This window comes from Lutra lutra, chromosome 7 (genome assembly GCF_902655055.1).
Source record: "Lutra lutra chromosome 7, mLutLut1.2, whole genome shotgun sequence".
Taxonomy (NCBI): Eukaryota; Metazoa; Chordata; class Mammalia; order Carnivora; family Mustelidae; genus Lutra; species Lutra lutra.
In genome coordinates this window covers 11,796,432-11,868,520 of record NC_062284.1, presented here as the reverse complement: position 1 = coordinate 11,868,520, position 72,089 = coordinate 11,796,432, and the positions used below count along the sequence as shown (strand labels likewise).

Genomic DNA, 72,089 nt, shown 5'->3' with positions numbered 1-72,089 from the left:
TTGGGGGACAGGGTTTAGAGAGGAAGGGTGGAGAAGACAGCTTGGGAGGGAATGGTCCGGAATGAAAGTGTTGGGGGCACCTAAAGAGACAGGAGAAATGCTAAAACCAAGAAATGAACTCCATGGGGAGAAGGGGGTTTGTCTGGAGTCGCTACGTATGCATATGGTACTGTGACTTATAAATATATATTTGGTCTCCATCCCTATTAGCACAGAGCTCCTAAAACCCTGGAAATTTCTGTTAATGAGGTGACTTTTGGAAAGCTCCTTGGTAACCTGAAGATGGGAGCTGGTTGCCCATGGAATCGACCCTGTGATTATAGGGTTGAAACTTTCAGTCCTACCCAGAGATTAGGTTCAATCACCAATGGGCAATGGTTTAACCAATTGAGCCTTTGTAATGAAGTCATCTTAAAAAAAAAAAAAAACAAAAACAAAAACAAAAACGAAAGGACAGGCTTCTGAGAGCTTTCAGGTTGAGGAACGCATGGAGGAGAGTGGGCATTCTGGGAGAGTGGCATGCTCAGGAAGAGTAGGAAAGCTCCACACCCTTTCCCCATATCCTGCCCTCTTGCATTTGGTTGTTCCTGAGTTGTATCCTTCTACAATAAACTGTTAATCTAGTAAGTAAGGTGTCTCTCGGCCTTTTGTAAGCCTCTCTAGCAAATGAATCAAACCCAAGGAAGACGTTATGGGAAGCCCCTATCTATAAGCTGGTTGGTCAGTAGCCTGGGTGAAAACTTGGACTTGGGATTGGCATCTGAAGAGAGGGGACAGCCTTGTAGGGACTGAGCCCTTAATCCATAGGATCAGATCCTACTTTCAGATAGAGAGTGCCCTGAATTGAGTTGAATTGTAGGACACCCAGCCTGTGTCAGAGAATCTCTTGATGGTGTGGGAAAAAAACACGCATCATTATCTCATTAAACCTCATCATCATGGATCCCATAGAGTATATGGAATTGTGCCCAAATGACAGATAGGAACACTTGGGCCCACAGAGCTACAGACCTTGGCTTCAGGTCCCCTAGCGCCCTGAGTCACAAAGGGGTGCAGATGGGTGGGGAGGAGAATGGAGCAGTCCATTAGTCTGGGATCCGAAGGTCTTTCTATAAAAGCAACACCAAGTGTTTGCACTGATCTTCGTTTGAACAAGACACAAAAATCAAAGAGTCAGAGAATTAAAGATGAATATATTCACTTGAAAAATGTAACTCAAAGGTTAATGAAAACATAAAGGAGAGGGGCGCCTGGGTGGCTTAGTGGGTTAAAGCCTCTGCTTTCAGCTCAGGTCATGATCTCAGGGTCCTGGGATCGAGCCCCGCATCGGGCTTTCTGCTCAGCAGGGAGCCTGCTTCCCTCTCTCTCTCTCTCTCTGCCTGCCTCTCTGCCTACTTGTGATCTCTGTCAAATGAATAAATAAAATCTTAAAAAAAAAAAACATGAAGGAGAGCCACCAATGGGAGTGCCCAAAGGGTGCTTTTCGAAGTTTCCCACCTTGTGTCAACCTCAACCTCACTGAAATTATTCCTAAGATCTCACCCACCACCGTGTGCAATTTGCACCCAGAAATTCCATCACAGTGTAGTAGTTTGGTTCTTGCAGGAAGGGGGGTGGGGGTGTGGAGGAGTGTCTGGAAAGGGAAGGATAATTTAATCAGGAAAGGCTGAGCCCCGGAGGTGTGGTCTTTGAAGAAGATGCCAACCCAAAATGCTGCTCCCTTGGAACTGTGGCATCTGACGGAGGCAGCCTTCCAGTCATGTGCAAGATGGCCTCTTAACGGGGGGTGGGGGGTGCATTTCCTGCTTTGTCTTCTCTGCTCAGGAAACCAACTCATACCCACTCCTTGAGTCGGGTCAGAGCTCCACACGGAGGCTTCTTGTGTGAAGTCGTCAGGGAATGTGATTAGCATCCCGTCTGCCACAACAATGGAGCTCCCAGAAACTGTGTGACTGAAAAAATAATAATAATAATAATAATAATAAGGTTGGGTTTGTGTTTGGCTGAACCCTTTGCTCACTGTGTGGCCTTGGGCCAGTCAGGTGATCTACTTGTGTCCTGATAAGTCAAACCAGCTGGGAGGTTGAGTAAGAGACAGGGTCCTCACTGGAAAACAGATGTTACGGCGGAGTTGAATGTTTTTTTTTTTTTTTTTTGAGTAAATAAATTGGGAGCCGGCCCAAGGGGAGGAGGGAGTGGTAAGTTGTTTGAAATAGTCAAGAGCAGCTCTAAGCCAAGGAATAGAGAGTGTTTACCAGAACGTCTTGCCAGCATGGTCAGCAGGGGTAGGATCTTGTCTGGTCAACCTGGCTGCCCACTCAGAGACACGGCACACAACCCCTTGGCAAGCTTACGGTCCCAAGAACCTCTGCGAACACTAGTGGATCATAGGGGGCCTCTTTCAGACAAGTTAACCCCCAAAGTGAAGGTCTCAAGGATCATGTCTGTTAAAATACCACCTCATCCAGGCTACCCTGGGGTCTCCTGAGGTTGCAAAGCCTCCTGCACCCTGACACTCCGTACTGTCCCCCACCAGGTGTATTTTTGGCCAGCACCTTCCTTGCTACCCAGCATCTCGTGTGGATTACTTCCGTTCTTCCCCCACCCCCACGAGGATGTCAGCTCCTCCAAGGAAGTGACTGTAGTTCATTTCGTTCACGGCTGTGTCCCCAGGGCCACGCACGATCCCCACGACTCGTCTGTTTTCTCTGGGCTGCGAAGCCGGGAGGATTGAAGGTCACAGTCAAGATACACGGGAAAGCCACGAGTGTGCTTACTGAACAACGGGTCCAGTCGATCTTAAAGTAAGTGGAGTGCAACCTGTCAGTGTTCTCAGTGTGGCAGGACGAATGCTGCTGACATCACAGGAATGGACCTAGCTGAGATCCCACTGCTCACGCCTGAATTGCTGGGGCTTTTAGATCCTTGTTCCTACCTCCCCGCTCTGAGGCTCACTAGGCTCCAAGACACTTCCAACCTGCTGTCTGCGGGCTCTTCCTAAAACACAGACCTGGCCCTATGGTCCCCCCACGTGGCTCATCAACCGAATGATAAACTCCAGCTTCACAGAGGCTCTTCCTGATGGGAGCCCGGTCTACTCTTCCTGCTGGTGCTCCTGTCCCTTCCTCCCCCATATCCTCCCTGCCAGCCACACTCCTCCCCCCACTCCTTCCGCTTTGCCGGACCTGCCATGCTCTCCAGGACTTAAAAAGTTTTTTCTGCTCTTCCCTGCTTGAAACTGCTTTGTCAACCAGCCAGTGACTACTGGCTTATCCCACTGAGCTCCAACACCAGCTCCTCTGGGGATCCCTCCCTGTTAATTGCTCCTCACCTCCCCACCCCTACCCCATACAGGTCCCTCCAGCATCAGGGGAGAAGCCCAGGACACTGTGCTATGCTGTATTATAATCCCCTGGATTTTCTCTTCTCTACTAAATGGTCAAGGTCTCAGGACAGGAATAGTCTTATTTATCGCCACACCAAACCCAGAGCAAGGCAATTGTACAGGCCCTCTGCAGCTATCAAATCAAAATCAAGTCAGCCTCCTTTCTCAGGTTTAAGAGTTCCCTGGCTTCCTTCGCCTTTACAGATCATCTTACCATACCCAGTGGGTAGTGAAAAGCTGCCGCACCACGGAGAGACGAGCTCTTGTACTGTTAGGAGTCAGGTGTGATAATTCTGTCATTCTCGAATTCCCAGATAGAAAACTAACATTCGGGGTGTTCAAAGATAAACTGGGGTGTATTAAAAAAAAATTAAGAGTTTGTTTAGCAAAAATCGATTCCAATCAGGCAGCACCAAACCAACAGCAGTTAGGAGCATTCCCCAAACACGAGCTACAGAAAAGACTTACAGAGTATGGAAACAGGGGCGCCTGGGTGGCTCGGCAGGCTGAGCCTCCAGCTCTCTATTTTGGCTCAGGTTCTGATCTCAGGGTCACGAGATCGAGCCCCAGGTCAGGCTCCTCGCTCAGCAGGGGAGTCTGCTTGGGATTCTCTCCCTCCATCCCTTCCCCTGCTCATGCTCTCTCTCCTTCTGTCGCTTTCTCATAAATAAATAAATAAATAAATATCTTTAATAGATAAAGTATGGAAACTAAGAAAGGAAAGTATTTGATTGGCTAGAGTTTGAAGTCTAATTGGCTGTTTGTGATTGATTGTCCTTAGCGTTCGGAATTCCTAACGCTAGGCATTTTCAGGGTCAGATTTCAGTGTCCTTACATAGGCCATCACGGCACTATTAGAGCCACCTCCGTCTAATGACCCTCCTTGTTCAACTTAACTGGAGTCTTGTAGGGCTAAGTCAAGCAGACGCTTCCCACTCGGGTGTATTGCTAGAAAGCACAAATGTGGAGGTAGCAGAGGAGGGGGAGAAGGGAGGGGTAGGGGGCAGTGAGAAGAGGACTCAGACCAAGTACCACACAGCCCAGGGGAAATCAAGGCCTGTTATGGGGTCTGGATTCAGCCCCTCCCAGCTTTCCCAGCAAGGTAAAAGCCCCCGTCTGAAAGCAATAGAAATCTGAGGGTAGATGCATGCTGATGGCCCACCTGCCCACTGGGCCCTCCATTGAGAACTGGCCCCTTTGGGCTTTTGGAGAGCATGAGGTAGTGCCAAGCCAGGTTTCACGATGCTCTAAAGTGTCTACAAGATTCTTCAAGACTCCATTTTCACACCTGAGTGTACATATTGCAACACATTTTTAAGGACTTGTTTTTGTTTCAAGATAAAAAGCTGCTCAAAAGAAGAAAAGAAAAGCATACACACTTCGAAAATTCTCTTTCTTTAAGGTGGGAGGAGAGAACAATCTAGAAACAAAAGAGTAAACTTTACTTTCCCAAATGAAATATATCAAAGAAACACTTGCTTTTGCTCCCATCTTGGGGCTCACACGTTCCCGTCTGACACACAGAGAAGACTCAGCAATGGGAACACAGACACGGCTATTCAAAGCCCATCCCTTTCTTCCAGAACTCAAAATTGACAAAAGAGGAGGCCGGTTTTTTAGAGGGGGAAGCTAACCACAGCAACACATGGATGCAGAAGAGCCTGAGCTGATTCAAAGGTGGGCTGGGGGCCTTTGTCTTGCCAGCCTTCCAAACCTTCTCCATTCCTTGCTCCCCAGCCTGCCACCACTCAGATTACTAAGACATTGTCTCTTTCTGCCTCTCGAATCTGAACTCCCCCCACCTCTTATGCTGCTCAGGTCCAAGCTTGCTCCTGAAATAATGGCTCCATGCACCATGTGAGCAGGGACTGTGTGTTTCTTAGTCAACCATGCTCTGGCCCCTGGATCCGGGCCAGCACCTGAAACAGAACAGGCACTCCAGAAATGTTTGTTGAAGAGTCAAAGCTGTACGGATTTTCTTTAGGATTCCTGATCTCTTTGCTGCATCTTTAGACTATGAAAAGGTAGCCCTATACCCCAGTGTGCATTCTTCAAAATCCTCTGTGACTGTTATTTTCCAATGGACTGTGAAAAAGAATAAAACCAGGAACCAGAGAGAAAGAGAACTCGCTTACAGGGCCCCAGGCTCAGGAAACCCACTGGTGCAGTTGGAACAACTCCCAAAATGCCCATTCCGGGAGAAGGAATTACTATGACCTTAGTCATTCTCTTTATACAAAGTGGTAGTTTTGCTTGGGCTGGTCTGGACTCATTGACCTACCCAACAGATTATATCTCTTATTTAAAAAATAATCCGTGTTTTCAAACTACTTTTATCTCTTCACTTCCTTCTTTTTTAAAAACCTTAGTTAATTTAGACCAACATTTTCAATATTCTCCAGTCTTCATTAGGTGTTATAATCAAACCTCTTCATAGATCTTCGTATGAATTTCCTCGGCTGCTGTAACAAGTACCACAAAGTACCACAGACTGGGCAGCTTAAACAACACACACTCATTTCCTACAGTTCTGGAAGCTGGAAGTCTGAATTCAAGGTGTCCATAGGGTTGGTTCCTTCCCAGACGTGTAGATGGCACCTTCCCTGTCACTGCACAGTCCCTTCCTTCTGTGCGTCCATCTGAGTCCAAATTTCCCATCTGCATAAGAACCCCAGTCATACTGCATGAGAGTTCCCCATAAAGACCTTATGTTCACATGTTATCTCTGTAAAGGCCTTATCTCCAAATGAGATCACATTCAGAGCTACTAAGGGTAAGGATGCCAACAGATTTGGGGGGAGGGACCCGATTTCACCTGTAACAGTCTTTCCATATGATTTGAAACACCCAGGTTGAGAATTAGAATTAGGCAGCAGAGAAAAGACCTTTTTTTTAAAAATCCCCACAATGCTGAAAATTAACTTATTGTATGGGTCACCAACTCCTCCCTCTCCAACTCCCAAACTAAAAGCAATCAATCATACCTACATACATACTATATCGCTAACCACCTAACTGCCCTTCTTTTTTTAATTTCCTTTTAAGATTATATTTATTTGAGAGAGAGAGAGAGTGGGAGTGGGAGGGAGAAGGAGAGAATCTGAAGCAGACTCAGTGCTAAGCGCAGAGCTCCACACGGGGCTCAACTCCACAACCCTGAGATCATGACCTGAGCTGAAATCACGAGTTAGTTGCTTAACCAACTGAGCCATCCAGGCGCCCCTGTAACTGCCCTTTAGAGAAACCCAAGCTTGCCTGCTGAACATCCCCATTCCGGAGAGATCAATAACCCTTTCTCCTTGCTTCTATGTTACCAGACCCAGTTTCTCTCGTCAGGCCTGTCAGCTCAAAGTAAACCAGTGCGCTTGACTATTAGGTAAATCCAAGCAAAGACGAGTGCTTTCCTGACCGAGGTCAGTAAATTAGGCATGAATTGCAGTATGCGGCCCATGAAGCCAGGAAAAAAAAAAAAGCAGGCCCACCCCCAAGAGTTCACACAGAGAGTAGCCAACACATCACATCTGGACTGAGAGGCCAGAGCCAAGCTGAGGGGATGAACTGAGTTCCGTGGTCATAGAAAGACACTGACAAACGATATGCAGCATTCCAAGATCAGAGTCAAGCTCAACCTTCCCTTGGAGAGAGGTTTGAAGAGTTGCTGTGGGGACCTCCAACTCCATCCTGCTAGACGGAGTTCTGCCATCTTGGACTGGTTTAAAAGGCCACTGGGATGTGCTAAATATTTCCCGGATGTCCTTCTGTTTCACAGGTACTTGGCCACTTAGGTGGCTACAAGGAAACTGCACACCTTTGTTAATATCACAGCCGGGGAGATGAAGTGCCAGGGGAATATTAACAATGTTCCTGAATCTATCAGGCATCCAACAGGGCAAGCACACACTCGGGGAAGCTCTGCTGTCCCCATCCATGATGATATCAAATTAAAGATAAAAAGCATGAATGAACCTACTAGTCTACATATCTTTGCTGGACCCTCAAAGATTGCTCAGAAGATACTGGAAGACATCACAGATGGCTAGTCTTCCCAAATACTGAAGTTTCATTAAAAAACAACAACAACAAAAAAAAAAAAACTTTAGGACAGCAGGAGAGCCCATTTCACAGTGTGTTCCTTAACAGTAGGAAGATTAGTAACAGAAGAAACACTGACCATAGTCTAACACTTCACATATGTCATCCTTTGCTTTTCAAGATGGCATTTTGAACAGAGCAGAGCTAGTATTATACTATCAAATTGCACTCTCCAAAAGGGCTGTTTCCTGATCAAGATAATTTCTATGATAGAAGATGCAGATTTGGAAAATCTGAAGTCTCCATTATTCAGAAAATGCTAGATGCTGATTTTTTTTTAATTTATTTTTAAAATCTGAATGAGAGATTGAATGAGAGAATATGAGCACACAGATTTTCTTGCACAGAGACAACAATGATAATACTTTGAAATTTCACCAAGCCTTCCCGGAAACTCAAGATCTTCACTGTAGATTGGACCAGTAACCATGAACAAAAGTCTAAAAGTTTAAGAGTGAGAATCTCGTGACCTTTTCGGAGGGGAGGTGAACTTCTGCAACGCTTCTAGATGCCTTGAACACAGACATTTTGCTTTGACAAGAGCTGTTTTTCCAGAAGAATTCATTTTAAAAAACTGTCTGGCTTTCAAAATCTGCATTTCTATTTTGAGACTAGGGGAAGATATTTTTAATCAAAATTTTCAAGTGTTTCAATGCAGGTTCAAGTTCAGGTGAAGAATCGGTATAAGGGAGGTTTCTGTTTTTCTTTCCTCTACCAGGAATCACAGGCAGGCAATGTCTGAGTCTTCTACAAGATGTGTGTGGGTGTCCTCAGCTGACCATAAATGATCTTGGCTTATTGGCTTACGTTATGGAAATATCTATAGCTTTGGGCTCTAGGGCAGGCTTCTCATTAGAATTATTTACTGCTGTCAAGTCCACACAGCTTATGTCACCAAGACCCCAATTCAGTCACTGAATACAAATTAGCAGGCATCTGCCCAGGGGCCAGAGGGGAAGCTCTCATCCCCATTTGCAGAGTCACAGACAGTCTGAAGTTTTCATGCCCAGCTTTGATTTATGTCTCGTGATTCAGGAAAATGGACTGACCTAAGAATCCTTGTCTCATTCAGTTGGCCACCAGTACCAAATGGATTTGGAAGAAAGGGCAATCTATAATAGCCACCCTCCTGTATCAAAGAAAAAAAACTTCATCCTTCTCTGCATGGGTCAACTCCCGCCCATTCCAGCTATTATTCCCTCATTATTGCCCTACGCCTAACAGTAACCTTGTAGCTAAACAAAACCAGCAGGGCAATTACATTTCAACCTTCTCTTGGAATCTAGACTCCATCGTAACCCTACACCTCTCACCGCTGACCTCCTGGGGAGGAAATTGGTGTCCTCTGCTTTTGGAGGAAGTGAATTACCCCCTAGAGGCCCCGGGTCACTAGCTGACATTCCATTCTGTTTGTGGGCAACATGGTTTCTTTTTTCATTATTTTGCTATTGACACCAGGAGGCAGTGATTTCATTGGCCTGAAAGTGAAGTCACCAGCATTGTTTCTTTAAGAGAAAATGATTGTTAAAAAAACGCATTTGAATTATGACCCGTAAAGAGATGCCAGGCCTGTTGCTGATTGCCTACAACTCTTTTTCAGCATGTGGCCTGACTTCCTATTAAAGATTTCATCAAGACCTTTGCCAGGATACGCGCAATGTGTTTGAAACATAGACCCTTAGAGAAATTTAAAGGGGAAAAAGAAAAGTCTTTAGCCCCCCAGTATGAGCAAAATGGAAGGAAAGGGCTTGTTGCCTTAAGCCGGGACCAATGGCATCATCTCCAGAGGGCTGACTTTTGTTCCTGCATCTGACCACAGCTTTTTTTTTTTTTGGAGTGTTGGGCAAGTCACTCTCTCCCCATATTTGCAATAAGATCACAAAAGAGACTGAAAAATTTTCAGGCACCCATCAAAAGAAGGTATTTGTGAGGCTTTCTTTCTAAAATAAAGGGATTAAGTCATACTGTAAATGGGTACTAGGTTTCTGTTTAGGGTCATGACAATGATCTGAGATTGTGTGTCCAAAACTCTGTGAAGGTACTAAGAAAATGGAATCATGCTATGTGAATTACAAGTCAATAAAGCCACGACATGGGCAAAAAGAACTAAGTTGTAAGGATGTTGTCGTTATCATACAATTATTTTTAAGAATTAAGCAATTCAAACAACCCTTTCCATATTAGGACTACAGTTGGCAAGGAAATACTTGGAAATATAATGGCAGTTTGGCCATAAACTTTTTTATATTTTCCACTGAGGCTGGTTCAGTTGGTGAAGCATGGGACTCTTGATCTTGGGGTTGTTAAGTCTGAGCCCCACATTGGGTGTAGAGACTACTGAAAAATAAAATCTTTAAAAGTAATAGTAATAAAAATAAAACAAATAAAATTTTCCCCTGAAATGGAAGAATAAATTTTTGATCCTTACATGAAGGTAACACTGTGTTGAATTATTGCTATAATTTTATTCAGCCAGGCCTACCTGCTTATTATAATCTGAGTGAAAAACGTGACCTTTTGTGTTAATCAGGTCAGTATCTGCCTGTGAAGCCCAGGATAGTGAAGGTGCCTCCAGCACCCTTCTTCCGGGGTTAAGGACTCATCGCATGTGGTGTATATATCACTGCAAGACTTGTAACATGATTTTTAACCACGACAGCAGATCTGTTACTTGGCAGGCAGGACTTTAAACCGGTCCAACCCTCTGCAAAAGGGAAATAACAATAGGTATAAAAAAAAAAAAAAGATTTTTTTTTTAATCCTAAAAGATTTTAAAAGATATCCATATGCTTAACCCTGTTGTCACATGGATAGAGATCCATCCCAATGAAATAATGCAAAGAACGACAACCAAAAATGTGCATATAGCATCACTTCTAGCAACAGACTTTAGGAAATAACCTAAGAATGTATGTATATATGCAGAGGTAGGTTTTGGGGAAAGTTATGAAAATGCACTTTATTGTATATTATGCAACCATGAAAAATATTTTTATTATGTTAAAAGGAAAAAGTTAAAAAATAACTGGATATGTACTACAACAGCACATATTTTAAGGATAACGACAGGTTGGTTTTCAAGGTATATATACACCTTTGCTTCTCTTTCCTATTAAAGAATGGAGGGTAATCCCTCTTTCCCGGCATGTGAGCGGCGCTCAGTGACTTGCTTCTCGTGAGCTGAGTGTGGTAAAGGGGGTAGAAGGTAATGCTAAGCCTGACCGTGGTTTCCATGTGGGGGTTCGGTCTCTCCCCACACTTTCTGCCTCTCGTCACTCACTCAGGAGGAAGCCACACCAAAAGGCTACCCTGCGGAAATGAGAGGCATCTGCCATGTGGGGATACTGAGGCAGCCTACGGCGAGGCCCACATGGTAGGAGACAGGCCAGCCGACAACCACATGCATGAACTCAGAAGCAGATCTTCCACAGTCAAGCCTTGAAATGGCTGCAGTCCCGGCCAACAGCTTGGCAGTGGCATCAGGGGAGAGGCTGCCCAGGCCCCACTCTTTCCCCCCACTAAACCGATTTGGGAGCCTCCCCGAGCAGAAACTCTAGGAAAAATTCTTCTGCTGACTTGAACCTAGAGCTCATTTGTCACTGCTGGGAAATGATTACATGAACTCAAAACCTGTGTCCATCTCCAGTTGCCTTGATAGGACTCTATTTTTTTTTTTTTTTTCAAAAAATCATCAAATTATGGCACTTGTTAGTGCCTGTTATTTTAAGCCACTAAACTTCGGACAATCTATTATGGAGCGGTAGATAACTAATACATATACTAGAAGAAAGAATTATGGGAAAATATACTAACATGCAAACAGGGGTATTGTAGTCAGGTGACAAATCATTTTCCTTCCTTTTGTCTCTGCTTTCAAATAACCTGTAATTGAAAGCATTCTGTCCAGCCTGGTTGAAAAATATTTAATTCCTTAATTATACAAACAGCAGTTTAACTTCTCCCCAAGCCCTATGTATCTAAAGGATGTAAACTTCATTATTGCGTGGGGGTTGGGGGGGCACCTGTCCCTTTAAGACATAGCCAGTGAGACACAGACGCAGATGCTGTTCTATGCTGTTCCTTTCTAAAGATGCTACTGACAGAGCAACAGCAGGACAATCTGTGAACTGTTTTCTTGCCGGTTCTGGAGTTTACACTGATGCTATCCAGCTCTTTTTTTTTTTTTTTTTTTTTTTGACAAATGCTATGGCTCTGTAAGCTAGCCATCTACTAGCTTTGTAATCTTGGGCTTAACCTCTGTACCTTGGGTTCCCTGTGTGTAAAATGGTGATAACTGTACTTTTCTCATAGAGCGGTTGTGTGAATAAAATGAAATAAGACACGCCAAGCCTCTAGTAGGGGGCCTGACACGGAAGAGCTCCCTGGATGGTGAGGCCGTGGCTGAGGAATCAGAGTGGAGGGTGGGTCAGGGGGTAGAGAGGGTGGGGGGTGAGGTGGGGGGGGGTGTTCTGTCCTGGCAGGTGCTAGCAAGCCAGGCTCACTATGTTTGTAGACACCTCGATCTCTAGCATGATGCCTTTCTCAGGAAAAATTCTTCTGCTGGCTTGCACCTAGAACTCATCCGTCAGTGCTGGGAAATGATCCCATGAACTCAAAGCCTGTGTCCATCTCCATCTGCTTTGATAGGATTTTATTTTTTTAGAAAATCCTCAAATTATGGATGTGTATTTTGATCCTATCTAAAATCGATTTCTGTGCTTAGGAGGGTGTAATTCCAGCCCTCGGATAGCCAGAAGGCATGATAGATCAGGCAGTGAAAAAGTAATTGGGTGAAGGGGCTCACTGGGGGCGGGGGGGTGGGGAGGCTAATAGGCCACCGAGGCTAATTATTCTTAAGCACCAATTTGCATTTAATCACAGCTTGGACTGTTTTCCTCCAAAGGTGGGTGCATTCATAACAGGGCTTTTAGCCCAATTTGTCCTTCAGGGCAAAAGACCTTTTCAGTGTTTCATTGAAGAAGTACAAAAAGATGTAAGTGTGCAAACTTGGCTAAAACAGGAACTACTTTTAAGGAATCAGAAAATGCTACCTTTTCTTAGGAAATCACACATATTTGGGCTACACAGAATGGTAATAATCATAATCATGACGACATCACCAGGAAGGTGGGCTGCAGGGTCCGATAAGACCTAACCAAGGAAGACAACCAATGCGCAAAGTAGGGACAGAATCTCACCAACTGCCTTTTAGAGAATTGTGCCTTCTGGGGCATCTGGGTGGCTCAGTGGGTTAAGCCTCTGCCTTTGGCTCAGGTCATGATCTCAAGGTCCTGGGATTGAGCCCCGCATCGGGCGCTCTGCTCAGCGGGGAGCCTGCTTCCCCTCTCTCTCTCTCTGCCTGCCTCTCTGCCTACTTGTGATCTCTGTCTGTCAAATAAAAATTTAAAAAAAAAAAAGAGAGAGAGAATTGTGCCTTCTGTCCCCCAGAAAATGGACCATCTAAGCCCAGTGAGTGCTGAATTCTGACCCTCCACAATAAGGAAAAATGAAGATAAATTGAAACTCCTAAACAAAGTAAACATTATCTTTGGAGGTATAAGTATCAAGCTGCTCTTAAGACAGTATTGATATCCTGGAGTTAATCAGTTCAGCTCATTGACCAGATAGACCTAGGTCTAAGCAAAGCAGAAGACAAGAGAATGTACTGGAAAGAAAAACCGCTTCAGGATTCAGGTAACTCGGGTTCTAGTCCTGTTTCTCACACTGACTAAATGTATGATGTTAGTTAATTCTCTTACCAATACTGCTGGGAAACGGTTAAATGAGCCCAGAGCTTGGGACCATGACCATAAGCATTGATAGGATTTTATTATTTTAAAAATCCTCAAATTTTGAACACTATTTTTTGTCCCTAACTAAAATCGACCCCTGAATTTGGGAGGATATGATTTCAGCTCCTGTCTCCCTTCTATCTAAAATGTGATGGGTATACTAGTTCAGCAGGACTTAAGTATAAGAATTAGAATCTCCAGAAAAATATTACCAAATTCTCAAGCCAAATGTTATTCTAGATACTTTGAATCTAGCACTTCTGAGCTAGGGCCGTGGCACCTGTTTCTGGAAAATTCTCTCTCTTGGTGGTTCTGACACACGTTAAGAACCAAAGGCAGGATGAACTCTGGACATCATCCATTCCCATCAGACTAGGGGTCTAGACCGCCGAGCCCAATTGAAGTTCTTGACAGCTCACTTCCCTTCTTCCAAGATTGGTCCTGGTGCCCTCCTATCAGGAAGAACTTCACCAGGTGTGGAGAAGGCCACTCTCTCACAGCAAGGTCAGGGGAGTGTCTGACTTTGCCTGGAAAATGTTCAGTCTGTATGAGAACTGGTGACAGGGAGCATTCTGGCCACATGTGCACGTGGGTACACACGCAGAGCTGCCGGGAAGCATCGCTCTGCTCAAAAGTGTTCTGACGCTCAGTGTCTGGTCAATCGTAAGATCCAATGTCCCATTCTACTACGAGTAGGGATCTAGGACCCGGTGACAGGAGGGCAACATGTGAACAACTTCAGAGCATCCAAACATGGCAGGAGTAATTTCTTTGCATCAACGATAAAAACCTGAGCTGTCCCTATTTATCAGGCAAGGAAAATGACAAGAGAATGATGGTGCCATTTAACCAAGGTAAATGGCTCCCGTTTTGCAAACAAAGAACACAGACATGAAATGTGGAACCAGGACTCTCCTGTTAATATGGAACGTCTGCATATTGAAAGAAATGGGAAGGACTGACCGGCAGAGAGAAGCCTGGGACCTTCCCACCTCCATCCGTAACACATCAGTCTTACCTGTAGCCTTTGGAATGAATATTAGCCAAGCACCTATCCATGGGAAAGGGACCCACGCCTCCCAAGTAATCCAACAGGGAGAGGCTATTACATTTGAAAATAAAGCTCACAGTATTCAGGAACACAAAGAGGCATATGAACTTCAAGTGCTCTGTAGTGGTCATAACTAAAGCAAACTTCATGGGCATGTGACACGCCAGTCACTCAGGGCGCTGCACTCAGAAGGTCCCACGGTCGGCTTCATGCTCTGCTGTCACTGTCTTAAAATTATTAATAATTTTTCTAAGGAGGCTCCATGCCCACCGTAGAGCCCAACATAGGGCTTGAACCCATGACCCTGAGATCAAGACCTGAGCTGAGATCAAGAGTCAGAGACTCAGGGCACCTGAGTGGCTCAGTCACTTGAGTGTCTGCCTTTAACTCAGGTCACCATCTTGGGGTCCTGGAGTCGAGCCCCACATGGGGCTCCCTGCTCAGTACCCTGAATGGGCAAACCCCAGAAAGAGAGGTCCAGAACTCACAGCAGCTAGAAGGCTTCCTCACTCATAGCTAGCCATTTTGGAAGGCTCCATGTTGGCCTGGCACTGGAGCTTCTTCCCAAAGGAATGCCCCATGGTTCCTACTGGAAAATGCCCTTGAGGTGGCCCAGAGGAGCAGCTCCTTTCAATGAATTTGAGCAAGACGACATTGGATCGTTTTGTGAGACTCTCCAATAAAGTTGCCAGATAAAATACAGGATGCCCAGTCAAATTGGAATTTCAGATACACAGTGAATGGTTTTTAGTATGAGTATGCAATACTTGGGACATACGTATAATAAAAAATTAGTTGTTACTTGTCCGAAATTCCAATTTGACCGGATGCCCTGCTTTTTCATCTGGTACATGTGGCAGTTCCATTCAGGGAAAGCAAGCTGCTGTGGCCCTCGACTCTCTTCTCCCTTTGGCCCATGTCATCCCTCAAGTCAGAGAACAGACCTGGACTCCAGTACAGCAGGATATTAAGCCTCTTGGACTCAGGCCGGTGAGACATAACACACACTTTGCTCCCCATCCCCCATCGGTTATTACCACGCCTCCCCAGCCAGTGTCTAGCACATGCCTACAGCTGAACTGTCATGCCACCCTCCTTGCTCCTTCCCACGGAAGACTGAAGCCAGCGCCCATGGAGTGGCCACCATGGAGGGTGGCCCACTCAACAGCCAAGGCATGGCGAGCCACCAGCTACAGCATTCGGGCTTGCCTTCACTCCTTTCGTCAACAATGGCATTAGAGAAAAATGGACGAGACAGATGGATCTGAGCTCACACGGGGCTCGAAATCAAGTTGGGGGAGAAGTCAAATGAATGAACAAGACATTTCCTAAAGCAGCAAGAGAGACAGAAAATTAAGCAGGTTGATGCAACAAAGTGAAGCCAGGGTGTGGGGTTGGGTGAGAGTGGGAGCTACTTTAAGCCCTGTCATCAAGGAGGGCAGCCGGAGGTGGCGGCAGGCTGGAGCCTAATCAGAAGAGTCAAATATATGCGCAGATCCAAGGCAGACTGTCCCAGGCAGAGAGGTTTATAAGCGCAAAGACACTGGGGCAAGAAGCTTAGTATGTCCCAGGAAGACTGAAGACCAGCATGTCTGGAGGAGGGAGAGAGGGGAACGTTTACGGATGCAGGCAGAGGACAGATCAAATGGAGGCTTGGGTCCCCGGGACATCCGAAATAACGGTCTTTCTATACCTGAAAGACCAGCTCCCAGAGAACTCTTTACTTACTCCTTCCACAGGACCACAGAAGTAACAACTGTAAGGTGCTGTCCACATTGCCTCATGGGGAAGGGAAGGGCAACATCAGGCATCTGATCCCATCCTGAGCTGCCAAGGTCCTCGCTCGCTGTACCATAGCTTGCTTCCCACCCGGCACTCCCCCAGCCACCTTACCCCATTCCTCCAGCAGTCCTGGAGATTGGTGCTGCTTTCCCATTCTGCAGGTAAGAGCACTGAGGCTCAAAGAGGCCAAGCTTCAGAGCAAAGCCACCCAGCCAGCCCTCAAGGAGCAGAGTTAAAGTTCTACAATCCATGCAAGTCTGTAGCCCATAAGCTCATAGTCTTTCTGCCAGGCTACACCATGGACTTTCTGCCCAGCCACGGGCTTTGACCCCACACCCTACAGGCCCACTGTCCCCATTCACATTCACTTCTCTGGGGTCACACCACACCCGGCAATCACTACCTTCCCCCACCCCCATGCCTTTTCAGATCCAAGAATCTTAAAGCAATGGAAGAGTTGTTGGGAGACAAAACAATGGTTTTCAATCAACTTGGAAACTCAGTTTCCTCAACTCTTTTATGACCTACAGTGGATCATTAATTTCAGATAATGAATGATGTGGTTTTAGCTTTTACCACCAACCAAACACACCACTGGCATATGAGCCAAATGGCCTTGGTGAGGGATCTTCTCTCTCTCACCAGTGAGGCCCCCAACCCGAGGCCGCTTCTGGAAAGCTGATGGAAGAAACACTCCCAGCCTCCATGCGAGCTGCTGCCTGGCCAGCAGCCGAGAATCTGGAATAAAGAAGGCTGTGGGTGGCGATCTGTACATGTAATGCATGGGGATGCAGAAACCTCATTCTACGATGTCCCTGTGTTCTCATCACAACGGGCCCTTTGCCTCGGCACTTTCGTGTCCTAAAGATTTAGTCAGCTGCAGACTGAGAGAAAGGGCTCAGTCCTCGAATCAGCACACAGGCGCACGTCCCCACTCTGCCATTCCCTGGCCCGGTGACAACCCTCGAGTCTCTTCCATGCACTGAGGCTCATCTCACGTCAAATAATCACCTCAGGTTCCACCCCAGGCCAGTGCTCTGAGCCCCAGTGGGCTAGACTCGCTGCGCCTCCCATCTGAAACTTACAAAAACTCTCCCAGGCGTTATCTGTTACGTTGCCCCCATTTCAAAGATTAAGAAACGGAGTCTCCAAGAGATGAAGTAACTTGCTGAGAGTCTCATACTGAAAAGGTAAATAAGCCAAGTTTCAAGCCAGGGTCAGTTTGCCCACAAATTCCAACCCCTCCTCAAATTCATGACCTTTACAGAGCCCCCAGAGATGCCTATTTTTTGGAGAAACAGAGGCACACACAGGGAACAGGGGGCCTGCGTGGTCCTCGGAGACCAGACCCCAAGCAGCAGATCCCCATGTATGGGCCTAGTCTGCGTGCAGACCCTGCGGCAGGTGCAGCTCACCCTCCCAAGACGGCCTGAGCCGGCCATGCAGGCGTCACCATCCGGCCTTTCTATGGCCTTCTTCTGCGAGATCTGTAAACACCCTTCCCTGAACATGGCCAGGCCCACAGAGGGTCCCAGGACTCCGTGTAAGTGAGACAGCAGTCAGAACTTCTAACACACCAGCTTGGGCTGCGGCAGCCCCGCCAGACCGAGACACTACCCTGCCTCTCGCTGCTCTTAATTTAGAATTCATTCTATCTCGCCTTCCATGAAAGATAAGCCAATGGCTGCCCTTCACAGCTGTTTTCTCTGCGGTCATTCCTTCTCGCCGCCCCAGCTACTCTTTCTTTGGGGATTTGAGCAATGTAATGTTAGTACTATCAGTTTCATTCGGTCCCTCCAAGGTAGTCTGCCGGGACTGGGGAGGCAGCCAAGCCAAATGCCCTTAACCGTTTGTACGCTGCGCAAGCCAGAGGGGGCAGGGAACGAAGGACACTGAGAGCAAGGTTCCAAAAAAGAAAAAAAAAAAACAAAAAAACAAAAAACAAAACCCTTCTAGCACTGCACCTGTGGAAAGTAGACAAGGAAGAACAAAGATGGCAGCAACTCGGAGTTTGCAAATCAACAAAGAACAGACGGGGCCAGTGGCCTGCCCCCCCATGGGGCGTGCAGTGACAGAAACACACAGAGTACATACACCCAGCAAATTACTTGCTGGTCAAGAGGGAATCCAGTCCCCCATTTTGTACTTTACGTAGCTCTATTTGGCCATTGGATTGTAGACAGGCCTCGGAGGCCCTCTATGCGGGACAGAAAGTGTTCCTACACCGTGGACTAGGGGTGGGGAAGAGACTTGGCATTCCCGACAACGTGAGTGGGCAGCCTTCGACAAGCGTTAGCTCACAGTAGCCCTGAGAGGCAGACACACTCTTCACCAGTTTTCAAGAAGGTGAACTGGGGTTTCTTGGAGTTTTGGTAACTTGCCAAATACTGGGCAACTGAGAAGTTAAAGTGGCTGGGTTTAGAATCCAGGTGAAACTAGTGGTTCTCAAGCTGGGGTGACTTTGTTCCCTGGGGAACACCGGCAACGTGTGGAGGTGTGTTTCATCGTCGTACCCGGGATGCTGCCACCAGTGGGTAGAGGCCAAGGAGGCTGTTAACAGCCCATAATCTCAAGACAGCCCCTGCAACAAGGAATGACCCAACGCATGTGCCAACAGGGTCATGGTTGAGAAAACGGGGTCCACGGGACTCAAAGACAGTGTAGCCACGAGGGTCGGGGAGGCCACCGAGGGAACACGGATCATTCAAAATGACTGTTAAAACCACACATGATGTTTGATCATTTTCATTTCTGATTGGGGCGGCCTTGGTGCCTCCCCAGCTTCACGGGGCACATGGAGAAGAGAATTTCCAAGGCTCCATGGATGGTTTCTACACATAACTACAAAGGTTTGTCTCCTAGAAACCATGTGGACAAATCCTTCAGCAAAGCTCTGAGATTTCATCTCCAAGTCCTTCTGTGGCCTGAACTAAATTTTCTCAACATGTGGCATTTTTTTAAAAGGGGAAAACAAACAAATAAACAACACTCCCTGTGTGGAAAATGAAACACTTTCACCCGTGGCCCAGGAGACCTCACCCAGGACTCTTCAGACGCCTCTGTGCTTCTCAGCCCTGCGGGCTCGAGTCAGCCTGACAGTTGCCCAGGCTCTCCCTCCTCAGCACCCCGGCACCCCCACGCAGGTGTGGACCTACTGCGGCATGTCCGTCTCTCCTTGGAGGAGACTGACAACTTAAGAGACTGGGAAAACAAATCACCTGGAAACAGATTTTGGAGAAATCCAGAGGTCTGGAAACAGGAGGGCCCTTCCAGTGAGGTAAGTAAGCCACGCCCACCTTTGTGATCTAATATCCCCACCCCACACCTAAAACCCCACAGAGCACTTGTTAAAGTTGAACCCCCCATCTGGGAGGGGGAGGTCCTTCTTGATTGAGCTCCACGCTCACCCCAGATCCCCCCACATAGACCACTCCCTGACCCTCTGCAGAGCCTTTGGCCATGCTGTGACTCTCTGGAAGGTTCCTTGAGCGACCCTGACTCATCAGCCTGGACAGTCAAGGTTCTTTCATCCGTGTTCCTATAGCAGTGGGGTTTTCTCCGGTGGTAGTGCTGGGTTCAGCTGCTTGCCACCAGTCTACATGCCCCGGGCACAGAGCCTTCCCCTTGCATGTGACTGTGGGGACTTGTCACAAGTGATGACAGATACCAAATACTAACTCGATGACACTTTCGTGTCAAGAAGCTTGGGAGTCAGAAAGCTTCGGCTCACACCTCAACGACTCCATTCACTTTATGCCTGTGACTTAACCTCTCTAGCCCTCAGTTTCCTCATCTGCAAAATGGGACATGAAAAGCAATGCTCATCTGGTAGGATTATGGCAAGGACCAATGAAATCATCCATACGAAGCATTTAATTAGCACTAGGCCTGGAGAAAATACTCCCTTCCCACCCCCCCCCCAAAAGCCTCCTTTTTGGGGAAAGATGATACCATGGATAGTAAGTAGCATTTTGCTTTAGTTTCGTATTCACAGAGAATTCAACGGACCCACCCAGAGCCCCACAGCCCCCCTCTCCTTTGCCACCAGGGGGAGAGGGGTTTGCAACACGGTTTGGCATGCTGTCTTGTCTGTGGCCGAGTCTGGCTATCAGATGCCCTCAGTAACCAGCCGCTGATTGAAGAAAAGAGAAGGTCCCACATATTTTCTAGCAAGGGCAAGCCAAATTGTAAGCTATGATTGGGGTAGCTGAGATGTGGGGGGAAGCCCCCCAAATGGGCACAATCTGTCCCGGAAGAAAGAGAACTTTATGTTCTTCAGAGACATGCTCTTTTCTCGGGCATTACCAGTTTCGCTCGAAGAAAGCCATTCCATCCCTGTTTAAGGGAATGAGTTGAAGCAAAATGATAAAACGCTATTTCTGGAGTCCTACTGCCCTTTCCTCCTCCTCCCTCCCCTGTGTCCCAGCAGCCACCCCTGCCTGCCCCGGTCCCTGCGACCACCTTCTCTGGTATCTGCTACCGGCTTCTCGGGAGGCAGGGGAACGTAACCAGAGCAGGCAGGTGATGCTATCAGCTGCCCCCGGTGACTGGCACTTTGACTAAAAGCCTCCTCCCTCCTCCTCCACTGTGATTGAGTTTCCCCCTCCCGGCCCTCCGCCCACCCCTCTCCTTAGAGGCCCCGTCAGTGCCAAAGCGCCTGGAGCTCACCCACCCCCAGCCTCACACCTGCGAATGTGAAGCAGCCAGCTGGTCTGGATTAGGAAATCTCTCCCCGTGGGGCAGGCAGCCCCGTCAGCCCTGGCCCGGCTTGGGAGCGGGAGCAGGGGGACCTGCCTGCGGGTGATTCCATGTCCTGAGTCTCTGGGATTCTGGGATTCAAATGCTCCAGGAGGAGAGAGAAGCCTTAACACTGATCTCTCCTCTGAGAGCTATCTGGGCCCCGGTTAAAGGCAGTCCTCGGTGTTGGAATCCGAAGGAAGCAGGAGGCCCAGGGAACGCAGGGCAGTTTTCCTGCCCTAGAAAAAATGGGGAGGCAAAGGAAGCCTCGGGGAGAGGGCGGTCGCCCCGGGACGTAACCAAAGCCTCGGCTTGCACCCTTCACCCAAAAGCCTAAAGAAGCTGTACCATCAGATACAATGTTTACTTCTTACTATTTTCCCCAGACAACTCCTGCCAATGGACTTGTCAGCCCTCCAGTGGGGAAATCCACCCAAATTCCAACACAAAACCTACCCGTTTCACAAACCCGATGTCTTCATTATTTCCATACAACAATAAACTTAGAACTGACGCCTCCAGGGAGAAAATAAACCAACATGTGTCGAGATCCTGCCCTGTGCTGGCCTATCCCATACACCACCTCATCGAATCTGTGCATTGCTGGTCGGGGGGGCTCAGAATGGGAGAAGGGGGGGCGGGATGGGGGCGGGAGTTTGTCTCTCTCCCCAGAACCCCAAAATCGCGTGGCAACCTGGGAACTGCTTTCCTGTCTGCAGCCGCCAGCACTCTCCAAGCACTGTCAGTTTTACTCCCTAAATTCTTCTTGACTTTATGCTACCCACCCCTCTAACTTCTACAACATTTCAAAACACTGCATAATTACCCCCTCCTCTAGGGGGCCCACAAAGAGGCAGATTCTCCTCTGTGCTCCCTGCCCACAGCTTTGATTGTGTTTTCTTTTGAGTCTGCCAAAGACTTACTTTATTTTATCTTAGTATCAGTAGCCCACCCTGTCCCGCACAGGTGGGGTAAGTAAGGACACTGTGATTTACAAAAGTGAACAGCATGTTCACCCAGGCCTGGATGTCCCCCCGCCGCAGGGCTGACTGCCACAAAGCCTCCATGTTCGTGGCCCGTGTGAAGCCCAGGGTGATTCTGAACCTCCCCTTCCACAGGTTACTGGAAGGAGTCGGTGGTTCTGTGACCTCTGTGATACAGACATGTCCCCAAGGCGGCAAACTACAACCTCAAACACATACTCCCCTACCAACAGCAAACATGGGCTACTGTTAAATAGTATCCTACAGCAGGTGCGGTAACTCAGCAACAGTGTCAATTAGGAAAGTTTTCATGGGCTATGCGACAAAGGTAATCAACCTTGTTTCTGAATTCCAGGTGATTAATTCATAGAATCTGAGCTCCCGAAATGTTCTCCGTGCCTGATGGCCTTGACTGGGACAAGATTCGCTTGACTGATCTTCATAAAGATCCAACGCAGTGATGTTATTTTCATGCCCACTTTGGGGGTGAGGAAAGTGAAGCCAAGACTAAGTGGTTCGTCCAAATTCACAGGCTGTAAAGCCACAGAGTTTAGCTCCAAAGGTCCCTCAACCTCTATGCAAAAATTTCCCTTCCTGAGATGTGAATACACTTTATTCAGAAGAAGCCTAGAAAATGTTCTCTGGAAAAGATCCAAGAGAAAATCTAATACAGCTCCATTAAATCTGGATGAGAAAAAGCAGGCCCTCCTTCATAACCTAGTTACTCTTGGTTCGTACGTAATTCTAACAAGTTGCCTTGCTTCCCGATCAACACACACAGAATGCAGGAAACTATAAAGAGGCAGGCAAGCTGTTATATATTAGCTAGCAGCCCAATATGTCAGGGATAAAGAAAAATCAACATGTAACGGCAGGCTGAAAACGCACAGCAATGGGGATATTTGTCCGAAAGCGAAAGCCCTAGAATCACTTTCAGCTCGACCTGACGGATGTCCATCACCATGGCCTCCCATTATCAAGAAAACAGAAAGCTATGTTCTAGTTTATTTAGGAAGGCAGGCAAGAATGTACAAGACACATCTGACAAAGATTTCCATCAACGAAGTTGAGATCCAAAAGAGTTTCTTATTTTAAGGGAGTGAACTCGTGGACTATAATCATAGAATTCGATATATGCCATAGAGCACATGTTAAATAGAATTAAATAAAAATAAAACTTACACGGATGATTTTCTAGACAAAAAAAAAAAGGTATTTAGGGATAATTACCTGAAGTCTTCAGCTGGGCTAACATTGAATGAAGGTTGCTAGGCCAAAAAGAAAGTTTCACCCAAAAGAAATGGTCCGCATAGCTTGGTGCATCTCTCAGTACCTATAAAAGTGGGGAGGGAAGGAAAAACAACAGTTGGATTGGGGAGGGGATTTCAAGAAGCTAATGAAGGGGGGCATCACAGCATATATGTGGAGGGGATTCCTAGCCCTTCCTGGATGATTCTGGTGCCAGCGGTCAATGGTACCTTTGTATGTCCATTTTTAGGTATTAAATTTTATGGAAATGTTGAAATCAAAATTATATTAAAAATACCTGGCAAATATGCGTGAGGGGAGCTACGGGAAAGGGGCAGAAGCAGAGGGAAAGAATTGGCCCCTGGGTTATGAAGCCCTCTGTAAGGCCTTCTGTAGGGCAGTCTGAGCCTTACCTGTGTCTTTGAAGACTTAACCCTGAAAAGAGATCAGGGTTTTTCAGGATCTCCAAGTACTCATTTCTGATACAAGAATGTTCTGAGTTCAGTGCTCTTGGCTTTTACAACTGTCCATTGGACCACTTGTATTTTAAACTTTAGCTCCATTATAGGATGGAGATTAGTCACTGATTCTTATAGGGGTTCATACCAAAACAGGATTTAATCTGAGAGGCCCCTCCCTGCCATTACCGCCCCTCACCCCTGTCCCTCAGCTCTTCTAACCCATTCCTGTGGCTCCTCCCGTCTCTACTCAGGTCACACCATCTTTTCATCAACCTTAAACCAAAGCACAGCCCATCTGGTAACTGGGGACATCAGAAATGACATCTGAAGGTTACAGATTCCTCGGTACTTTTAAATTCAACATTGAGGGATGCCTGGGTGGCTCCATTGGTAAAGTATCTGCCTTTGGCTCAAGTCATGATCCCCGGGGGTCCTGAAATCGGGGTCTGCTTCCCCCTCTGCCTGCCTCTCTCTCTCTTCCTCGATTTCTCTGACAAATAATAAAAATCTGAAAAAGAACTAAATAGGGGCACCTGGATGGCTCAGTGGGTTAAAGCCTCTGCCTTCAGCTCAGTTCATGATCCCAGGGTCCTGGGATCGAGCCCCGCATCGGGCTCTCTGCTCAGCGGGGAGCCTGCTTCCCTTCCTCTCTCTCTCTGCCTGCTTGTGATCTCTGTTTGTCAAATAAATAAAATCTTTAAAAATGAATAAATAATAAATAAAAAGAACTAAATAAATTCAAAATTGATTAACAAAATAGGGCATGTATATGCCCAAAATACGCATAAGATACAAAGAGCCCTAATGAACTCCCATGGACTCACCTCCTAGTTTCAGAAAATGAATAAAATGATCTCTGAAATCCCTTTCAGTCCTTTTGAGATACCATCCATTCCTTCCTCACCCATGTAACCATTATGCTGAATTTTGCTGTTCTCTATCATTTTACCACACTGTTTATATGCATACAGCCGTTTCATTTTGCATATTTTTACATTTTAACGGTGTGAATGATACAGTATGTATTCTTCTATTGCTTGCTTTGGGTTTTTGGGGGGGGGGTTTTGGTACCTTAATATTACTTTCTTGGAGTTCAACCAGGTTGCTGCACTTAGCTATAATTCATGCTGTAAATCTGCTATCATAGGACTATCCACACTTAACCATCCTACTATTGAGGACGTTAGAATTATGTTCAACTTTGGTTATTAGACATACTGCGGTCATGGTCATTCTTGTTTATTCCTCCTGGCTTACAAATGCAGGGATTTCTCACAAAACACCTCCTCTCCCATTACTGTAGAATGTTCTCCTTTTCTCCTTGTCTAGTCCCACGAGGTTTTATTAATTTCTTACATAGCCAAAGATTGCTTATACTAAACCACATATTTTCATACCCTTAATATCCTCTTATATCTCAAATCTTCCCTCTGGGGTCATTTTTCTATGTGCTTATGTTATGTTCTTGATATTTTATTAATTTAGGTTACGTCTATTGGGGGAAAAAAGTTTTGTCTATGTTTGTACGAAATATCTTTCATTTCTCCCCCATTTTTATAAAAGATATTTTGCTGTGTATATAATTCTAGTTTGTCGATATTTTAAAAAGATACTTTATTTGACAGAGAGAGAGACAGCGAGAGAGGAAACACAAGCAGCATAGGAGAGGGAGAAGCAGGCTTCCCACTGAACAGGGTGCTCAATCCCAGGACCCTGGGATCATGACCTGAGCCAAAGGCAGACACTTAACAACTGACCCACCCAGGCGCCCCTCAATTGCTTTTCCATAGCCCACAGAATTATATTTTTTCTCTTGTTAGTAAGTAATAGTAGAAGTCTGACTGTCATTCAAGATGTTCAATACATTCTCTCATGCTTCTTAAAGATTCTTCTGTCTTGGTAATACCTAATTTTTCTAAGACATTTATAGATGCAGTTTGTTTTCTTTTACTCAGAATTCATCTGGCTTTTCGTTATCTGTGCATTGATGTCTTTCGAAGTCCTTGAAAATTGTTAACCATGTCAAATATTGCTGCTCTCCCGACTTTTCTCATCTCCTTCTGAAACTTGAATGAGACCTAAACTGGAAGGTCTGTCTATCCTGCATGTGTGTATGTAATCAGCATTAGTGAAGTACAATTTACTCAAGGTAAGATTCACCAGGGGCGCCTGAGTGGCTCAGTGGGTTAAAGCCTCTGCCTTTGGCTCAGGTCATGATCCCAGGGTCCTGGGATCCAGCCCCGCATCAGGCTCTCTGCTTAGTGGGGGCCTGCTTCCTCCTCTCTCTCTGCCTACTTGTGATCTCTGTCAAATAAATAAAATCTTAAAAAAAAAAAGATAAGATTCACCAATTGCATGTGCATCTCTCAGTGAGTTTTGAAAAATGAAACACAGTTGTGTGACCACAATCATGAGGTTACAGAATATATTCATCACCCCCAAAAGGTCTGTGGCCCTTTGTGGTTAATCCCCTACTCTGCCCCTTGGTGCTTTGAAACCACTGGTCTGCTTTCCATCACTATCATTCTGCCTTTGATAGAATTTCACAGAAAGGGAAAATTTCACATAACATGTATATTCTTTTGTGTCCATATTCTTTTCCTTACCATAATGCTTTTGAAATTCATCTATGTCATTGTGTATATCCGTGGTCCCTCTTAACTTTTAATTTGAGAAGAATCCCTTTTCATTGTTATACTACAACATGTTTATCTATTCATTCATTGATGAACATGGGGGGATTGATAGTTTTTAGCTATTATGAAAACAGCTGCTCTGAACATTCAACTACAAATCATGGTCCACTTCCATTCCATAAATTGTTTTTCCAAAGTGCCTATGCCGTGTGGCAATCCCAAGTTCATGTATGAGAATTCTTATTGCTTACCAACACTTGCTCTGGTCAGTCATTTTAATTTTAGCCATTCTAATAATGCACAGTGGTATTTTATTTCATTACGGGTTTTTTTAAGATTTTATTTTTAATTAATCTGTACACTGATGTGGAGCTCAAACTTATGACCCGAAAGCAACAGCCATATGTTCTACCTACTAAGCCAGCCAGGCACCCCTTTTCTTTTATCATTTGATTTTGCACTTCCCTACTACTAATAATGTTCAGCATCTTTTCATGGGGTTATTTTCTAACTGTACATATTCCTTGGTGAAATGTGGAATTCAAACATTTGTCCATTTTTTTAGTCATTTTTTTTTTTTATTATTGAGTTGTAAATTTTCTTAATTTGTTCTGGATACAAGTACTTCATCAGATCTATTTGGCATGTATTTTCTCTCATTTCTTGATTGCATTTGTGTTTTCTTAACAATATCTATTAGGAACCAAAGCCTTTAATTTTGATGAAGTGTGACTTACAATTTTTTTTTTTATGGTTTTATGTCCAAACTATGAGTTCTTTGACTACTCCAAGATCACAAAAATTCTTTTTTCTTCTGGATGTTTTGTCACCTTTGTTCTTATATCTAGATCTGTTTTCCAGTTTGAGTCGTTTTGGTGCACACTGTGACAGAAGAGTTAAGGTTTACTTTTTTTAATATGGATATCCGATGGATCAAGTAAGCGTTGTTGAAAAATTGGTCCTTTCCCCATTAAATTACCTTGGCAACTTTATAAAAAAATTAACCAAATGAGTGGGTCTATTTCTAAATTCTCTGTTGTGTCTTATTATTCTCTATGTTTTTCCTCATGGCAATAGCACACTATCTTGACTACTATAGTTTATAGTCAGTCTTTAAACCAGATTTTGACATTTTCCCCATTTGTTCTTTTTCAAAATTTTTCCGTCTATTCAACATGATTTGCATTTCCACATATATTTTAGAATTTGCTTCTCAACTTCTACTTTTTAAAAAGCTTAAAGGGACTGTGAGGTTGCCACGAACATACAGATAGGTCAAATTTTGGAAGGCTGATTATCTCAAATGTAGTAAATTTTTCAATCTACAAACACAGTTTTTATATTTGTTTCGTTTTCCTCTAATTTCTCTGGGTAACATTTTGTCATTTTTAGTGCATAGGTATTGCATATATATTTTTAAAATTATCTCTAAGTGCTTTATATATTGATAATAGTTTAAATATTTTTAAATTTCCATTTCTGATTGTGCATTGGTAGTATGTAGAAATACAATGGATTTTCTTGTTTCCAGAGACCTTGCTAAACTTATTAATTCTAGTACTATCTCCAAGTTCCCTAGTATTTTCTACGTAAATTATGTTCTCTGTGGATAAGGACAGTCTTATTTATTTTCAGTCTGTGTGACCTTTATTTCCTTGCTTTGCCTAGTCTACACTGGCTGGGACCTCCAGAATAATATTGAATAAAAGTGACGGTAAGAATGAATAGCCTTATCTAGTTACCAGCTTAGAAAGAAAGCATTCACTCTTTCACCATTAAATATGATGTTAGCTGGAGGGATTTTATAATAGATGTTCTTTATCATGTCAAGAAAGTTCTCTTCTATTACGAGTTTCCTAAGAATTTTTATCATGAATCTATATGAAACTGTATCAATTTTTTTCAGTTTATCTATTGAGATGACCTTTTTTGGCACTCTGTTAATAGGATGAATTACAATGTTTTTTTTTTGAATGTTAAACCAACTACGTCTTCCTGGCACAAAGTCCGCTTGGTAATGATGTCTTATTCTGTTTATATATTGCTTAATTTGATTTGCTGAAATTTGTTAAGGACACTCGCATCTATGTCCATGAGGGAAATCAATCTGTAGTTTACTTTTCTTGTGATGGATTAATATTGCTTGGTCTCGAGGTCATGCTGGCCTCATAAAGCAAGTGAGGGCTTGTACCCTCCTCTTCTATTTGCTTAAGAGTTTGTGTGGAATTGTTCACTAAAATAGAAAGACAAGTCCTCTGGGCCAATAATTTTCTGTGTAGGAAGGTTTTTCACCATAAATTCACAATTATTTGATACAAAGCTATTTGTTAACAAATAAGTTCTGCTTATTTTTTTCTTCCTTAGTGAACTCTGGTAGATTGTGTCTAAGAATTTGTCCATTTCATCGAAGTTGTTGAATACTTTGGCATAAAGTTGTTCACACTATTATCTTATTATCTCTGTACTCTTTGCAGGGTATCTGTCAATATTTCATCATTCCAGATACTAACTTGAGTTTTAAATTTTGCTTCTTGATCACCCTGGCTGGTGTTATATCAGTTTTATTTTTCTTTTCAAAGAACCAGCTTTTGGTGTTATTGGATTTTAGATTCATCAGTTTTATTTCCCTTTTCAAAAAACCAGATTTGGGGTTTATTGATTCTCCTCTATTGTTTTTCTATTTTATAGATCTCTGCCTATAATATTTTTTTCTGCTTTCTTTGGGTTTCATTCGCTCTATTTCTATTTTCTTAAGGTGGATACTTAGGTCTTTGATTTTGAGAACTTTCCTTGTCTTCTGACAAGTATATTGGCTTTGGTAGGGCTGTCATAACATGGCTGTAGAGTGGGTAACTTAAGCAACTGAAGTTCATATTCTCACAATTCTGGAGGCTAGAAGATCAAGATCAAGGTGTAAGCAGGGTTGGTTCCATCTGAGGTCTCTCTCCTTGGCCTGCAGATGTGTCCTCACATGGTCTCCCCCTATGTGTCTGTGTCCTCATCTCCACTTCTTCCAAGGCTGCCAATCCTATTGGATTAAGGCCCACTCTAATGGCTTCATTTTAACTTAATTACATCTTTGAAGACACTATCTCCAAATATGGTCAAATTCTGAGATCCATGAGAATAGGACTTCAACCTATGAACTATGAATTGGAAGCGGGGAGGAGGCACAATTCAGCCCACAGCAAGGCCACACATTTCTGTCCAAATGTTTTAGCTGCATACCTCAAATTTTGATATGTTGTATTTTTAATTCTGTTCAAAATAAATTCAAATTTCCCTTGTGACTCTCTCCTTGACCCATGGTTTATTTAGAAAAATTGTGTTTACTTTCCAAATATTTGGAGAATTTTTTCAGACATCTTTCCCTTTCTTACTTGTAGTTGCATTTCTATAGGCAGAAAATGCACTTTGTATGATTTCAATGCCTTAACTTTATTGAGAGGTGTTTTGTTCAGTTTTATGGTACATCATGGGGATGGTTCCTTGTATACTTGAATGTGTGTCTTTCTGGTTTTGATGACTTATGAGTCTCACTTGGAGCACATTGGTTGATGGGGTTGTTCAAGTCTTTCATATCCTTATTGATGTCCTGTCTACTTGTTTATTCAGTTCCTGAAATACTACTGTTGAAATCTCCAATAATCATGCATTTGTCTATTTCTCCTTTCAGTTCTAATAGTTTTTGTATAATGTGTTTCAAAGCTCTGTTCCCGTGAGGATGCACATTTGGGATGTTATATCATCCTAATGAGATGATGGCTTAATCAATATGAAAATGACCCTTTTTATCACAGGCGATATTCCTTGTTTGAAATTTACTTTGTCTCATATTAAGATACCAATCCTAGTAGTTTGATTAGTGTTTGCACAGGATATATTTTTCCATCCTTTTGTTTTTAAACTATCTGTATCATTATATTTGAACTGTGTTTCCCACAGATGCCATATATTCAGGCATTGCTTTTGTTAATGCAAGGCTATCCATCTTTTGCTTCATTATTTACAGCTCATGTAATTATTAATATAGTTGACCTTAAAGCTGTCATTTTGCTATTTATTTATTCTGTCTGCATTTTCTATCTTTATTGTCTCCCTGCTACTTTTGCTATTTTTATGCCTTTTATCTCTACTTTTAGATTCTTACCTTTGGTTCCTTGATTTTATTTATTTATTTACTTATTTACTTATTTTTTGGTTGCAGTAGGGTTTACAACATCCATCTCTAGCTTAGCACTGATCATCTTTAAGTAATGTTGTAACATCACTTATCATGCAAGAACCTTACAAAGTATATTTTCTGCCTCTCATACCCTTTATGCAATGGCTGTCACCTCTTTAAATATATAATTAAATATAATTAAATAAATATATAAACCAGAGCACCTGGGTGTCTCAGTCAGTTAAGCTTCTGCCTTCAGTTCAGGTCATGATCTAGGAGTCCCAGGATCGAGCCCCTCATCAAGCTCTTCATCAGGCTCACTGCTCAGCAAAGAGTCTGCTTCTCCCTCTCCCTCTGCTCCTCCCCCGACCCATGCTCTCTCTCCAACCCTCAAATAAAATCTTTAAAAATAACATATACTGTAAATCTAAAAATGCATGGTTACTTTTTAAAAAATGATTCTTTTAAGATACCAAAAATGAGAAATAACATTTTACCTTTTTTTATAGTTTTCCCACCTTTTTCTGGGACTCTAGTTATACTTATTTTAGACCAGTTGGCTTTTCCCCACTTATTCTCTGTTCACTTTTTAGGGGGAGGCAGTCTTTTGGGTTTTTTTCTGTGTATTTCACTTTAAATAGTTTCTAACACCATGTATTCAGGTCCACTGTTCTTTTCTTCCACAGCATCTAATCTTCTATTCACCCCATCTAGTCTATAGTTTTTCCTTTCAGAGATTTTTCATTTTCTTAAAGTTTCATATGAGTCTTTCTTCTGTCTTCCGTTTCTCCCCTTGCCTTGCTTATGTTTTCCTCTACCTTCTTGAACACATGCAGCGTCATCACTGTTTTCATTGTCCTTCTGTGCTATTTCTATCCTCTTTGTCATTTGGGGATATGTTTCTACTCCATGACTTTTATCTTGGCTATCGTTCATATTTCCCAGCTTCTTACATGCCTGTTAAATTTGATAGGATGCCAGACACTATAAAATTTAAATTGTTGGTTGGCTGAAGTTTTTTCCTTTCCATATTGTGGATTGTAAGGGGCACCTGGGTGGCTTATTCGGTTAAACAACAGACTCTTGATTTCAGCTCAGGTCATGATCCCAGGGCTGTGGGATCAAGCTCTGTATCAGGCTCCACATGCTCAGGGCAGAGTCTGCTTAAGAGTCTCTCTCACTCCCTCCCTCTGTCTCTCACACACGTGCTCTAAAATAAATAATTTAAAATAAATAAATTTCATGGGATGTATTCTGGTGTACAGTTAAATTTCTTAGAATCAGTTGCATCCTTTCAAAACTTGCTTTTAGGCTTTGTTAGGGAAGGTGCAGGATGGCCTTTAGCCTATCATTAATTTAGATCCATTATTAAGGCGATGCCCTTTTGAGGACTATCCGATGTCTCATGCATCATGAAGGCTTTCCACTCCATTTCGTGGGAACCAAATTATTCCAATCCTTGTTGAGTTCTGGGAGTCCTCGTCCGCCTATTGCTCAATGTCTAAAAACTGTTGTTTCATGTGTTTTGCCTGGTTTTCTAGTTGTTAAAGTATGAAAATCTGTTACCTTTCACTCAATTCTGACCGAAAGCAGAAATATCCAACTCTTGAGTTTCAAATTTCAATTATTTTTAATTTCAATAATATCTGATTCTTTTACAAATCTTTCTGTTCTGTATTCAGTTTCAGGTTTTTCTTTTATATTTTGAAATTTAACAGGGTTTTTTTGTGTCTGATAAATTTCAGTATCTGAAATCTTCGAGAATCAGATGTTTCTCTGTGTCTGCTGGCTTCCACACAAGGTAGTTCATTTCTTTGTGCATTTTGTAATTTTTTTTTATTGTGAGTTGATTTTTTTTTCCCAGAATTTAATTGAGAATGAGTTTAAATTCTTCCAGATGGAATCAGTGTTTGCTTCTGCCAGGCATTTATGGTAATTGCCAGAATCACTTAAATTCTCAAACTCAGATTTTTGTAGACTTCTCAGGTGGCAGGTTCGGGAGGCAGTAAACAGGCAAAAGGTCTAGCTTGTTACAATTTTTCAGGGAATATTCCCATCTCCTCAATTTGAGTTCAACTTTTTATCCAATAGCTATTTTTTGCACTCCCCTGCAGATGTGGGAGGTGGCTTTTTGCCCCGAAAATGATATATTTCTTTAGAATCTCAACTGTATGGAAGATGTCTCCTATTCAAAACTCCAACTTGCATGGATTTTGAGTATTGGGTCCTACCTATGACATTTGAAACTGTACAAGCAATGGTCTACGCCAACACCTAAATCAAAAGCCAGATAATAGGGGCACCTGGGTGGCTCAGTCAGTTAAGCATCTGCCTTTGGCTCAGGTCATGATCCTAGGGTTCTGGCATCAAGCCCCGCATTGCGGGAGGGGGTGGTTCTTGCTCAGCAGGGAGCCTGCTTCTCCCTCTCCCTCTGCTCCTACCCGCTTATACTCCATCAAATAAATAAAATCTTTAAAAACAAAAGCCAGATAATGAGCTCCACTTACTTTTCAAAGATACTTTCATTTTTTGGCCTTATGTTAATATTTTATGTCATTGTGTATGCATTTGGGAATTTTTAAAAATATATTTGGTCCAATATTTTTGTTTTCAGAGACACAGCCTGTCTAGGTACCTCACTCATCATACTGGCAGAAACTTAAGTATCACTATATTCTTAATTTTGACTGGAGTGTGTTTGACAGTAATATTTCAATGAAGTCAATTTTAGCATCCTTTTCCTTTATATCTGCTATCATTGCTTCATACTGCATGATCTGGAAAAAAAATCATTACCTGTTTGCCTAATATTTTATAGCTTCATTATTTATATTTAACTACTTAATCATTTGGAGTTTATTTTCTGAAAGATCCAAATTTATGTTTCACAAAATAGTTAACCACTCATCTTGGCACTTTACAGTGAGCAATTAGTTTCTGGTTTGTGTTATTATCTGTATATCCTTAATTGCCATCTAGGCTGTTATCTGCTTCTGCACTATCCATATTGGTTTGCCAAACCACCTTTGGGTCCTTGCAGGATTATTCAGTTTCTGTAAATATTTACAATATTTATGTACCCTCTGGCAGGGTAAGCTTCCCCTACTTATTCTTTCCTGCAATTTTCCTTTCTTCTTCAATGTACTTTGCAATGGTATTTCTAAGCTCACTGCAGGATTTAGACTGAGATGTCATCAAAATGTAGAAGTTCATTGGCAAAGTCTGATGTTGGACTCAATCACGAAGGAAGTGTACTAAATTCTGACACTAGTCCTTTCATGAGGGGTCATTTTTCATTATCCTATGAAGACAAGTCAGCCATCCCATGACTTTTGTGGTCACCCTTTAGTAACACAGAGTCATGTGGTCAGTTTGTCCTAAAACAGTCTCATTCCAGAAGTTAAAATGTTTCAAAGAATACCTTACATTTCAGTCTTCATCTATATGGACACCTGTCCCCTGTCACCCCTAGCCAGGGCCTACAAAAAGGCAGAAAGCCATGGACAGGACAATGGTGTGTGCTCTGCTCTTTCCCTCTTCCTGGTTCACCCCACCCTCTGCAAAATAGTGCAGTGCTGACCCCTCCGGGGCTGGCTGGATGAAACACAGGGGGACATAGGAAAGTTCTTACTGACCTGGCAGTGTGAGAACCTGGCCTTGTGTTCTGGGTGTAGCTTATGTGTTTACCTGATTCATTCCCTGATGGGACATTTTCATGATCCCTTAGAATGCATCTCTTGACTGTCTTGCTGACTTTTATGTGTTGAGATGCTTGGCTTTTCCAGATGACCACTTCTTCCTTCTGTGGTCCTCCAGAAGCTGGCACCCCCTTCAGCCTCTCTCCACTGAGTTCCAGTTGCCTTCACAGTGAGTCCTTTCAAATGAGTCTGTAGATAACTTCACATCTGGTTTCACACAAGATCCAACTCCCATCCACGGAAATATTTTCTTTGCCCCAACACACCTGGGGAGTGCTCTGCATACAAAGCGACCCCCCTGCATCAGCTCATCCACGCTCCCCTGCCCACCTCGTTTCTCGCCCTTTACCACAAATGGAGGAGTCAGGCACCGGCCACTGTGGTTCTTACTGAAAGTGACATGTACGAAGTTTTTTACATGTTTTGTTGACCTAGAGTGATCAACACTACACACACACACACTTTGCGCTCTATGACCAAGTAGTGTGTTCTCGGCAAAGTTCTTTTAAAAAAAAAAAAAAAACTCAAAAAAATTTCCTTCAAAATCCCTGTCCTGACTCATTTATACACTTGAAAGGTTTAAGAATCATCTAACCAGGGGCACCTGGGTGGCTCAGTGGTTTAAAGCCTCTGCCTTCAGCTCAGGTCATGATCCCAGGGTCCTGGGATGGAGCCCCGCATCGGGCTCTCTGCTTAGCAGGGAGCCTGCTTCCTCCCCTCTCTCTCTGCCTGCCTCTCTGCCTACTTGTGATCTAGGTCTCTCAAATAAATAAAATCTTTAAAAAAAAATCATCTAACCAGTTGTTGATCAGCCTCTTTGAAACTCTTCAAGGTGATCTCTTTGGTATGTAGTGTATGTATATGAATATATATATATATATATATATATATATATATATATATATGGGGGGCTATCAGGTCTAGTACATTTCTACTCCTCTACCTGTCCTTTTCTCCTTATTGATCTTGACATGCAGATGTGCTCTCCATTTGAAATTGGATTCTTAAAGTCTTTGAATATTATCATAAAACTATTTTTCTTTCAATTCAGGCAATATTTACTCTTGTATTTAGGGCCCAATGTGAGCCTCAAACTCATGACCCCAAGATCAAGAGTCCCATGCTCCTCTCACTGAGCCAGCCAGGTGCCCCCATTTGGGGAATGCATGTTTTCAAATTATATAAAAATATGCTAAATTCACCTTTATCGGTATATAATGCCTTTGTCTGTTAAGAGTTTTTGACTTAAAATCTATTTTTTTTATTTTTTATTTTTTATGTTAGTCACCATACAGTAAATGATTAGTTTTTGATGTTGTGTTCCATGATTCACTGTGTGCACATAAGTCTAGTTGTTTTTTTTTTTAAATATAGACTCCATGCCTCTCTTTGGTTATGACTTACATAGAGCATCTTTTTTATACTGTCCTCTTCATCCTTTTTCAATGTTACATCTGAAGCAAGTTTTATGTAGACAAGATAAGGTTGGATCTTAGTTTTTCCCTCCATCAGTTACTGCATTTTGGAGAGTTTAACCTACTACATGGAATCACTGATAAGGACTTCTGCCTTTTTCTCGTTGATTTCTGCATACTTTATATTTGTCTACTCCAGTACCATATTCTTCATGGATTTTCCTTGATTTTGTTGTGAATTGTTTTGATTCTCTTCTTTATTTTCTATATATTTTTGAATATATATATCTCCGTTTATTTTAGATATTTAGTTATTTCTTAAATGTCATGCAGATTATAACTGATCTCCTAAATTTACAACAATCTGGTTTGGACTGATACTATTTTAGCTTCAAAACACACACACACAAAAAGCTTCTGCTCCAATGAAGTACCTATTGCCTTCATGCCTCAACCAGAAATGAGAACAGTTGCCCTGGACAAGGGTGCTAGGCCAGGTGAGGAAGTGAGGTGAAGGGGGACCAGGTTACACAGGCACTTTGAGAATGATGGGTTTGATCCTCACACGGAGGCTCGTATGACTGAAAATTGTTAACTACACCTGCCCCGAGAAGCCCTAGGCTCTTTCTTATTGATCTCAAACATCCCCCTCAGAAGCCTCCTGACCACAGCACCTGCTGTCCTTCCATACACCCCAACTTCACGCTATTACGTCCTTCCTATGCCCCCGCCACCAGCTCCCATTTTCACCCACTACTTCCCCCTTACCCTCAGGTCTGTAAGACGGTCAGGTGGCCCTGCCCCCTGGAATTCCTGAACGCCTCATGAAAGAGCTGCCAAGCATTTTTTAAGCCTCTCCTGACTGGAAGGGGACCCTCAGCTTCCTCATTAAATGACTTTCCAATGGTTCTCTCCTTCCACATCACCAGAGAAGTATCCTCTTACCCAGAGGACACTCATGTGCGCCTCCCAGCAAGTGTCACAGTTCTCTGAATGGCTGCCCGGCCTTCTACAGTCTTATGACCTCACCTGTGACAGAACACAGTTCCAGGGACCCCGAAATGAACAGAAAACGTGGCTATGGCACAGACTCGACCTCCAGGCCCAGGTAGGAGAATTCACTCACAGAGTAAATAAAAACTGTGATTTTTAATATTTACCCAGTCCACATTTAAAAAAGGAAAAAAAAAAAATAGGATACTAAAGACCCAGAGAGTTCTGATCCTAACCCCACATGTCCCTGTCCGTCTAGAAAGGAAACCGATGTCCTTTGCAACAACATGCATTTCCGCTCATTATCTGTAGACCAGGGTTGATCACTTGGAAGATACAGGTGTGTCGTGGGGGTCAACAGACCTCAGATCAGTCTGTGAAAAACAGGATGTCAGTGGAATGTCTTCTCGGGTCCCTCCCCCATCTAAAGACCCAAACTCCTGATCATAGACACTTTAATTTTCCTTTTGTTTCTTCAGTTGGGCCATGAATGAGCATGGACATGAAGCTGAAAGGGAAGGACGGGGGCATTTAAAGGACAAGCAGTGAGTTGTAGACCCTCCAGAACCTTCTGAGGTCCCAAGTTCCACACCACGTTGTTCATCCTTCTCCATTCAAATCCAAAGACTTGGTGAAATTCCGAAGATATATTTTGTCTTCAGATTTCTTTCACTTCTTTGATCGTTTGCAGACGGTCTTCTGTGCTGGGAGAAAGTGAGCAAAACAACAGGACAGCAGCGCTGGAAAATCTCCTCCCCAGCTGTGCTTATCGGAGGCCTCTTCCCTTCCATAAACAGCACCAGATGGAGTTGAATTAGGATCTTAAAATGTAAATAACACAAAACCCAAGTTAGTGTTTTTCCCGTCACCCAATGGACAAGAGGCTGTGAGTGGAAAAAAAAATAAAGAACGCTAAACAAGACTGCTCTTCCTCGGCTAACAGAGAAGCTGAGGGGCGGCCGGGCGGAAGAAAAGCTCTTCAGTTAAGGCTGACTTCACGCTGCAGGCCCTCTGAGGCAACAGAGTGGCCTCCACTGGAGACCCAAATCTCCTTTTTCAGAGTGTACATGGGTAAACATGTTTTTTCTAAAGAAAAAAAAATATTTTTTAAATAGCCTGGATTTCCTTCGGACCCTGTGGTCAGAGACCCAGTGATCTGGTAACTCAAGGATCCGCCTAGAGGTTGAGGCAAGTTGTATCAGCCCAGTTGGCTTATCCCAGATCACCAACATTCAACTTCTAAGCAAGCAGACCCTATATACAAAGTCTTCATCGTAAAGCCAACAACAACTGTACGTTATAGAAATACAGCAATCACCGCATCCCTTAAGGGTACCCAGATTAGTCATGTCCCAAGGAGAGGTCCTCCATTAAAGGAATCCCTATCGCCCCGTGAGCAAGCTGAGGGGTAATGCTCTCAGGTACCATCTTCTCTGTCACCTGCAAAACCAAGACAAGACATAAAGCCCCTCTTAACCTCACCCCTTCCAGCTTCTCCCCAGCAGAGGCACTCACAGCAATCATGGTTCAAGAAAACGATTTAATTAGGCACCCAGAACTTCTGTTTTAAAATGGCAAAGGGACACGCTGCTGTTCTCCTACTAAATTCCCAAGCAGGTAAAAGCCAGAGGGGCAGTCTTTTGGTAAACTGAGTGGCATTTAAAAATTTCTGCCAACTTAACTGAAAATGAGCGAACCTGGGCATCTTACAACCATATGAAATAATGCTGTTTTGCCTTGTGGGGCTACCCAGTCAGAGCTGGGATCCATCCAAACGGAACAGTGGACAGCCGTCTCTCTACCGCACAATGGATGCCCTTAAGGTGTTCGTCATGGTACTCTCACTCCCAACCTCTGTGCATCTGGCTGCTCCAGTAGAGCCCTAAAGATCCCAAACAGGAGCTCAGGTGAGCCAGGACAAGGGAAGCAGCTGGAGGATGGGGAAATTCGATGGGGAAGAGTCAGAAACACAAAAACCTCATGGACCTGAGCTCAATGAAGACTAATTTTTCATTCTTCGAATCAGAGCACTGGAAACACAGGTCCAAAGCACCTGCCGCTGGGAGCCACCTGACATAACCCAACTTCAGCCACAGATGTCACTGAGGAACATCTGCCCACTCTATAGATTGGCAAATGCTGCAAGTTTTGGGGGAGCATATTCTGGGGAATTGGGGAGCAGGGAAGAGGGCACTCACACACACAGGCACAGCCCTGAGCACTCATGTACACATAAAGACAAATATTAGGTCTATGTAAATAGATTCATTGACAGGCATTTTGCAGTGTGGTTGATAAGGGTTTGGAATCATTTGAGTTTGCTCTGGGTACAGGTTGTGTCTCCAGTCCCCAGCACTGCATACCCCTGAGTTTGAGTTTAAGCAGTAGGTTCAAAAGACCCAGTCATAGCACAATGATTCTAGAGTCAAAAAATCAGAATTTGACTTCATTCTGTCATTCCATCTGACCCCTTGGGAGTTACCTGTGTTTCAGATTTACACAGCGAACATAGTGTGATTCTGTAAGGGGTAGTTTGGGGAGATTTTAAAAGGACAAACATACACAGTTAAGGTCATTGTACAATATTTTACTGAAATTGAATTATTATCTTGAAAGCGAAATGTATGTTGTTTAAATTGTTCTAAAACTAAAGAGGGAATCATTTCTGGTTGTTGCATGATCACTGACATTAACTACTGCATAGAGGAAGAAGTGTAAACACTGATCTGCCTTCGGGTAGCCAATCCTTTGCACTTGCTACACCCACTTCTTGGAACATTCTTCCCCAGATACCTCCATGGCACGGATCTGCATGAGTCTTCAGGCCTCTTCCCAAATGCCACCCTATCCAAGAAGCCTTCCTTGACCACCACCCACATCCAGCAGTTTCTGTCTCCCTGGCCAAATTTATTTTTCTTCATTTCACCAGCCCTCTGTCAAGTTATAGGTTGGTTGGTTCTTAAGTTCATTGTGTCTCTCTTTCCCTAGAAACTCACTGCTCCCTGGGGTGGCAAAGACATTTTGTTCACATGCTGGTTTTCAGCCCCCAGAACCATGCCTGGCCTGCCCCCAAGCAGGTGCTCAGTAATTACTCATTGAAAAGTAATAATAATTTGGTGATTTCTGAGTCGACTGTTGCATGGTTTACACTTTGCTCACTGAGTTGGAATGCCACCTTTATTCAGTAACATCACCGACTCAAGATGCTGAAGGATAATCTAGAGGGTGGCCATGGTGGTAGTGGGGTAGAGAGAGATTGGATGAATTTCAGAAAACAGGAAAAGCCTTTGAAGTAGCCGTGAGTGATTTTGGAGACCCTGCATCTGCTCCCCCAGCACTGCTGGATGTCAGAGGCTTCACACTGCCCTCCTTCACCTTTGTCTTCACACCTTTAAAAAAACTGGGAGCACCAGCAAATTCACAGAATTTTGACAGATCTCGGGTTTCAGCTATAAAGAACGTTCAGTACCGAAAGGAAGATGGCCAAGCAACTGGAGACAATGTGACCTGACATGAAACAATGGGGAACTTGAGGCCAAAGAAAATTGGCACTCTTGGCTGATGACACCCTTGTCCCAGTCTTTGCACAATGATGGCAATGAATAGGAAACTTACTTTGCTTTGCTCCAAACAGTGATGCATCTCCATCACTTTCTGTTCTAAATGGAAATGCCACTCCTCTAAAAGCAGAGAAGGCAAAAATAAACCCATATCTGGGCTTTCTATTCCTTGCCATTGACCTATTTGGCCACCAGCATCATACTGTTCAAAAGATTTCAGATTTAAAATATGTTTCAAAATCTAACAATACAAGCTTCTACTTGCTACCTATTGTGTGTGTGTGTAAGTTTTACTTGTTCCTCCAAAATAAATTCTTCCAAATAAACATTAGAAATGCCATGTCAAGGTTAAAAAATTCCCATTGCAATTTTGATTGGAATTGTGTCAAATACTGGGATCCATTAGGGGAGAACTGACCACTTGGCCATGTGAGGTCTTCCTTCCACTAGCTGCAGTGAGTTCCCTCCATTCCTGCTGAGTCTGGAGCCCGCCCGTGAACTGCTGACAGGTGGCTGTTAGCAGAAAAAGAGACATGTGGAAGACAAGAAATGGTCAACCCTTTGCCTCTGGGCCCCTCATCCCAGCATGTGCTCCCCTACAAGCCCAAGCAGCTCTGAGCTGGCCTCCCAGCTTCTCCTCACCTCTGCAGGAAACAGAGTTATTTCTGCTAACACTGAATAAGTTTGGCTTCCTTCTTTGAGATGTTAGAAATCTCCACAAAACTCTTGACCTGTCTTGACCCAACTCCCCTGCCGCTTCTTGTTCAAAGCCCTTAGTTTCTCTTGGCTCCTTCTACACTTTTCTATTCCAAATGTCTTCCTTCATCGCTCCTCTTTACCTATACAAGACCATTCATAAAAATTACGCATTTATAGTTTACAGTTTCAAGAGTCAAAGTCTCTTTTAGCTTGAGAAGGTGTTTTCCATGGACTCCTTTGGAAGTGACCTTGAACATGGGGTCTAAACTTGGCAGGCAATAGCCTCAAAAAGGCCATGGAAAACCTGAAACGCATGGCATCACAAAAATCAGTCTCTTTTCCCTCTGACCTTCCCCTCCAGGATGAAAGAGACCCTCTCTCTCCCTGCCTCCTTCCCTTCCAGAGGGTTCCTATCTCACCCCTTCACCTGAAGGCCACCTAGAACTAGAATGTTTGCTTCAGCACTTCTGTTCTTTTGAGATGAACAGTGTGGTTGAGAAAATGTCTTTATCAGAATGTGACCTTGCTATGTCTTGCTATAGGCAACTTCAACAGATGCCTCTTTCTCCTTAAACTTTCTCCTTAATCTTTTTCACCAATACAGCAACAGTCAGAAAATGCCATTCAGAAGCTATAGACATACTGGCTGGCTGGTCACCCATGTCCACAATGACATTGTAACCTAATGAGCAGCGTGGCATAGTCTGTGGGTTTCAGACTGAAGGGGGAAACATGGCAATGGCTGATGCCCCACTGTCCGACCTGGGAAGATGCTTCTCCCCAGAGCAGAACACTTCCTGGATTCATTGATTTGTAGCCCTTGTCCTGCTTCACTGTGCATGTGAAATAAGATGTTTTTGCAACCCACAGAGAGTTCTGACCCTGATCTCATGGGACTCCCTTATAGCCCAGAAACTGCAGGGCAGCCTTGCAGTGCTCTCCTTGAGTATTTCCCATTTTGGAGTACCCTTCAATACATCAAACATTTGTTGATGATCTACTGGACGGAAGTCACGTTTCTGAGCATCCAGGGAAAAGCACATCTGCCTCTCTGTTTCTAGAATTAAATGGCTGCTTGGTGAAGATTAAGTAACATTAACTATGACTTTCCCCAAGGACAGGTCCCAGAAGGGTTTGTGTCTACTGAACACTGAAATACGTACTAACTTCCCCCACTAAAATTTTCTCCAGATTTTCAGCTTTACAAAAACCTCAACTCTCCCTGCTCATCTCCTATGGCTCAGCTCAGCCATCTCCTATCCAGAAAATCACCTTTGTCTCCCTTCCACACCCCTCTCTCCTTGCACTGCTAATCATAACACCATGGTCATGTCTTCTCAATATGACCTTTAGCCACTGTGCCTCCCAAAGAGACCTCTGTGTACTATAGTCCTGTCATACACAGGAACCAAATTTAATGAGTAGAAAAAGTGAAAGGAAATGATCAGTGAGTTCTTTCCTCATGGATTCTTTGTGCCTCTGTCTGTGGTTAGCAGAATTCTTTAACATTTCATTTTATCCTCACACAGGCTCTGTTGTGGTCAGTTGGATAGGTAGTCTTATCCTCATTTTACAGGTGTAGAAATCGGTGCACACAGAATTGCCTGAGATTACCTAATTGGGAAAGAAAATCACCTTCCAAACCAGAATGCTCTCCTCACCTCCTAAACACCTCCCTCACCACTTCTGAGGGGTCAATCATTGGCTTCACGTCAACTTATCAGAGATTTTCATGATCTAAAGTTAGGTACCTCCAACCTCTTATTCCCATTGGGGTTTTTCCCCTTCATAGCATTAATCGTAATTTGTAATTATTTTTTTAACTTGTGTCTGTCTCCGCAACAGAGTCATCAGCTCTGCCAATGTAAGTACCATTTCTATCACGATGGCCAGTGAAGTCTAGCCTGTGGAAGATCCTAGAACAAATATTTGTAGTCTTCTGACACCTAACTCTCCACCTTTCCACTCTAAAAAGCATTCATGGAAAATTTCTTCAAACTGATCCTAATATGTAATCCTAAATTTGAACCTTACCATCATTGCTATTTAATCATTAAACTGGAATGCCTCTTTGTTGAGCAGCATCGAGTCACATCAATAGATGTTGTTTGTGACCCCAAAGTCCAAGAATTTCATGTAAATGGACAATGCCTCACGAAATCGTGATAGTATTTACCAGCATTTGTGATGTGACTGGCTTTTCCAAATATTCTATACAAAAATTAACTCACAGAACCCTCAACAACTCTCTGAAGTAGAGGCTATTCTCTTATCTCCATTTTACAAGTGGGGAAATCGAAGCCTGGAGGTGCACTGCTGTCACCCCCCATCCTTGGGAGAACCACTCCAAAATTATCCCTTCGGGGTAATGGTGGCCCCCACTGGTATCCACACTGAGTTTCCTGCTTCCCCCTGAAAACCTACTTCTTTGTCTCAACAGATGCCTTGCCTTGGTAGGCATGAGGAAGCCACACCCCAAAGGGGATCCAAAATTGCTCTTTCTGCCCTGTCCCTCCAACCCCCCACCTTCTCTCTGGCCATGGCCTCAAGCCGGCACCTTGGCAGGACTGCCCTGCCTCGATGCCATAGGGCTTTACCATGAGGGATTCGACTTAGAGGCTACCTGGGAAAGCCAGGCACAAAATGGTGCCGAGACGCAGTGCCTTGGCGGGGGTGAAGGAGCCTGGCAGCACTGGCTGTGGCATGCAGGCCCAGAGAGTGGAGGAGGAGATCTGATGCATTGCCTCTACCTGCTGAGGTTGTCTTAACTTGTGGCCCACATTGACCCTCCTGGCTTCTCTCAGCCTATCTCTCCACTGCCCCTTTTCTCTGGGCCATTTGCATGCTCTGTATGCTCTGAGCAGCTCTAAAAAGTCTGGACGGGCTTCAGAGATGTTCTCAGAGGCCACATACATTTGGAATAACAGTCCTGTATCACTGACCTGTTCCCTTCAGGGACCTCCAGAGCCTCACTGGTTTTCCTTATGGTATCCTGTCCTCCCCTCCAACTGTTCTCTTACCTTTAACAGTGACAAACTCCTCCTGCTCCTTGCTTCTCTAAAAAACATGCCCATGCCAGGAAAAGCACTTCTATCTCAAGACCCAACAAGCCATGGAAGCTGGCCTTGCTCTCCCCTCAGACCATCTCCCCCAATCTCCAAAGAGATTCTTCATCTCCTGTCCCCTGATCTCCTTTTAATGTCCCTGAACTCACAGACCATGGACCCATGCTCCCACCCAGCCTCGAATTTCCACAAGCTTCTCCATGCCTGTCCTCGATTCTCAGATGTACCTGTCCCTGCCACCAAATCGAACGGAGTTTGCCAGAGCCTTCCTTGGCCCTCCTGCCCGTACTTTGAATGCTTGCATACCCCTCCCAGACAGCATTAGCACTGGTTTCCCACTCTGCTCCCTACATGCCACATTCAGGAGGAAGGAGATGTATTTGTCATGAAGGCAAATGGTTGTGGAGAGAAAACAGAGATCCTCTCTCAAGGCCTTAGTGACCCCACGACTCCCCGGCGTCCCTCCTCCTTCTCTGGTTGTTCCTCTTCAGCCTCCTTTGAGAGATTCTCCTCTCTGCCCCGAAGGTGCCCTCACTTTTGAAATCTTTCTCCCCAGCGAGCTCTGCCCTTCCTATGGAATAGACGCATAGAGCAGATAATTCACCAATGGCTATCTACAGGCCACCTCTCTCCCAGGAGCTCCCTACCCAAATATCCCCTCCCTTTAAAGGCACCTCAACTCAATAGCCCCAAACCTGTCTTAAGTCGTGTCCCTCCTCTGGTGTCTGCATTCGGGTTCCCCAACCCCCCAGTCGACCCCCATGGTCTGCCATCCCCCTCCACTCAGGTTATGCTTTCCACCACTCCTCCCCAAGCCCCCTCAACCCTGGCCACCAGCATTGCCCAAGGGGCTCCCCACCCGATCCCCACTCCCCTTCTTCTAACGGGTGTTCCACACAACTGCTAGTGTCTTTTGCAAAAAACCCCAAACGTGATGTGACCAGGTCTCTCCTCTGCTTAAAATCTTTGCATGGCTCCCCAAGGCTTCTAGGACAAAAACTCAAATTCTAAACCCAGTCTGCAAGTTCTCATGGCATTCTGGCTTTTGTCCCCAGCCTCAGCTTGCACCATGAGGTCACGTACCTCCCTGCAGCCAGGTGCCCCCTTCACACAGGTGACCCATTAGATTGGATGCTCCCTAAGGGCGAACATCCGTTTCTGTATGCCTGGCACTTTTGGTAGCCCCAGCACCTAGCTATTGCCTGGTATATAGATGTTCAACAGATACTAAATGAATGAATGGATGAATGAATGAATGAAAGAGAGGAACAAATGATGCCCCATCCCAGAAGCACGAAGAGTGGCCAGAGTAAGACCTGGGACCACTGGACGGGCCTATAGCTTCCAGGTACAAACCATCAGGGTCTGATTGAAGACATAATCAAATAAAGACAGGAAGCCCCAACTTTCCCAGTTGAGACAGAAGCCCAGAAGAGAGTTGGCTGAGCCTGAGTGATTTGAGGGGATAGGGGATACAAGTTCATTTTTCTCAAAGATAAATACATTGGTGATGAAGGGGAAGCCACTCCAAGTGCCACCTTGGCAGTGTCTCTTTGAACCATGAACATGGTCTGCCCTCCCTCTTAAGGCTGGGCCCCTCTTGGTGGGGTAGAGAAGCTGAGGTGGTTACAGGCTTGGAGGGGGGGGAGCCGCTCTAGGGCACCTGCAGCCTGAGGTTAGAGCTGCCCTGGGGGCCGGGCCAAATGAGATGGGAAGAAGGGCTTTGGCCCCCAATTTCCCTCAGCTGGGTCTGCCAATGTACCCACAAGAGGGTTCTTCTCAGCTACAGCAGGGAGGGTCCCGTGAGGTTGTGAACCTGGGCCAGAGGGGTCCAGCAGGCAGCCATGACTGCCTTGAAAAGTTGGTAAGAATTTGGTTAGAAAATCCAATCACCATGCATTGCTGTGTGGTTACTGCATACTGAAGGCTGAGCCAACTCAGAAGGTAAAAGCCTGGATGTTGGGCTCCAAGTCTTATCCTCCCCCTGGCTGCTAAGCCCCAGCACCAACCCCTGAGAACTTTAAGGACAGAACATTCTGGTGGCAGTTAAAGGCAACAGTTGAAGCCAAGGCCCAGGGCAGGACAGAATTCACAGTCCAAGGAGGGACACAGACGCCCCAAAGAGGAGCTCAGAGAGGGGCAGGCCCTCGAGGCCCTGCAGCCAGGGCTGGAAAAGGTTACTGGAGACAGAACAGAACAGAGAAGCAGGTATAGGAACCTACCAGAATATGAAGGAAGGGGACGCCTGGGTGGCTCAGTTGGTTAAGCAGCTGCCTTCAGCTCAGGTCATGATCCCAGCGTCCTGGGATCGAGTCCCACATCAGGCTCCTTGCTTGGCGGGGAGCCTGCTTCTCCCTCTGCCTCTGCCTGCCATTCTGTCTGCCTGTGCTCGCTCGCTCTCCTCTCTCTCTGACAAATAAATAAAATCTTAAAAAAAAAAAAAAGAAAGAAAGAATATGAAGGAAGATCTGAAGGCCCAGGGCACCTGAGGGGAGTGAGGACCTAAAGGGGCCCAAGGGCCAGAAGGCAAACCGACCACCCTAGGGCTCTGCTGGGGGCCTACCCTAGAAAAGAAAAAGGCTCAGCCTCTTCCCCAGCCATTGAGCTAACGGGCTCTTTGTTCGACGGGCAGGAACCACTGTCTCTGGAGCTTTGCTCCAGCGTGTGTTCACTGGGAATCAGGACAACACCAAGTCCAGATGCTTCCTCTCTTATAGGCACAAAGCCAAGTCTCCAATACTAGACCCACTCATTCATTCATTCATTCAACAAATACTTATTGTGTTCCTGTGGTATGCTGGACATTAAGACTATAACAGTGAGCAGAAGGACAGCCCCTGCCGGAGGGAGAGTACAAGTAATTCTATCCCGCTTCTCTGTGATAGGTGTTTTGAAAGGAGCAGCTGATGGCACTGGGGAGAGCTTAAAGCCCTAATCAAATCTAGGTACAGGGCTTGCCTAAGAATATAATGGAGCTGGAATCTGAAAGATGAGTAAGAATTACCTAGCTGAAATGGGCAGGAGCAGAGAGGGAGGCCAGCAGTGTTCTCAGTAGAAGGAACTGCAGGAGCAATGCCCAAGAAAACATGGTGGATTGAAGACGCCCACAGTGGGCCGGGAACCCGGAGCTCTTGAGAGGCCTGAGAGAAATGAGGCTAGAGGGGCAGGCATGACCCAAACCATGAACATTTTTGGAGTTCATGGTGAATTGTCCCCGGTCTTGATGCTAAAGGCAAAAAGCACAGGCAGCCACTGGCAAGACCATGGCAGGAGCCAAAAACACAAGGTCCTATAATGCACATCATAGGAAAGGATGAGTGAGTGTGTGTTTCTTCATAAGCCGGGGCCACATGCCAAAATCTACCCGTAGTAAAGAGTCCCTGTTCTTGCCCTTGATGCCAATTATGGAGTAAAAATGCCTGGCATCTCAGGCACAGAAGCTTCATTGTTCTTCTCCTGTGTGCACAGAATTCTCCAGCCCAAATCTACCTAACAAGGTAGAAGTGCTGGGTTGCCATCCCATTTTTCAAGTAAAGAATTAAGGCTTAGGACAATTGAATGGCTTGCCAGAAGTCACACAGAAAGGGAGAGAATGAGGATGATTATCTTCTAGCTCATCTCATAACATGCGTTCTCTAAATACATGGGCCCGACAATGCTGGGAACTGATAGTTGAGAAGAAAGTAACATAAGATAAATGTGTTTCCACAACAACGACTGCATTCCTAGATGCTTATGAAAGAGTTGGATAGTATATTGACAAAGTTCCCCTCCCAAGTCTGTAACAAAAGATACTAAATAGTGGATAATTTACTCTTCAAAGTAAAGTGATTTGCTGAATGCAAAGACATTCTCAAAATTATAAAAGGGAGAAAAAAAACAATCAGGGATCCTTGGAGAGCTAAATGTAGTAAATCATACTGATGTGAGTGCATTCAACTATGGCGTGGGTAGGTGGTACTAACTGGTACTCAGACTTGCCCATTAAAGGACTTGAAAACGTCATGTTGAAATTCATCTGGAAGGCGAAGTTGTCACATCTATCAGAGAACGGATGCCCTGGCCAGTCTGGGTTGCGGACTTGGCACCGGGAACGTGACAACCACCATTCAAGCCCTATTTAAATGGGCTGATGAGGGAGGGGGAGGGGACTGGCAATGGTCTGAAAAAGACTGAGAAATGCAGGCATGACAGAGTGTGGATGAGAACAGGGGACAGGCAGGGGACTCTACTCCCTGTCTCGGGCCCTCCTGCTCACTCCTCCCTAACAGTTGACCCTGACATCCCCCAAAACACATCCACGCTGTCACCTGACAGAGCTGCTCAGGACAAGCTCTCCAGGGGCTCCCCAGGGCCCAGCCCCACACAGCCCAGAGTCGCACACATCCCTCCGATGTTGACAGCCTCACCTCATCTTTCCCCAAATCTAGCCAGCTGCTCCTCTCCACTCTTCCTTCAAGCCCCCAGCTCACTTCCTTTCTTCCAGCTTACACAGACCAGAACCTATCATACCCCAAGGAAACAGATTCTGTGGACCACGTGTCCATTCACAGCTAAGCCCAGAGGTCTCCTAAAGCAACCAGGGCGTGGCCCTTTCCAACCCAGGCTTTCTGCAAGGGTTCACGGCTGGTTTTGAGTTCTAGAAAGTGGGAGCAAGCGAACCTGCGGGCCCGAAACAGCTGTTCCAGGAGGAGACAGAGGTGCTGTGATTTCTCTGTCCTGACATGTTCCCAAACTGGGACTGGCCCCACTCTGTGTTACTCCAAAATGAGCTAGATTCGACTGGAATGCTCAAGGAAATGAAGCACATCCCCTTGACTTCTTTTAAGAAGTAGAGAATCTCACTTATTAGGAGAGGCCCTTCTCCCCCTCCTACGTCCCCCAGAGGAGTGGGCTGGGAGGCATCTGGCTGCTCTGTCATGTAGGGAGCTGGACAACCAGCAAAGTCTCCGGGAGGCCAGGCTGGGCATGGAAGCCCACGGCCCGCATCCCTCTCCATGGCTGTCTTCCCTGAACCTCTCTCCACCGGCCTCTCTTCCTGTTTATGACTTAGCGGCTGCCCACAGCTCTGGTGGGAAGGGAGTGGGCAGGTAGGAGTGGGTGCAAGGAGGAGGAAGGGAAGGTGCCACTCCATTCCCCAGGAAATCCTCCTCCTGCCAGGCAAAGGACCCCCATCAGTTCCCAGCCCCTCTTTTGCGTCTAGTCAAGCACTTCCGTAATGGAGGCCATCCCTGACCCCGAGAGTCCAGAGGAGGGCGGCTTGTCACCCACACTTCTGCACCTTCATCGATCCTTCAAGTTTCTTTCCCCCATAGACGATGACCCAGAATCCTGCCTAAGCGGCTGCATATTCTATTCCTGGCTCCCTGCTGTTGGATGAATATCTTCCCTTTCTCTTTCCTCCCCTCCCCTTTCCTCTGATTTTATGAGATGCTAGGAACTCAAAAAGAAAGACATTGATCCTGCTTGTGGCTCTTATTTTCCTTGGCACACATCCCCACCCCATCCACGCTTCACTGCCCCCAAGAAATATTCAGCATTGAGCAACATGACATTACCTGCCAGGGCCAGAGCCTGGACCAATGGTATCTTCTAGAATGCTTTGGGTCCTTGTTTTCGACATTCCTTTCTTCTCAATCTTCTTTCAAAACCCAAGCGTGTATATGCAATGAGGGGCACAATGAGAATTTTAGCCATCAGACGGGGTCTGATCATTTCTCTTACATATTTAAATGGTATCATTCTTAGATATTTCAAGTTGAAATAAGTCCCCAGACATTCTAGAACACCTTTCATTCCTCACGCTGTCCTCCACAAACATGACTAAGCATGAGACTTCACCGGAGGGCCTCTTGGGGAACTCAAATTGCTCATCACGCCGGTAGAGAAACTCCAGAGTTTCTCAGGAGCAGGTTTGGGGCTTTTAACACCTTTGACCACCTGCAGTAAAAACTTCAGTGGGGTTTAGTTTAGCAAACACTTGTTTTCTGAGCATATGCGGTGGGCATGGTACCATTTTTTATTTTGAAAACTATGAAGCCTTGAATGCAGGAATGTGTCTATACCTGGAGAAAGAGTCATAATTGTAAAGTCAAATACATAAATATTTTCACCTGCCACACAGAGATCTCCTGGCAGACGGAGGAGGGAGAGTAGGCTCTCTATTTGTTTCAGTGTTTTCATCTCGTGGTCGAGTAGTGCTCCCCTTTGCCTTAAGGGCGATGGGAATGAGACACTGTGCAATCCTTAAATGTTTGGAAGCCCGCGAACAAACACTCAGCCACATCTCCCAGATCCAATCCACTGGCATGATTTGGCCTAATGCCAACAACATGATTCCTCCCTGGAAAGTGGAGGCCCTTAAAGGTCTCCACTGGCCCCAGGAAGCCAGCCCTCTGTCTTCCTGGCTCCCTAGCTACCCAACTCTGGGATGGCCTCCAGGGCCAGGCACCCTGGGACCCCGGTCATTGACTAAAGTGCCATTTGGCAATTGCCATTGGGCAAGAAGTAGGGCAGGAATGGGACAGGGGAAGGCAGAAGCAGAAGGAAGTGACCTGGAAGAAGGTACCCTTGGGTGAGTCCCCCCACCCCCCCGCCCCGGGGATGGCCAAGCCCTACTCCTCTGTTCATGAGCTGCTCTTTCCAAGGCAAAGTATCTTGGGGGTGGGTTCCTTTGTGTCTTTTCTGATGAACTGACTTTGATGATGTGTTGGTCCTGTTCATCAAGCGTGGGCCTCCGTGGGCTGATGCTGGAGACACCTCCAGATCTCGTCATAAAACACTCGATAGCTAGAGCCTTCCTCTTGCTCCCTTGGAGGGAGGGTTCTACAGAAGTGCCTCGAAGCAAATGATGAGACCCCACGCAAAGAGCAGAAGCTGTTACCAGCTGCGAGCGGATGATCAGAGTTCAGCTCAATGCGTCCCTTGCTGAGACTAGGGAGGAGGTCCAGCCTTCAGACTTCAGAATCTTGATCCTCCTGAATCAGGCACCTGCATAGGCCTTTCTAGAAAAGAATTCAGGCTGCCTTCCTCCAAACACTCCAACATACATGTCTCTCAGGATTGTTTTTGAATCCAGATGGGCTCGACCCCTGTTGGTGCAAAGATCCTGTGTCTCTTGTCACCCTCTGAATGAAGGAAAGGGATGAAACCAAGGGTGTACATGATAGAGTTTGAGAAGGAAGGAGCTCTCCGGCCTGGATCTTCCTTTGCATAATACATAGAGATTAGGGAACAAATACTCCAGGTTATGCCAGAAGTTACATTTTTGCAACTGAGGAAAACAAACCAAAAAAACCCATGAAAATCACAGAAACTGTAGGTCCCTTTTCCCTGCATGTAAATTAGAGGGTTTGGGGTCTTGATGGTCTCTAGGTTCCCCTGCAACCCAGACTGAGAAGCCTGCCCTGTGGGGACCTCAGCAGTCCTCCCTTCCTCTACGAGTTCTGGGGGCAGAACATGTCAACACCATATGTCAAGGTCAGGGCCTAACGTTGCCCTTCCTAACCAAACTTTGCTTTAAAATGTGTGTGCTCTGAAGCAAGAAGCCAGAGCTTCAAACCCAAAACTTGTGGAATTTGCAAAGCATTTTCATTCCACCAATACTTCCCATGTACTCTAAGGGCCTTGTGTAAGGATGGACTGTGGGTTCAACAAAAGTCCCTGCCCCCGAGCAGTTCACAGTCTAATTGTGAAGAAGCAGGAGCAGGAGGGTCTACAAAAAATGGATCCATCTCAGAGGGGCTGACCCAAGGCAGAAAGCAACACCCCCACCTTCGAATTAGCAGGTAACAGGGAGAAGTCATCATGCTGCACAGAGGTTTTAGGAATGCCCATTCCTTCCATAAGTGTCTTTGCCATTTGCTATGAACTACGTGAAGGTGTGCTCTGAAGTCTTAAGGTTTTGACTGATCAGAATACTTCCAGTAAAGAAATAGAAAATTTAGATTTAACAGGGAAAGATATTTGAATAGCACTTGACTCTCTTTTGCTTTTCCCAGAATACAAAACACATCGGCAATTGGGCTTTTGCACCAAGGATAGGACAACAAGGAGCTTGGGTGCCACGGGATTTACTGGAACCAGCTCACTGAAGCACCCTTAACTACCAAACACTGTTGGAATGGGGGCAGGGCACTCTATGCAGAAGCTTACAAGGAATTTACCCCAAGCTCTAAAAAAGGGGGGTTAGGAAGTAAATACTTACACACAATTCTGACATGAATGAGGGTTTCTGCCCAATGTCCAAGGATGCCTATCAGAACAGGAATCACAGACCTTAAGAGTTCTAAATGCTTTTGCTGGGTTTTTTTCTTTTTTATGCAGATTCACCAGATGAAGACATTAGTCCGGCTTAAGTAGTATATTTCAGAATCCTGAAAATAGAACTAGAAGTTTCATAGAGCTGCCCCATGCTTCTCTCTCTCTCTCTCTCTCTCGGTCTCCAACTTTCCAATTCCCCCTTAGAATTTCCCTCTGATCTGCTCCATCAGAGCCTCCAAGAAGCTGTAGGGTTCTGTCCTCCTCCCTGGGAGAGTGTTGGTTTCCAGTCCTTCCCGAGGCTGTCTTCCACTCAGAACTTTTTCCCCATTCACTGTTCTGGATGCCTTGATCATCTTACCCAGGGTCAAACTCCTGCTACCCTCCTCCTCAGCCTAATTTCCTGACAACCCAGGGCCTGGTGGGGCCGCTGCCTCTGCCAGCTCAGTCTCTCATGTCTGCCTCTCCCCCAGCTTGGCTTCCAGGGGCCTTTCTCCACAACCCCCCCAGCACCCAGCAACCAGTTGTCCCTGACTTGGGGGTGGGGGGGTGGGGGGGGCAAGAGCTTTAAGAGGTGGTCTTCCGACAACTCCAAAGCCCCTGCTTCTGGAAGCCATCCCCATCTTCATTTCCAAAGGACACAAACCAGGCTCCTCTTGGCCCAGCCTCCTATCCCTCCAGCAAGCTCTGTGCCTGGCCATGCGCCCAAGCCAGGCCTCTTCTTGCTCAGCAACACAAACTCTGGGAGAGCATCTGTCCGGCTGTCCAAATGTCAGACCTTGTGACGGCCCCCACGACAGGAGTCTTGCCCATGTGCCTCATCTTTTTAGAATGAAGGGGAAATAAGAAGACTCCCATGAGAGACCCCATTGCCTGCCCATTGGCAACAAACAGTGGTCAGGCCAAGTAACCCATCAGTTTCCCTGATGAAACTAGGTCTCTGTAGGCAGGGGACGTCCGTAGGGGAGGCCCTGGCATCCGCCAGACCAAAGTCCCACCGAGGCCCTACAAAGGCCTTAGGATCCCGAACGGGGTAGTATCCCCACCCCGAGCCCAGGGCACACAGAGGATGCAGTGAGCTGGGGCAAACCATAAGGCTGGGGCACCGGGGCCTCAGGCAGGGTCTAGCGCGATGATAGAACGAGAAACCCAAAAACCAGCCAGACTCGCACTTAGAAAAGAGGGCTTCCTTTTAAGCAGAAAGGAGACTATCACAGAACAGAGAACAGAAACTGGAAGCCTTGGCCTCTCCACGTGCCTCACACTAGGCTCACAGGTCTGCTCCGAGGCAAGGCCCCTCAGGGCAGAGGAGTTGGGCTTCCTCCCCGCCTGCTGATTCCCACGTGGGCAGCCGTGTGGGGTGGCCTGTGGCAATGGGTTCACGACTGTCTCTATTTCTCAGATTCTCCAGGGAGAGGCACTGAGCCACAGCAGTCCCCCCACTGACAGACTCCTCCTCCCCCCTGGATCACATATCGGCCCCAGCAGCCCAGTCCCTCGGGGAGAGGAGGACGGGATCACCTGGTAGGAATGTGGCCCAGAAGGTGACCCAGGAAGGGAGGTGGGAGACGGGAGCTCCCCTCTAAATGAAGTAGGTGAGCATATCAGGTCAACTGCCACGTGGCCCGCTCACACGAGGCTTGACGCTGCCCCCAACTAGAGTCACGTGGCTGAAGTCACAGGCAGCCCTCGAGAAAGGAGGAGCCACCAGGATGAACCGTGGCCAAGAAACCAAGGAGCCTGAAATGCTACCTGGGAAAGAAAGGCCTCAGAGTCTTGCCCCAGAGAAAGTCTCCCTGGGCTTTGATGGTGGCAGGCAGAGGCGGCAAAGGGAAAAAGAAAGACGGGGCCAGCCACCTGGGCAGAAACCACACAAAGGCAGGAAGGGAGGGGAGACATTGAGAGGCTGAGTGAGAACTTTCTGGAGAAAGAGAAGGTGGAAATGAAGATGGGAGGTGTAGTGCTTTCCCAGAGGACAAAATGTCCCCTGGAGGAGGGACGGCTTTGGGATTTGAACCTCAGTTCTGCAGCTAACTCTGAGGCTCCACTCTGTGCCTCAGTTTCCTCTTCTGTAAAGCAAAAGCAGCTCATATTTCTCAGGGATGGCGTGAGAATCAGACATGTCCCTTGCTTGGCCTATGCCAGCTTCATGGTAAGGGTTCAATAAATGGGGCCTCTGAACAGTCTGGAAGCTTCCCCATGTGAGGAAAAGTGACTCCCTTCTCTGGGCACACATCACCCGCGCTGATTTTCTCTCAGACCTTAGCACAAGCCACCCTGGGCTCTCCCAACTCCCCATCTAGCTGGACCAGGTGGAGGGTCCCCACCTTGGGGGCTGTCCCACCCTCATCCAGGGGTCAGGCCGGGCGCCCAGCATATGCGGGTGCAGTAACCTGCCCAACCCTAAAAGGTGATCGAGATGGGGAACTGAGGGAGCCTCCTCCTGAGCCCCAGCTTTGGTCCAGTCTCTGGCCACATGCAAGTAAAGAATGCATGTCAGTGGACCAAAGTGTCCTTGTCTGTCAAAGGGGACACTCGGCCTTCAAGGCCTCTGGAGGCTTCTCTTAGAAAAGAAGATGATTTCTTTTTTCTTTCTTTTTTTTTTTTTAAAGGAAAACAGACTCATCTTTCTGGATTTAATACATGGAAAACTGTGGGAAAGTTACACTCCCAGAGACATCCATTTCAAAAGTGCCATTAGATTACGAGAAGGGGTAAAGGTGACCCCAAGCAGCTCCCGCGCCCCCCCCAACTCAGAGAAGCATTCTAATTAAAAACAAAAAAACAAAAACAAATAAAACAAAAAAACTACCCTGGAGCAGGCGATGTGTATCAAGAAGGAAAACATTCGGAAGTGAAGCTGGCTGGTTTTCAGTGAGCCCACTCATGGCCCTGCTCTCCCCTGTCACAAAAGCCTCTGCGTGGGAGGGGGGGCACTTCAAATCCCACACAGCCTGGGCCACGGCTGCAAACGTGGGCTTCCAACGGCTGGGGAGCCCCCAGTTCCCGGGCAGCACTGCCTGATCCTCAGAGAGGCCTTGCTTGGACAGAGTGACTGTTTGCTCTCCTAGCCTCCCTTCCCCCAGCCGTGCTCGGCCCCACCACCCAGGTCCTGCCTTTGTGTCCCCCGTGGGCTCGCATGTCTGCTGCCCCCGCTAGACTGTGAGCTCCTTGAGGGTGGGACACCATCTTCCTCTCTCCCTCCAAAGAGCACACACACTTTCAGACAGCGACCTAGAGAAATGAATAACATTTAGGACGTCATTGAATGAGGTAACTGACTTTGAGAAGTAGTGGTACCCACTCATGGGACTAAAGATACAGACAGGGGGTGCCTGGGTGGCTCAGTGGGTTAAAACCTCTGCCTTTGGCTCAGGTCATGATGTCAGGGTCCTGGGATCGAGCCCTGCATCGGGCTCTCTGCTCAGCAGGGAGCCTGCTTCCTCCTCTCTCTCTGCCTGCCTCTCTGCCTACTTGTGATCTCTGTCAAGTAAATAAATAAAATCTTAAAAAAATAAATAAAATTAAAATAAAGATACAGACGGAAGAGATTTGAGGGGTGAAGACGGAGGTCAGTTGAGGGGGGGTTCCTGAGATGGGTGCGCCAACCAGAGGGGTCCAGCAAGGTGACAGCACCCGCAGATGCAAGGCTAGCGCTCAGGGGAGCACCTGGGAAAATGTTTGGGGGAACCGATGTGTTGGCTCTGCACCATGGGCCTGTATGAGATGAGCGTAGGAGAGAAAGGTGACCGGGGCACTGAGGCTGTGATTCTGGAGAGGTCCCCTCTCTTAGAAGACAGGGAGGGTGGCGTCAAAGAGCAGAGAAGCAGACGGAGAAACAAAAGGAATGTGGAAGCAAAGAGAGGAGGGAGTTTCAAGAAGAAAAGGCTGAAAATTGAGTCAGGGTCTTTAACAGAGTGGCTTTGAGAGAGATGACATGGGCAAGGGCAGGACAAAGGCCAGTGAAGGAGCAATGCCAGTGGTAAAATTCTGCCCCTCAACTCAAGAGAGAGGAAAGTAATGGAGGCTGATAGTAATACAATGAGGAAAAGGGGACGCAGCAAAGATTTCTTACAAACAAAAAAAAAGCAGGCATGTGAGCCTTAGCAAGCCCTCCTTTGTATCTTTTTATGGGGAAAGTAAGATTTTCCACACCCTAATAACCAAGTTTTAATCAGCAGACAAGGAGTTGAGGTCTTCCAAGACTTCCTTAAACCCCTCATTGGTCAGCCCCCTCTCCTTCAAGTGTGACACTTATCTCATGGGAGAATAGCAAGAGCCAGAAACCCCCAATTACGCAAAATCTCCTCAAAAGGATAAAATATACACCCCTGGATTCTGCTTCTCACAGCACAAGGCACAAGGAAGTGCAGGTTCTTCCAGAGGCTGACATGGGAATGTTGCCTTCCTCATATCACAAGCGTAATCTGCGTCCACAAAGGGAAAGATGGCCTCCAGTGTACTCAAGAGAATTCTCAGAGGAAACTGAGCATGAGGGAGGTTGGGGGAAGTAGGGACAGCAGCAGAACACCTGCCCCCCAAACCACAGCCCACGTGTGTTCTCTGGACCTCCGTGCAAAAGCACCAAGGTTCTCTTCGAGTTTGGGAATCATCCAGACCTGAATCTGGGGACACGGGCCCCATCGACCGCTAGCCTTGACTAAGAGACATTAACTGCCAGGGCCTGTTTCTTTGCCTATAAAACAGGAGGAAATGTGCACTTCTTTTTGTGAGCACTGGAATAAGGTCCTCCAAGGGGCTGGCATACACTCTGAAGGAAGACTTGCCTGTGGGGAGGGAGTTCACGCCAAATCTGGCAAGGTGGGCAGAGAAAATGGAAGGGGTCTCTTAGAGGAAGTGGAAATTAAAATTAGCCTTTCAAAAATAAAAATAAAAAATTAAGATAAAATTCACCTTTAAAGATACACGGGTCTTTACCTAAACAAAGGGCTGCCTGGGAAGTTTCCTCTATTCATCCATCCATCCATCCATCCATCCATCCATCCCTCCCTCCCTTCGTTCATTCATTCATTCAACAAACATTTTTGGAGTGCCTAGAATTCACCAGGCACACGAGGAGCCTTAGTAACGTTCACAGCATTTCATTGAATCTGCGTTGTGCAAAGTACCAAGGCTTGAGTACTTGGTCCAGGGAACACAGTTAAGCAACCGTGATTTTTCAATAAAGTAGCAGAAAAGAAGCAAACCTGCCAGTCTCCTGTTCCTTCTACACATCAGAAACACCGTAGAGAAATGATCTGTGGCCAGGATCTCGAGAGCCAATCACGCTTTCTCTTAGTGGAAGTTTCCTTTTCTTTTCAGCAACCCTAGCTTTTCATAAAGAATTGAATGCACACGTTGTAGAATTTCTGTTTAAAACCTCTTTCCTTCTCACGTATAATGATTGGTCTTTAGAGTGTTTCTTGAGACGTCCTTTTGTTGGGGTTCTTCACTGGAGAATCAGTCTTTGCTCCCCACAGGGAGCTTATTCTCCCCAACAGAAGCAAGAGTAAATGAACATAAGACTGGGGATGATTGGTGGAGGGGGTGCTAGAGATTTGGGGATGCCCTTTTTCTGGCCAGACCTTACTTTGGAAGATAAAACGCAAGTACGCAAGTACTTAACAAAGTTTGACTGATTCATTCTTTCTTATCCAGTCTCATATGCCCATTTTTTCCAATTCCTCTACAAAATTCAAGCCCGTGCTTTTTTGTGGGTTCCTCCCAATTCTAAGAGAAAGCCAGCAGGTTGCCTATCCCAACCCCAACAGGACCCATAGCTAAAATCCCTGCAAAGAAAAATGGGTAAAAGCTGCTCGAGAATGTCCTGGACCTGTTGAGCCCAAATTCTAGGGTGTAAAGTCATCCTCAACTGTCCACCTACCTCTTCGCTTTTTGTACATGGAAATCCCATGTTTGACTCAGAAAGGAAAGGCTAGGTCCTGTCTTCCAACTTTCTGTGGGACCTGGAAGAGCTGCAGCCCTACTTTTGTCAACTTGGGGAATCAATTTTCCTGTGGCTGAATCGTACAGCCCATCATTGTGGGTGGCTTGGAGTCACCCACCAGAGCAAAGCCACACTAACCCTCTGCAGGTATCTGGCCAGAAAGGGAGCTTACATACCACGTCAACGTCTTTAGGAAACTTTCTAGTGGGCGAAGCCCATGTAGAGCAACAAGGGAGTTCTATTTCTAGTCTTTCTTACAGAGCCTCGGAATGGCTACCCCTTATTATGCCGAGCGCTGCCTAGGGTGTTTATTACATGTGTCGTTTCATATCATCTTCAAAACAGCCATGAAGAGCCTTAGTCGGGGAGCCGGCAGCATCACCACCAGCTGGGAGCTAGTTAAAGATGCAGAATCCTGGGCTCCACTGCAGGCCGAGTAAATCAGGATCCGGGCCATAACAAACAAGGTGATGGGGATTCATATTTCAGTTGGAGATGCTCTGCTCTAGTAACTCCTCATGTCCCCATCTGATAGATAAGGAAACCCAGGCACAGAGAGTCTAGGTAACATGCATTAAGAATATGGGAACGGTAAAGTGGCAGAGCCAGGATTCAAACCCAAGAACCTCAGGGGTCAGAGCCCATGACCCTCACACTATACAACCCTAACTTTGATCACAAGTGAGGTATCTTCCCAAAGTAATTTCTTCTTCACAGCCCCTGCCATGAGTCAGAGCCCCCTCCCCTTTGTTGCCAGAGTCTATCCAAGATACTGCTTTCATCTTACTTCCTTGGAGGATGTTCACTGTCTCCCCAGGACTTGCAAGACCAGGTCTAAAGCCTATCTCCTAGGACAAGACCTCTGACAATATGGCCCCAAGGCAACACCTTGCCAATCTCATCTTTCAGCTCTTCCTGCTTCCCCTCTCATGTCACCCAAACTCATGGTACTTTGCTATGTACCACTTACTGGCTATGCCCTCTACTGAGAATGCTCCTTCTTCGACACCTGGCAAAAGCCAGATCCATCAACAAATGCCAGCCGGAGTATCCTTTCAACATGGGAGCATTTCCCAACTGCCTACACCAAATACTACCACCTCAGGCCCTCTCCTCTCACAGCATCTGGTTCGTACCGCTCAGAAATCTTACGTGTATTTACAGATCTGTCTCTCCTCCAATGCCAAGATGTGATCTCCACATTCAAAGGCCACACTGTATGTGTTTTTGATCTCACTGTGCCCATCACAGTGCCCTACCCCCATGGCGGGAAGGGTTTTCACTGAGAGTCCGTGCGGAGCGCCGACTGCCTGGTTCTGTGGATAAATGGGGAAATGGGAGCCTCCTACAACAATGAACCCTCTGCTTGGTAGGGAAAAAGTGCCACATTTCAGACTGTTTTCACTCTGACAAGCCCTGGGAGAAGAAGCCCAGACTGACCAGTGAACAGCCTCCTCTTAAAAGGCATCAACCCGTAGAGCAGAGGTGGGAGAGGGTTGTCTTCTTACCATAGACATTCTCTCTGTATGGAGTCTCAGACCCTGAAAGGAACTCCCTCAATGCCCCTTCAGATGGAAATGTTCTGTGAGCCAAAGATGACATTGTGTATGAAGCCAACACCATCCAGGCCATTTGGCACGGGGCCCTTCAGGATGGTGAGAGAATTACTTCAGTTGTTCATAATGTGGGGTCGCTGATTACTCCAAGGTCCACTTCCTTTTACCAAATTTCAACATCTTATGCCCAATCAACTTGCCCTTCACAAGAGGTTTTGGGGAAGTCTGCGCCCTTTTAGAAGCTGTCCTGAACACAAAACCAATTCCTTGACCATGTCCATTTGCATGGCGGTATTTGGTGCTTTGTTTTTGTTTTGTTTTGTTTTTTGGAAAAATCTCAGATGCCAACACTCCCTCTAAAATATTTCAAAGAAAAGCCAAAAAACAGGCCAAAGGCTGTGTCAGAAGAGGAGCCCAAACAGCTTCCACATTTTTTCTTTAGCACCAGAAAGTATGCCGATTTGGAGAGAATCTCTCTCCTCTGTCTTGTAAACAGCATGTTCACCTCCCCTTGAATTTTCAAGGCTTCATTATATTCACATGTGACCTCAAAAGAAAGTGATCCTGGAGGTTGTGCAGGATGAATTTCTAACTCTCCCCTCCTACTACGTAGAGACCACAGGAGTGGTCTGTTCATGTCAGCCATGGAATATTCCCTTGCCCAGTGCCATTCTGGGCCCCCCATGCTGTCAGTCCCTCTCTCCCCAGCTCTTAGCCTAGGTGATGACAGACTGGACAACCAACTGAAGGCCTTTACCAACACTCCTCTAGGTACCCATGATGCTGCCTCACGCCTGCCTCTTTGTCACTATTCTAAATCCAACCAGTCCCTCAAGGCACAGTTCCTCTGCCGGCAGGGAATAGGCCATCTGGAGAGCTCTGCCATGAAAGGCCACCCCCATCATACCCACCAGGAAGCTCTTCCTCCCACCTCCCTCCCTGGTAAAGAATTTTTGAAACTCAGTGGTAATTGACATTTAACATACCTGACCCCACGTTTCCACCATACTGATGGCGGGAGCTAAATTGTACTCCATTGTCTCTCCCCACAGTGCCTGGCACCTTAGCAAGTACTCGGTAAATGTTTGTTGGGTTAATTGGAGGATGGAAAGTTCCCTGCTCTTACATAAATACAAGTTGAGTTTGTGACTATACACAAATACATGTTTACATGTTTAATAGTCCTTCCTAAGTGCAAATTTAAATTTTGCTGTATTAAAGTAGGACAAATTCAAAAGAGTGAGAATAGTCACAAGAGTTTGACCCCAAATCTTTTTCTGTTAGTTTCAGGAAAGTGCTAGTAAGTTTCCAGTAAAATATAGGGCTTATGTCCCCCACGCAATGGGTATGACACAGTAAGGCAGAAAGCCCAGGTGAGCCAGAATTTTGCCGCACAAAGGCAGCTTTTAACCTCCATCACTATGGCTGACACGGGGCAGGGAGGGGGGCAGGGGGTGGATTTGCAAGGATTGAAAAATGGAGGAAAAGGTTTTGAATTCGAGTGAACAAATCTTTCGTGGGCAGCCCTCTGACAGAGGGTCTCCTCTTTCTTTTATTTTTCCTAAAAGAAGATTACAAAGCGTTTCTCAGTACCGCGAGGAGTACTGACAGTTCATAAGGAATCTGAAAGACCTTACTCACTGAGGACTTTGAAAGGTCTTTGAGTATGAAAATACCCATAACCGCAAACAGCAATAGGAATAACTATGAAAATAAAGATCTAATGTTTTGGGTGTCTGAACCCCAATGCTCCTGTTCCTATAAAATTTTGAAAATTCCTTTCAAAAAACGACAGCCAAGTAACTGAGATCCCTTCTAGCAGCCAACTTGCAGTGAGAAGCGTACATTAGGGGTTAAAGAGTTTGGAGACAGGCTGCCTGGGCTGGAATCTGGATCCCTCAACGACCATATGATTTTTAGCAAGTAACCTAGCCCCGCTCTGCCTCAGCTTCTTCCTCTGTAAAATGAGGATAATACCTTATAAGGTTGCTTTGAGAACTAGAGAGGTTACTACTGAAGAATCAGTTAGCATAGTCAAGGGCTTAGAACATGTTTGGCACATTTAAGCACCACTGCTTAACAAAGAGCAATTTTCAACCCAAGGGACAAGGGCAAATCAGAAAAAGATACAAAACCAAAGATACAGTATTCATATTGTCTTCTTTTGTGAAGTGTCTGTTCAAGTCTTTTGCCCATTTTCATGGGGCGCTTGGTCCTTTTATTATTGATTTCTAAGAGTTCTTTACATATTCTAGATGCAAAGCCTTTGTCAGCTGTGTGTATGTGAAATAAATGCATTAAAAGGGGCTTGATATCATTAGTCATTAAGGAAATGCAAATTAGAACCACAATGATGACACTGGAGCACTAGCCGAGCTTCCATTAAAAAGACAGATGGCGCCAAGTGTTGGTGAGAATGATGAGTCCCTGCAGCTCTCAGCGGACTGCTGGTGAGAGCATAAACTGATATGACCATTTTGGAAACCAGTCTGGCAGTTTGTCACAGAATTAAACACTCACCTACCATATGACATGGATATTTACCCAAGAGAAATGAACACACAGGTTTACCCAATGGCTTGTACCAGAATGTTCGCAGCTGCTTTCTTCATAATAGCCAAGCACTGGAAACAACCCAAATGCCCATCAGCAGGGGAATGGATGACATCCCTTGGTAGACTGAGATAGTGGCACTGATTTGCGAGACGACCGAGATGAATCTCACGGATATGATGCTGAGCTAAAGATGCCAGACACAAAACAGTATATACTGTGTGCTTCCATTTATGTAAAGTTCAAGGACAGGCAAAACGGATCTGTGGAGCTAGAATGCAGCATGTCCTTACCTCTGGAAGGGAAGGAGATCAATGGGAAGGGGCCAGAAAGCAATGTTCTACGGCATTGGTTCTAACGGGGGAGATTCTGTCTCCTAGGAAACGTTCAGCAACGTGGATGCTGACATTTTGAATATGGTGCTTCTGGCAGCTAGTGTACAGATGCTGTTAACTGTCCTGCAATACACAGACAGCTCCCCATGACAAAGAATGATCCAACCCCACATGTCAATAGTGCAGAGGTTGAGAAATCCTGCCCCAGGATAACAGAAACACTTATTACGTGGGTGTCCTAACATACTCGTCAAACTCATCAAGCTGTATATGTTGCTTTACGTAATTATACCACAGCTGAGAAAGACACCTGAACAAAATGACCAAAGACAAGGAATGAGACCAGGAGAGACGTCCCCTGGACACATCTGGCTTCCTGACTAACTTCCTGAGAAAGATTTGTCAAGTTTTACTACACCTATGCTGTACCAATGCTGTACCAATATTTTGTGTAATTTTTTTTATTTTGCTTTGCTTAACCATTAGTAAATGTATATCATTCACATAGAGTGTGAGTTCATTTACTCTCCAATAATCTTTGTGGGCGGCCCTATGAAATCCTGCACAGACCACCGTTCCTGTGGGGTTAAGAAAAGGTCTTAACTGGGAAGAGCCAGCCCATCAATACCCTGGTGATTAGAAACCTCACACACAATGAATGTGAGGTCACATTCCCCTAGCAGCTTGGAAGATACTAACCGAGTTCTCGGTAATTTTAAAACATTTCAGAAATAGGTCTATAGACGAGCACAAAAAGCTACCAAGAGAGAACTTTTTAAGAAAACATCAGAGTATAAGCAAGCCCTACCACAGAGCACTTGCCTTGATACAACAGTCAGGGAAGTGTGCATAGGAACCATCCCATCAGACTGCATATGGCTGAAGCTTTTATCCCACCAATGTATTCATAGATCATAAGTTAATTGTCACAGCAACTCTCCAAAACAAGTCAGGTATTAATTTTGCCATGAATTCGCTGAATCTTGAGTTCAGATGCTTTACTGAAGTCCAAAGGAGGTTTCAGAACACAAATCCACTCTGCTCTGGCTGGGCATGGATGGGGGAAGTACAGAGCAAGGAGCATACGGGGCCAGGAAAACATGCAGCCTGGAGCCTGAGCCTCCCCTTCCACTTAGGGACTGCACCCTGGGCACCTGGGAACCCAAGCTCCTTGTCCAGTGAACCCCAAGCCCACTTCTGTGGCCAGCGTTGAGTCTCTTCCATGGGTCTGTTGTTCTGAAAATAGACCACACCACCAGCACCAGTGTGAATATGGCTTGTCCACAGGGCAAGAGAGGAAGGGACAGATAAAGCTTGGGTTTGGGGCTGGGTAGCCCCCATGCAGGCACTCTGTCTTCAGCTGCTTGGGCTGCAGTTTGGGGTGAGAAGAGAAGGGGCAGTCAGGCCAGTGGCCATCTCTCCCTTGTGCAGAACTGTTCTGATATACAAATACAAGAGTCTTAGGAACTCTAAATGTGAACCTACCTTCCTGGTGATTGGTAAAGTAAGTAAGCCTTGGAAGTTTGCTAGCTTGGGTTATAACACATTTTGTCAAGTAGTATGTGAGGCTTCTTTGATACTCTTGTCCTAGGTCCTACAGATGTTGTGCAGGTCTGCAGTCAAGTACAAATGGGAAATTCAAGGACATATAGTTGGTCCACCATACCAGGGACTCTAGCTTCAGTGTGGGCAGTAAAGGGGGAATTAAGGGATTCAAAGACTTCCCATTTGCCTAGAGAGTCCCACCCCTTCTGCCTTGGAATTCTTTCAGATTATGGACTATTATTTTCCCTCCCGGCCCCTCCCCTATTCCTCTCTATATCCCTGGTAAAGTAAAGGGAGTCTGAGGTGACTGCTTCATTTCTATTATTTCTAAAATAACTTATGCTCCTGAATTTAATGGGAATAACATTAATGCTTCATCGTTAAGTTTAGATACAGGATACTTCGTGGGAGAACTCTTTATCATGTAAGTACCCATTCCTAATTTTCTGAAGTTTATTTGATATGGATGCTCAGTTTTATCAAATAATTTGGATCATCAACTATTATTGTTGGAGAGCCTGGGTGGCTCAGTTGTTTAAGCCTCTGCCTTTGGCTCCGGTTATGATATGGGGGTCCTGGGATCAAGCCCCATGTCAGGCTCCCCTGATCAGCGGGGAGTCTGCTTCTCCCTCCCCTCCTCCCCATGACTTGTTCGTGCTCTCTCTCAAATAAATCTTTAAAAAAATTACTGTCTGCTCTGTTGATAGACATATTCAATAATCATCGTGCATTTCTTAGTGTAAACCCTTCTTAGTCATTTCAAAATGTTCAAATGTCAGTATTTTGCTTAAGATTTTGTATCTTTGTTGATAAGCAATATTTTTCTATACTGTTATTTTCCTCTATTTTTGTCTGACCTTTTAAGGCCAATGATAGTTAACAGAAGATGATGTGGGTTTCTTTTTATTTTGTGAGAATTTGCTTATAAATCCACTGGGTTTAGAGATTTTTAAAAATACCTTGATTTTTTAAAAACATTTTATTTATTTGAGGGAGACAGAGATAGGGACAGAGATAGTGAGAGAGCACAAGCAGGGAGGAGGGGGAGAAGCAGGCTCCCCATTGAGCAGAGAGCCCAATGTGGGAACTCAATCCCAGGACCCTGGGATCATGACCTGAGCCAAAGGCAGACCTTTAACCAACTGTGCCACCCAAGCGCCCCTAAAATACCTTGATTTTAAAAAAAAAAAAATTTGCCTTAGACATTTGTCTTATCTATTGGTTCCTTGAGATCAGTTGGGTCGCGTACATTTCAAAATCACACATTTCACTGAAGTTTCAAAAATATTATGATTGTACATGATTTTTATAATCATTTTAAAAACTTTTTCCTATCTAACCAGGGTTTCTTCTTGTCATTCCTACTGTGGTATATTCGTTCTGTCTTCTTTATTCCTGTGAGACTTGCCAATAGATTTTCTAGTTGAACAGTTGTTAGTCCCAGCGACATGCTAGAATCCTAAGGGGAAGTTATTTTTTTAATTCAAAATGTCTTCTGTTGTGTTTTCAGTCCATTCATCTCAAAGTATTTTCTAATTTCATTGTGATTCCTTCTTTGACCCATTGTTGGTTGTTTAAGAGCATGTCGTTTAACCTCCCCAATTTGCTTTTCCAGTTTTCTTGTGTTACCGATTTCCTAGGTTCATTTTACTGTAATGGGAGAAGCTTTCAATTTTTTTGAGATTAACACATGGCTGATCCTGGAGAATGACACTGGGAAGAATGTAGCTCCCAGTATTGTTAGATGGAACGTGCTGCCTACATCTGTTAAGTTCACCTAGCTCATAGTGTCATTTATTTCTTTTATTTCCTTACTGATCTTGCATCTAAATGTTCTACTCTTTGTTGAAAGCAAGGTATTCAACATTCTATTACTGCAAAACTGTCAATTTTCCCATGAATTCTGTCCATCTTTGCTTCATGCTGTAGAGCCCTGTTTGGGGGATGCATACATGGTTATCTTCATCATGTCTTCTTGATGGAGTGACCCTTTTATCAATACAAAATGTTACTTTTTGTCTGTTCTAACAGTTTTTTCATGAAAATCTGTTTTGTCTGACATCAGTGTCGACATGAACTCTCTTTTGTGTTATTTGCATGCTTTCACTTTCAACCCATTTGTGTCTTTGGATCTGAAGTGAAGCTCTTGTAGGCAGCATTAAATTTATTCTTCCATTTTCTGCATTTTTTTTAAAGATTTTATTTATTTGACAGAGAGAGATCACAAGTAGACGGAGAGGCAGGCAGAGAGAGAGAGAGAGAGAGGGAAGCAGGCTTCTTGCTGAGCAGAGAGCCCGATGTGGGACTCGATCCCAGGACCCTGAGATCATGACCTGAGCCGAAGGCAGCGGCTTAACCCACTGAGCCACCCAGGCGCCCCCATTTTCTGCATTTTTAACTGGAGAGTTTAATCCATTTACATTTAAAGTAACTGCTGAGAAGGAAATATTTGCTCTTGCCAATTTACTATTTAAGTTCTATAGGTCATATTCTTTTTGTCTCTCAAGCCCTTCACTACTGTTTTATTTTGCATTTAATTGATTTTGATCTCCTAGCTTCTATTTATGTACATTTTTTAGTTACTTCCTTATTGATTACCGTGAGGATTACAATTAATATTCTAAATGTATAACAAGCTAGTTTCAATTAATACCAATTTAGCTTTGATCATGTACAAAGACTCTGCTCTTAAACAGTGCTGTCCGCTCCCCTCCATTGTGTTATTGTCACAAATGATATGTTTGTATATGGTATACCCATGGATCTCTCTGATCTTTGTTCTACTTAGACTTCCTTAAGCTTCTTGAATGTGTAGATTCATATATTTCATCAAATTTGAGAAGTTTTGGACATTACTTAGTCAAACAGTCTTTCTGCTGCTTTGTCTCTTCTCCCCTGGGGTTCCCATAGTACCTATGTCATTGCCTGATGGTGTCCCACAGATCTCTTAGCCTTCATTAATTTTTCTTCTTTTCTCTTTCTGCGTCTTACACTGGATAATTTTAATGGACCTATCTTCCAAGTTTGCTGATTCTTTCTTCTACATTCTTAAATCTGTTGATGGAAGTTTCTAGTGAACTTCCATTCCAATTATTATACTTTAAAACTGCTGAATTTGTTTGGTTCTTTTTTAGAATTGCTATTTCTTTATTGACATTCTGTGTTTGGTGAGATATCATTCTCCTTGTTCTCATTAGCCCTTTGAGCATACTTTGAGTCAGTTCAAATTCAAAGTCATTGTCTGGTAAATCCAATGTCTAGGCCTCCTCGGGAGTTTGTGTTAATTTTTTTTTCCTGTAACTGGAACATACTTTTTTGTTTCTTTGCATACCTTGTTATTTTTTGTTGAAAACTGGACCTTTTGAATATTATAGTATGGTAATTCTGGAAATCAGATTCTGCCTACTCCTCAGGGTTTCTTGTTGTTGGTTGTAGTCATATGTCATTGCCTGTTCAGTGACCTTTTAAACGATTTTTGTAAAACATGTATCCTTTTTGGGGTGTTATTACTGAAGTGCCATAGCTTAGTGGTCTCAGCTAGTGATTTGATTTTTTTTTTTTTTTAATATCTGAAGCCAAAAGAAAAAATTATTCTGTCTTTGCAGATTTCTTTGGAGTTATTGTACTCCTTCAATGCTTGGCCAGTCTGCTTACCATTTTGTCTTAGCCTTCACTTCCTGCTACACAGAGCCTAAAAATCAGCCAGACACACAAGCTCCAGAATCATACTTGAAGCCGTGGGCATGCACCCTGTCTTCCAGTTTCCCCAGGCTACCTGGGAGCTCTTCAAACCCTTGACTCACCCACTATCTCCTTCCTCAGTCTCTTCCTTCCCAGGCTCTTTGGTCTGTATGCTACCTGACCACCTGTCGTCCCCAGCCCCAAGTGCTTCAGGCCATTAAATACTTCTGACAACTACCATCCAGGGGGCCACCCAGGTCCTGAGAGTGTTCCAGGAGGATGAAACAAAGACAAGACCTTGAGCTAATCCCTCAGGGGGCCACAAGAGGTCAAAACACACAGTCACAATTTTTGGAGAATAAACCCATATGGCCCTCTCTGGCACCAGCAAGCCACACCAGGCATATAGGCAGATGTAGGCTCCATAGCTGCTGTTCCACAGAGCTGTGGAGTGAGGGACTGTAGGCAGGTAAGTCAAAATACCGTGATGCTCTCCCCCAAATTTAGCACCTTCCTTCTTTCTGAAACACTCCCCTGGTTGTTGTATTTTTATTAGATCCAGACTTCTGAAAAAGTGGATTGACAGTTTTTGTCCACTTATTCTAGCTTCTGAGAAAAGCTGAACTCCCTTTTCAATGATGGCACTTTTAAAACTTCTTCTTTTAACAAAAGATTTTAACAAAAGATTTATTTTTTTGTCAGAAAGAAAAAGAAAGCACACACAAGCAGGGGGACCAGCAGGCAAAGGGAGAAAGAGGTTCCCTGCTGAGCAAGGAGACCAATGCAGGGCTCGATCCCAGGACCCTGGGATGATGAACTGAGCTGAAGGCAGACGTTTAACCAACTGAGCCACTCAGGCATCCCATTAATTTTTAATTTTTTTAGCAGAATCACTGCAGGGTCTATTTTTAACATACCAAACTTTCATTATTGCCTGGTATAATAACTTTTCTTAAAATTTTGGTGGTAGTTTGAAAAAAATATGTATTCTATAGGGCACAAAATATAGTTTATTAAATCAACTAATATATTATTAACTAATTGAAATATTTTTAAGCTTTTCTTAGTAGAGATGAATGACACATTTCAAAGTTCTCTTATTGTTACTACATTTTTTACTTTTCCTCATATTTCTAAGTTATTACTTTATATTTTTACACTGTTATTCATCATACCAAAGTAAATGATTTCTAAATGTTTATTGTGGCTTGTACTCTTTAATTCTTTGTTCCATTTCATTATTTGCCCAAAATTCTGTTTTGTCTAAAATTAAAAATACCATCTGTGCTTTTTTTCCTTTGTATTTTTCACATCTATTTTTGTCATTTCTTTCACTTTTAAGTTGAATATGTAATTATTAGTCTCTAAAGTAGTATATACCTTCACTGGATTTTCTTTCATAACCAATTTGTTATCATAAAATATGGTGACACTTCAGTCATTTTGCCTTATGCTTTTCGTTTTTTTATCCTTGCTCTCTTCCATTTTTTTCTGTGCTAAATGGTATGCTCTCTTTTACCCACTGATTTAAAAGTTGTAACTGTTTCTGCTCTACAAGTGATTTCTTTAATTAAAAATACGTATCTTTATTTGAATTCCTTTTTTCTCTAACTGCCAGTGTTAAAAATTAAATGGCACTCATATGTGCTACCTGTGAGTGATGATATTTGACCTGCCCTTCCTTTCTTACTTGCTCTTATTATTTTCTAGATTTGGTTGTAATAAACTAGAACATTAGATGCATATTATTTAATATTTAACATTATTTGTTCTGTAAGGAATAATCTGGTGTTTTCACAGTTTTATAATTATATTAATCATTAAACTTATTTATATATCTTATAAGCTTCATTGCCCACTGACAATTCCAGGAAACCACAATTCTCTCAGTCTTGGAGTGATTATATGTCTAAGCTAAAAAGCATTTCAATTCTTTAGAAAGAGCTGATAATCTTTGAAATGTCTAGGTCCTCACAACACACCTAAGGATTTCTGCTGTAGGAGTGCCTATTTCTCCATTATACTCAGTTGGCACAGTGTCATGGACCAAAGATATTTTTAGGGACCCATAAAAGTATTTTCTTTAGGGGTGCCTGGGTGGCTCAGTGGGTTAAAGCCTCTGCCTTTGGCTCAGGTCATGATCCTAAGGTCCTGGGATGGAGCCCCACATCGGGCTCTCTGCTCGGCGGGGAGCCTGCTTCCTCCTCTCTCTCTCTCTGTCTGCCTCTCTGCCTGCTTGTGATCTCTGTCTGTCAAATGAATAAATGAAAACTTTTTTAAAAAGTATTTTCTTTAAAAATTGAGAGAAAAAAATTAATATGAGTCAGCCTGGATTCTATTAACTTTTACAGATATCATTTTAATATCTTTTTGTGGAGGAAGGGACCCACAAAGGCAAAAGTGCCTAGAGCCCAAGAAAGTCCTAATGTAACTCAGCACACAAGGACTTTAAGTCAGCTTAAGTCACCATCTTTCCCCTCAAAACTCTATTGACATCATTCAATTGTCTTCAGTGTTATTGATTCAGAAAATGATGGCTTTGTTTTATTGGTACCTCACCTGATCTTTTGATCCTGAAATTTTTTTATTGTTTATGTTCAAAATATTACTGGTATGGTTCTAGATTATTATCATTAACTTCATCTAAAATGCCAGAGGGACTCCAGCGTGTGTCTTCAACTAGGCAAGTTGTCGTCTATTTATTTGGTTTTACTTGGTGACTGTTTTATGTACATAGTAACTAATTGCAAAGTAAGTGCTCCATGCCTCTGACCATTCTCCCATCATTTTAGATTGACTCCTGGGAGGCTTTCTTAGGCCAGCATTTTTACTGACTCAATTTCTAGAGTCTCCAATCTGCCAATCTCTGCCATTCTTTTTTTCTTCTTTTACAAAATTTCTTTAGAGAAAGAGCAGGCACAAGCTGGGTGGGGGGAGGGGCAGAAAGAGGAGGAGAGAGATAATCCTAAGCAGGCTCTTTACCCACAGAGTCCGACAAAGGACCCTGAGATCATAACCTGAGCCAATATCAAGAGTCCACATTTACCCACCTGAGCCAGGGTGTCCCACCTCTCAGCCATTCTCAAGACAACAGTCAAGATTTTCATCCCCTTGCAGGATTTCTTGATCTCACCTGCTTTTTCATAACGATTATCACAGAGATAGAATTCTGTCCTTAATCTTGCTCATACTTAGCCCACATTTCCGAAGTTCTTTTTTGCAACTTTTAGTAACAGTAGCATGGGTATTCATTCATTGTGATTCCTTGGTGTAACCATCTTCTTTGCAAACGCAATTTGTTTCCATGTTAGTAATGTTTTCCTCCTTTTTCCCATCTTTATAGAGGAAGGTCTTTGCTTGTCCAGCATTGGCATTTGAGAGAAGTTCCATCAGAGACCATAAAGGTCTGTAGTCATTCTGGCCCAAATTAAGAGAAGAGGGGACATTTTGAATAAAGAAGGCTTTTTTGTTACTTTCATCTTTTGAAAGCCAGCAAGGGTACAGCAAGGGAGTTCCAGAGCCAGCAGCTCTGAGAACAAGAAGCTTTATCAGCATTATCCAGAAAATCTTGTCTGTATTTAATTGGCAATCAGGAATCACTAAGGCCAGATCAGCCACTCACTGTCTGAAAAGTTGCCCTTGATAGGCGTTAGCCATTCACTGCATGGCCATCCACAGCCAGGACTGACAGGAAACACATACTTCCTGTCGCTCCCAGGCCATGTGGGGGCTAGAGTGCCTAGTAAGCAGCCAGGAGGTAAGGGTAAGATCGAGATGAGTCTGAGGCTCTGTACCCTATACCCTGCCAGTCCTAACCCCCCCCCCCCCCCAAGGAAGGGAATACAGATCTTCAACCCCTTTTCTGATCCCTTGAGGGATGGATGAATTGTTTCAGAATTCAGAATTTAGAAAGAGAGAGGCAGAAGAAGGAAGGTCACCATACCAGAAAGTATCTTGATGGGTTATGGTGGAATGTAAGTTATATCTCCATGATGTGTCCCTCGAGATAAAGAAGCTGGGTACCCAGTCAGGAGTTGATTAAGGGTCAAGGAGAGGGAGGATCAGGTATAAATTCTCAGGCACTTTCACTTCGTCCAACTACACAGGTGCAAAGTAGCCTGAGGGGGTCCTCTTAAGAAAAGACTTTGGGTCTCAAGTGCTGGGAAATAAAAGCATATAAAAATGAAATTTAAAAAAAACAAGAGTTCTGACCAGAACGCTGACCTTCCCTACCACATAGGTATCCTGGGAGGCCAGGCAGGTTTCAGACAACCTCTTGAAATCAAAGACCTTACTCTGTTTTTAAAAAAAAATTAAAAATATAAAATTTTTTTTAAAAAGATGCCCAGTAAGTGCAATAATGGGTACAAAATAATCACTTTGGAGATCTTTTTCATAATGTATATTATTAGACTGGTTGCTGAAATAATGTGACGGAGACCATAAATATC

The 72,089-nt window shown here is 44.8% G+C and overlaps 1 long non-coding RNA gene across 1 annotated transcript; it reads right to left on the bottom strand.

Annotated features, from left to right (window-relative positions):
* Nucleotides 1–36,472: 36,472 nt before the first annotated feature.
* LOC125105487 (uncharacterized) lies at nt 36,473–45,994 on the bottom strand. Its single transcript, XR_007128915.1, has 4 exons — nt 45,677–45,994; nt 40,641–40,837; nt 40,417–40,511; nt 36,473–37,259 (listed from the first exon to the last, which is right to left on the bottom strand). It is a non-coding gene; the product is annotated as an uncharacterized LOC125105487 (long non-coding RNA).
* Between the last annotated feature and the right edge of the window lie 26,095 nt (nt 45,995–72,089).